This window comes from Tetrao urogallus, assembly GCF_951394365.1.
Source record: "Tetrao urogallus genome assembly, chromosome: 10".
NCBI classification, from domain to species: Eukaryota; Metazoa; Chordata; class Aves; order Galliformes; family Phasianidae; genus Tetrao; species Tetrao urogallus.
This window is the reverse complement of record NC_136823.1, coordinates 6,264,582-6,336,670: the sequence shown is the minus strand read 5'-3', so window position 1 is coordinate 6,336,670 and position 72,089 is coordinate 6,264,582. Positions and strand designations below refer to the sequence as shown.

Sequence of the window (72,089 nt, the reverse complement as noted above, 5' to 3'; positions counted from 1 at the left end):
AAAAGCTTAGAAGCCTCAACAGACCTTTTTTTTTCCTATTCTGCGTTGTCAACTGAAATTATGCAGATGCTTTGCTCTTTTGTAGATGTGCAGTAGTAAATAAGAAACCTTGGCTTCTGCTCTTTAAGAGTTACACACTGATTTTAACACTCAGCACAGTCTTTTTTTTTGTTTCTATCAAACACCAAGCCATTTTAAAAAACAATACCAGGAGTCTAATTGGAGTAGAGCATTGGGTTTATGGATATAACGAGGCAATTTCTAAACAATAAGTAACGGAAGTGCATCAGTAGAGCTTAGTTTTGACTAGCGTGGAAGGGGTTAAACATACAGTAGAATATGTGGCATTCATTTGTGTAGTTTGCTTTGAGAATTAAAGAACTAATGCTCACTTAGATGCAGATAGTTTAATGCTAACGTAAAAACTGAGTACCTACAGAGGATGTTGCTAGAATTTGCATTCCTGTCATTCTTTGTTCACATTCAAAATTATTAATCATGATCACATACTTTACTTTTCTGCAGGAGATGTGCTTCATTCCATGCATGAGTGGGCAGTAGTGACTCCTGATTTCTTTCAATCTGTGTTTCTGGATATTTATATTCCTTCTGTAACGACATGGCCAGAAAAATACATGAAAATCAAACATAATAATTTCAAATGGAATAAACCAGTAATATTTCATGTTGTAATTACTCAAAACCAGGATGCTTTATATTAAAGCAATTAATTGTCAGTGGGATGTAGATTTTTTGACAGAGTTTGGCATTTCTGGTGGAGACACGAGATACAGACATTATTGATGACTCTCCAAGGTATTAATCTAGTGGACACTTAGCCCTGCCCAGCTGCATGGATTTTGGTTCTGCTCATATTTGGAGTTAAAGCATATCAGTCCTTTGTGTGGCTGCACATTTACACTTACTCCAGTGTATTGCTGCTAAGTTGACTATCGTGTCCAAATAAATACTAAAAATAAAATACATACCAAATAAATACTAATAATATTGAATTTTAAGGTGTTGGCCATAAGCAGATGACTCTTAGAAAGGCTTCTGGCCTTCATCACTACATCTTGCATTCTCATTAAAGCATGTTTGCTTTCTTGGATGGGGCCTATTTTCACCGTAGGTGAATTTGCTTGGCGCAAAGAAAAGAAAGTCCTAACTGTCATACATGAGTTTTGTTTATTTGTTTTAAACTTAAAGCTTCATCTTTTCTGCTGTACTTTATTTTATCCACTGAGTTTTTAAAAGTTGAATTTAAACATTAGAGTGAAATAGTCTTTGGTAACAAGCTGTTTACAAATGGTCTTTTTGTAGAAGGACATACTACAGCATTATATACCTCAAATTGATGCATCTGTTTATCCATATAACAACAGATGTCAGCAAATCACAGTTAGGATAAGAAGTGTTGCCTCTACAAACATCCTTTCAGCTTCAGGTTATTTATTCTGTGCTGCAAAATTGACAAAATCAAGTGGGAGGATAAAGCATTCATCTTTTAGGGCCACACTGAAATGAAATGGAACTTTCATTATAATATGTCATATTTTATCCCTTCCACGCTGTAAGGGATACAAACTATAACTATAGCTTGAGCTGTTTTTCCTTCTGTTCCACAGGTTACAGACTGATTAAGAATGCTGCTGTTGTACTGTGTGTTACTGAGAACATGTAAATTCCAGTGGCTTTTTTTCTTATACAGCTTATAACTGTTCCAGAGGTTTCAAATATATACAGGTAGTTCAGGAAACTCAAGTGAAGCATTCTTCAGAAAGCTAGTGCCTCTTTAGATTCTACTTTGTCACTTCTCTAGGATGCTAAGTAGGAGTAAGGTTCCATCAAGACAAGCATAGTATTAAGAAAAAAGTACAATCCAAAACTGAATAGAGATGGGTTTTTAACTCACACTAAAGATAGCTTTTGTTTCAGTAATTATGTGATCTTAGGCTCTTTTGGAAGGAGCCATGAGATGTGGATGTAGTGTGTGACAGCAGTAAAGGGCAGCTGAAGGGAAGCAATGTGGAGGATAATTAAGTTTGCCCTAATCATACTATTGTGCCTCCAATCCCCAACACCCCCCAGTCCAAAAAAAAGCAAGTTTGCAAGTCTGCACATACTCACTGCGGAAGCTCGATGTGTGGGGTCTTCACGTGCGGCTGGAGAAGGTGGCAGGAATTCCCTCACCAAAAGTGTCAGTGGGAGTCAAAGTACAGCTCCAGTGCAGGTGATGCTACTGCAATTACAGGGCAGAAGCACCAGACGTTGGCGTTAGTGCTTGTAATGTGAATGCTAGAGCTTTACCACGCGGTTAAAGCTGTGCACTGTGCACAGGCTGGGCCCTCAGCCCTGGGCTGCAGATCATTGGAGGAAATTTTGATAGTGAACTTGGTCAGCTTCATTTGATGTTCCATAATTGCTGCACAATTACAGTGCCGTTTTCTTCACTTTTACTGCTTTGCATATTTTTAAATACAAGCACGTGGTGACTGGAAAACACTACTTTGAACACAGCAGTTGATGAAGTTAACAAACATGTATTTCTTAAAATACAAAAATCATGAATGTTTACTGCTAAAGTAGTGAGCGTGCTGGTGGCAGCACAGGTTTGCTGTACTCAGGTATGATATCATCAGCATGGTGACTTCAGTGCAAGGATGTATCCATAGCAGATTCACACAAAGCTGAGAAGATACCAAATCAGTAGAGGCTGTGCCAGGAGTATAATTTATCAGGCATGCAGTACGTCAAGCTTCTCTGCCCACCTGTGCCAGGAATATGTAATGTGTAACATCAGGGCAGCCTGGCAGATCTCACTCCTTGAAAAGACAATGCAACTTAGGTAAGACGGGTTTTAGGAGCTGACAGAAATAACCATTAACTGTAGAAGTGGTGTGAAGCACAACACTGCTGGGTTAGACTGCATGAATGTCACAGCACCTTCAAGGGACAGTTTGGACTAGAATTTTTGATTCTTTTAATTCTATACCTTTCTATTATTAAACAGAATAGTAAAAAAGACAGTAAGTACCTACCAGAGTAACGTACCATCAATAAAACTGCTTTTCTCCTGTAGCTAAAAGGCAGGATACATGATGATCTTTCATAAGGTGTATTTGTTGCAGTATGAGGTTTTCCTAGTGCCCTGTGTGCACTTCACCATCGATCTCAAGCCAGACTGTTGCATATAACCACAAGATAACAATTGGATGTCATTCAAAATATTTTTTCAAGGACATTTTTGACCTTAAGTAATAGATAGCCTTTCCAGACCTGCAGTGATGAAAGGATCTTGTTTCTGGAAGCTCAAAGCAGACAAATGCTTCAGGAGCTGCACATACCTAACAGGAAAGTCTCACAGCAGCATTAGAAAATAGTTCAGAATTTCTTATAGCAGAACTTTATTGAGAAGTCCTACTGTCAATAGCAATAATAATAATAATAAAAGCTGTTTAGGCTTTAACTCCATCTATAGGTGGTGAAATGCTACAGATTATAATCTGTACAGTAATTTTAGTATCCTGGGTTCATTTTAAAAAAGGAAACTGACAAGTATCCTACAAATTTTATATGCTTTATATGCTTTAAATACTTTTTTTTGTACAGTAACATCTGTCTAGTTTCTCCGAAGCGCTTAAAACATTTTCAGCACTGAGAGAAGCAGCAGCTTCATCTTAAAGATCCACCTGAATTGAAATGTCTTGGACATAATGGATTCACTAAATGACAGATTGAAAACAGCAAACCAGCACCCTCTGTAGCAAGGCTGACTGGACAGAGGTCTCAGCAGCACCTCTTCTATGTAGGAATGGGCTCCTTGCATGAATTCTGCTCAGCTGGGGAAGGTTTGCATGTAGGAATAAGAAACTGTGAAAGGACTGTCAGCGTCCTTTCCAAATATTTGCTCGACAGGAGGATGTCTAACCGAGCTCATTCAAAGGATGCAATATGTGCCTGTGCTCCGTTGTCATTTGCCTTTGTCACAGTGCTACAGTTGTAATTTATTGCTGTTTTGGACATTAGGACCAACTGCTTGTGTCCATCTGCGCATGCTAAAGCACGTGTTCCGATTTGTAAGTGGTTACAGGCAAGACTTTAAGTGTGATTCACCAAAATTTGTCATCAATATTTGTACAAAGGATTCTGGAGTAAAGCTCTGAGGGGGCTGGAAAGTACTTTTTTTTTTTTTTTTTCTCTCTGCTTAAGGAATAACGTCATCCCTTTGTATATTAATGCATTGGATCACGCGTTGTGTTTTTTGGCAAGGACATTAACATGCATTAGGAGCTCTTGTTCTATCAAGGCTTTGTTTGATGACTGGTCTGAAAACCTCAGCTCAGAATTGGGATGAAGTACGAGTTGACATGTATTTAATGTTTGAAAATCTGTGCATTTCAGTAAGCACTTTCAGCTACCTTAGAAATTACATTGATAAAATGATCAGTTTTCCTCTTCAGCTCTGTTCTCAAGATGTCCTTGCTAAGAAGGGGACTGTAAGTCACATCAGTCTGGCAAGTATTTTGATTTCAATATTGTAAGACTTTTTAGCTTGAGGTCATGTTGAGCTCTGGTAATGTAGAAATTGGCTTTAAAGCTCTATCAGGAGCAGTCAGAGGAGCCCAATTGTTTCTGATCTAAAGGCAATGTATATTTTAAGTGGCCTTTTGGTAAGGCAGTTCAACAATTAATGTCATGTTGTAAGACCTTAATAAGTTTATTAAAAATAATATTTTTAAAATTGTGAATAAGTAGAATAAAAATAGTGATTTCTTAAGAATTATAAATATTAGAGTCTTAGACTGATCCATGGACATCACCTGCATGGTTATGGTCCTAGATTTTGTTACTTTAACTTCTGAAAGAATGTAGATCTGCATATCATGTTTCTCATAGACATTTTCTTATATTTCAGATGAGAGATTACATCTGTGGAATACTAATAGTATTTTTCCTGTAACAGACAAGTGTAATGACTACAGTTTCTATGACTGCTGCAGCTTGCTAGCTGTCTAAAGATTAAGTACATTAAGACCCAAACAGTTGGTGAACTTTTGAAATGAAGCAATCTTACCTTTACAGCAACATTATTGCACAACTGGAGAGAGAGAGGAATTCCCTCCCCCCCGGTGACCAGTATTGTACACTGTAAATGTCTGCAGTTCACTTAAGTTGTCTTTATTAAAGCACCATTCTTTGGACATCACCTCTGAAGATGCCTGCGCTGTGGGATGAGGTAGTAGGTTGTATAGTTTTAGGGTCATACCCACAACTGGGAGATAACTATACAATCTACTGTCTTTCCTAAAGCAGCAGAAAATCAACAATGGAGACTGTTCAATTTCTTCTGCACTTGGAGTGTTTATTGTAGGAGACAAATATTTCTGCAACATCTACAGGTAATTACTTCTAGATTTTTCTCATTCTCTACATTAATTTATCTTCTCTAAGGATAAAACGTAAGAACAGATTGATTCCTTTAAGGTGGGGTAATCAAATACAAATGGTTGATGTTCTAATAAGTTGTGTTAACATTGCTAACTGAAGCATCAAATATTAATACTCTGGAATGAGGCTGTGGTTGGCTACTTCAGCAAAGAGCTTAAGTACATGCTTCTCTATCAGAGTGAGGTAGTAGATTGTATAGTTGTAGGGTAGTTATTTTACCCTGTTCAGGAGATAACTATACAATCTATTGCCTTCCCTGAGGAGTAAAACAAACTGCGGTCCTTTGCTGTCATGCATTTCCACATTGACTAAAAGCAGATTTGTCAAAGTTTAGGGTTGTAAAGAATCAAATTAATCCTGTAAATTCTGTCACTAATTAACAGTCAGTTTGAGCGGTGCAAACCCCAAATGGTATTTGACTAATATGACTTTTCTTCCAAGGTGAGTGGTGCAGCACTGTCTGGACATCAACAGTGCATCTCTTAGTAGATATAGAACTGAATACACCATAGACTGGAAATCATTCTAAAACAATTTGGTTTTGAATCTAAAAGAAGTCTTGGCTCAAGCTCATACATTGTGACATAAACTGTTTTAATTTCTGTAATACATTAACATTCTGTGGCTGTTCAGTAGAAGCTGGAAAATTTACAGTTATACTTCATTAATATATCTGCTTATTTTTCTCTAGCTTTTCTAGCAAGTGAGATTTAAACAATGTAATACAAAGATTAAAGTGTTGAATGGCCAAAATTCACAGAATAGCCAGGGTTGGAAGGAACCTCAAGGATCATGAATCTCCAACCCCCCTGCATCCACAGCCTTTCTGGGCAGCCTGGATTCATCCCTTCAACTGGTCAGGAGAATGTAAAGCTATGAAGTTTGACTGCCCAAGATCCAAAATTGTAACTTCTGTCTGAAGAGGTTACTGTTTTTATAAGGCATTTAGAGATTGTGTTCTTTCCCCCATAAGCCTTAGGTGTACCCCATCTAGCTGCTTCTGCCTTAGAGTGACCAGCTAACATCTTCCTATAACAAGAAAGAAAAAAAAAACCAACCAAACATGAAAATACTTTTTGGGACTGAAAGTTCAGCATAGTAAGTGTGAAAATGGAGCCATTAATGAGTATTTAAGCCAGGAGTGTTACTAGTTAACCACTTGTTAAACAGTGCTAACTGTAAACTTGTAGTACAAGCCCTGGCCTAAAAATGCAGAAGACCAAAAGCAGCTGGTAAGCTAAGCTGATTTCACAGAGCAGCTGCTAAGCAAGAACTACAAAAAGGAAGCATTGGGCTCCTAGGAAGAGGTAGTAGGTTGCATAGTTCTAGGGCAGGGATTTTGCTCACAAGGAGGTAACTGTACAACCTGCTGCCTTTCTTAGGGCTTTATTATAACACCATTTTGGCTCCATCTCTACAGCTTTGGTATGTGAAGAGAAATGAAGCTGTTTCTAAGCACATTGAGGTTTAATGAAACTGGTGTCTCAGCCAATCTGTGCAGACTTGAGCATAGTACTATTAACTGGAATTCAGTATTGTGAAATGCTGCATTTCAAGGCACACGTGTCATTTTGTTGACATCAGTGTTGTGATAACTTACAAAGAAAATACTGAAAACAAATTCCAAGACTAAGATCAAATTCCCTACAATTAGGATGGAGGTGTTACATACTTCTGAACGTTCAGTTAAGTACTAATGCTGTGTACTTGCAAACAGGCAGCTATAACACACCTTCCTTTGGCTTTGTGAAGTTTCCAAGGATCAACTTAGGACTCACCTGAACACTGGTAGGCTCCTGCAAGCAGGATAGGCTCTCCCAATAAATCACGCTGTGTCATGGAATACTTGCAGTCCTACAGGAACGTCTTCAAAGTGAATGACTGCATATCTGCTATGGAGTTGTATGTTGAGAAGTAGATGGTAACTTTTTCATGTCATTACAGTGCAGTACCACCATTGTTCTGGAGGACTTCATCCAGATGTGCTCTGCTGTGGGCTACAGAGACCCTTAACTGCTGATCATCCTGTAAGATTAATGGCTTATGCTTACAGCAACCAGTTTTTAAAGTTATGGCAAGACAGAATCCTAGATATTATAAACATATTGAGTATGCTAATGGAAATTGTCTATTCTTCAAAGTGTACACACTTGATTTACTCAATAAAGGAGCTTTATGGAACTCTTACCATGAATTGACGTTACTTTCTACACAACAAGTGAATTTGACAGAAAAACACCGCTCATACTATTGAAGTAAAAAAGTATTAAAAAAGGTTTTAACAGGAATTAGCGTTAAGTAAAAAAAATTCCAGTGTAAATTGTGATTTTTGATATGAGACTTCACTGACAAGGAGGAGATGAATTTACAACGTTACTGTTGAATGTGTAGGAATTCTGCTTACTCCAGAGCTGTTATCTGAGCATAAGTTTTAACTGTTGCTCATGAATGTAAACTTTTGAGAATGTGAGCTCTTCTCTTGACTACATCTTAATTTTTGCATAGTTGGTAAGGCATCAACAGGTACTATTCAGGGAAAAAAGATACCCTGACGTTTCATTTTTTGCAGTTTAAAATGCCTTAAAAGCTTCAGCATACTGAATACTAATCTGTGCATAACGTGCATGCTTATGAAAGACTTAATAATCAAATCAGTGCTAGCAACTACAACTCTCCATGCTATGTTATTAAAGGCTGCATTAGGGAAGAACTATAACTAGATGGAAAACAGCAGCTGCATAGCCTGTTAATGTTCAGTTTGATGTAATATGCAAGTTTTAGGCTTGATATGCAGATACCTGTCCTAATACAACACTTCATATTACTGCTGTCAGTGCTGCTGGCTCTCTTTTAACTTCGGAAGACAAAAAGTACACGTAGCTTTTAATTTATTGGTTTGACTGAAGTTGTATACATCTCAACATTGAAAAAAGGCACTGATCAGAGAATGTTAAAAACAGAACCCCTCTTTGTGGACTTCCAAGTGCCATTTAGGTAGAAGTACCCAAACTTTGGGATTAATATCTCTATATACTTTCAATGTATTGTAAGCAGACGGCGGAGAGAGATACTGCCACGTTGTATATGGTCTTCTTATATAAGAACATAAGCAGCCTTAAGCAGTTTATGCTCAGTTGATTATTTTTAAATAGTTAATGAGTTCTTCATCTAAGGATACTAACCTCAGCCCCTCATCTTTCCAGTAGTGACCGTCTCACCCATGGCAGGTGCAAGCATTTCCTTCCTTGTAACTGGAAGCAGCTTGATAAAGTGACAGGGCTCAAACTAGTAAAGAATTATACTGTGGTTCAGCTCTCATGTAACAATCAGATTATTTCTTACTTTGATGACTGGCAGGTTCCACTCTATGAATGGTCCCTGCTTAACAGAATACATGATTTGCCTTTTTCCACTTGTATATCCAGTGAGGGGTCCAAGGATGAGGTGGTAGTGCAGAAAGAATCCTTCCACTCAAGAAACAGTAGCTAAAGAATGCATAGCAAACAGTGCAGAGAAGTTTGCAGTAACAGTAGAGACATGTTTACCACCCATACTGAAGTAGTTTTGTCATGGTGGTCTTGGAAGCATTCCAATAGAGCTCTGAAAATAGAATACAGCTTCTATGCTGATCCACATCCCAGGAGAATTATTTGTGTTCCCTGCATTTCCATGCAGGAAGGTGTGCTCGAACATCTTCCTGGTAGAATGAAACCTAACACCTGCTGAGATTTTTCTACACCAGAAAACATTACCAGCAAACACTCATTTCCAAGGAGACTTTGAGCACTTAGTGCCATGTTCACAACCTATGAACTTAATGCATTAAGAATTACCTTTGCTATGCTGCCTTACAGATCTAGGATTGTGGCAGGCACTGTATTATGATAGTGTTGCCACAAGAATTACTGTGAGATTTCTGCATAGCTTTGAGCTAACAAAGTTCCTAAGGAGCATATTCCACCACACGTTAGTTTTACCATAGCTTAAAAGGTGTTCTCTGCTAGAGTTTGTCTAGTTGGCAAAGGTTTGCATTCTTAACCATTAGTTTTCCTTTGTGCTTCTTTGTCCTTCCAGAGGGAACAAATGCAAGGAAAAACCTCTTGCTGTTAAACATATACAGGGAGATGTTGCAACATGCACTTAGCACTTCCATATTATTTATATTTAGATTCCTGGACTGCTCGATCCAATACAGTGGTCACTTGCAACGCCATGCCATCCTTACACCAAAATAGCCCTTGCTGACTTTGGGCAATCAGCAGACCTGGCTCAGTAACAGGTACACATAGGGAGTTCATCATCTCTTGAATTTACAAGCAGTCTGTGTAAATATCTGATATACATAAGGGGGAAAAAAAATGCCTGAAATGCACTGATTGAAAAAGGCAAGCGTGTCATGTTCAACTGAATATCAGTGGGTTCAGCTGGAACTCCCAAACCATGTCTCTCAGCTCCAGAAGCATCAGAGCCAGGTGTGGCTTTCAGACCTCTGCTAAGGTTTAAGGGCTCTAGCAGATGATACAGCTGGATTCAGCCAAAAAAAAAAGCAGATTTCATCTAACGAGCTGTTGGGTATTTTATGAAATCATTCTGTGAAGACAAGTCGTGACAGGAACTACTGGAAACATCAGATGGCAATGCATGTTTTGTTGCAATACAAGAAATAAGATTTGTCTTATTGCACGTACAATGTTACTGGAATTTTGTTTTTGACTATTAAACCCACGACAGCAAAATAAAAAACTCTTTGTAAAAAAAAGTAAAAAACTTTGTGCAAAAAAGCTTTGTAAAAAAAAAAAAAAAAATTGCTGAAATACAAAGTTGTGGCAAGTCATAGTGCTTCTAAGGACTGCATTTTGGGAAACTGAAATGGTCCTATCTGATATAGGAGAACTTAACTGAAAAAAAAAAATATATATATACACACATAATTTTTATTATTACAAATATATAATTATTGTATTATTACATTATTATATATATTATATAATATACATAATAATATAAATATATAATTAATATACATAATTATATATATATATATATATATATATAAAGTTTCAATGCCAGAAGTAGTATACATACATATACATATTTGCCATATATATACACATACACTATTTCTGGCATTCTTACTTCATAAACTGAAGTAAGTGACTATTTAAACCATAAAACCAGACAGAGCAAAAGAAAAGGATCAAGATTGCAATTCCAAATCCCAGTTCTACCAAGGGAGTTCACATTGCCTTACGCTTAACACTGTAACACAACTGAAAGCACAGTAATGGCACCATAGCAGCAAAGTCCTAAGCTGCAGTAACTAAGGATATGCCCAAACGTGGCACCTTAAGACACAGAAACAAAAGAAAGAATCTGCTTACCCACAGAAGACCTGAGGTAGACAGCAAGATACCCTTACTTCCACTGCCAACCCTTAAATGAGGTCTGGGACGGGTGGAGCCCTTCCTGTCACTCAGGTGCACTGCATTGCACTGCATTGCATTGCATACACCTGAGCTTCCCTGGGTTGGCCCTGCCTTCCCACCGGGTGCTTAATCAGGCTGTGACAGCATTTCTGCAACGCTTACCTTTTTGCATTGCCTTAAGAACTTGTTACTCCCTTCAGTACAGTACCTTTGGAGATAGATCTGTCATCAGTAGTTGCACTGATCCCAGCATCCTGAAATGCTGCCACATATGAAGCCTGATGCACAACTGGAACCTTCTGTGGCTCCTCCTGCAGAGCTGCCTAAAATGAAGAAGGGCGAGTGCAGAGAAGAGGAGGGATGAAGAAGAGAGAGACATAGTATAAAGTTCCCAACAAAAAGAAGTTTGTGCAATGTCAAATAGTACTTTTTTTCGACTGACTTCTCATATAAGCTATGATCAATGCTGTTAAGACCTGGTCCATAAAACTAAAGCGCATCTTACACTAAAATAAGTACAAAGACTTTCCCTGATACTTTTTTTTTTTTTTTTAATAAGAAGGATGTGAAGCTGTTTTTAGGTGTTGATGTAATGCCATCCTGATTATTACTTCATCAGCTGGCATATGCTGCCTAAATTGCTGTATAATTTATGCAGCAGTGGAACAGGTGATGCATAGCTGCTGAAACCAGTGCACGGAAAGATAGCACAGGACAGTTTTTCCTCAGTTCTTCATGTTTTGAACAAATGCACTATCCCTCCATTTTCCATAGCTGAGTCAATCAGAATATTTCTGCTGTTCATACCTTCTCCACTTCAGCACTTACAGTGCAGTAACACTGGAGATGCCGTTCTGATACGACAGTTCTGCACCAATTGATGTGTTCTACTGTTGGCGCTTTTAATAAGTGAAATAGGAAGATCAAACTTTATCAGAGCATTGGGAAAACAAAACAAAATGCTAAGGTAATTAAAACAGTGGGAGCACTAGACATGAGAATAAGTAATGAAATTACTTTAGCTTTCAGCAGGTAAATACAGTGTGAAATAACTAGAGTAGATGAGTATCTGAAGAGTGCAAAAGCAAGGAACACGTTAACAGCATAGTAAGGATGCCATTAAAAAAGTTTCATCTAAACTCTGGCTACAGAAGTTTCAGCACTGAAGTGCAAAAAGCTCTGTGCTTTGCATGAATGAACTGCCAGCAAAAAGATTTGGAAAGCTGTCCTTTGGCAGGAGCAGACATTTGATTCCTGATTCAGCTCAAGTCCATGGAGATCCTTCCCTTAATCTGCGTGCAGGATTTCACATTGAGCACGAGTACATTTGTACAAGTTATTGAAATACAGTACACAACTAACTCATTATTGTGCAAATCAGCATGAATAATGATGAAGTAAGAGATGATTAATAAGCATTAGCACATTTTTTTTAATGTTACTCACAGCTAGGAAAAGCTTGTTGTTTACTGAGTGAGTAGTCAAATGTGGGAAACGCGGAGAGCTTCTGTTCTGCATTGTAACTCCTGCTGGACTTCTGTCCCCACCAGATTACCGTGACTCAGCGCACTCTGTTGTGTTTCAGAAATCCTAAAACACAGCCAAGAAGTTCCTTGCAAAGATTACCTTGTTAAAGTGAAAATATCCGTTGTATCGCCGTCAGGTCTCAGGCATTGACTGCAGGTTGTTGTATTGCAGGCCAGGGCAACACAGGAGTTTTCCAGTCTACTCTTAACATACAGAAAGCAAAATTGCTTCATCAAACTTCCCCCACTCACTCTTCTTTGAGTTTTGCAGCAGCACTATGGTCCCATGAAATCCAGAGTCCATTTCTGGATCTATATAAAGCACAACTATACATAAAGTTTTCTACCTTTCTCTGCCAATTTGTTTCACTGCTGACTCACAGAAGGACATCCCAGGCGTTTTAAGACTGCATTTGCAGCAACTATGCCAGTAGTCAAATCTAAGCTGCTCCTGAGTAGTATGTTGTAGTTGCAGGGTGCCTAGTTTAAATGCCAGCATTCAGGAAGTAGTTTCCAAAAGAAAAAATAAAAAAGTCTGAAGTGCTGATCAGCAAATTTGATACTGAACAGTTTCCCTCATGGACACCGATATCGGATCGATCATTGTGTAGTCCCTCCACAATCCAAAGTTCATTCCATCAAATTCAGCAACAGAAAATAATCAAAAGCTGCTCTTAGGTTCGGTACATGTTCCTTGATGGATGACTACTAGACCTCTCATTTGCAGAGAGCCTTCAGTAGAAGACAAATGTGAATGGCCACAAACACTGCCACATCTCTTCCCTCCCTTCTTTCTTTATTTTCATGCTTCGAGAAGCAATAAAATATTTGTAGATCCTCGATGCGCAATTTTTTTTTTCTGCAGTAAACTGAGCCCTAAAAAATGCAATTAGTAACTCAAGTATCTTAAGTTTTCTGCATAGGAATGCAATTTCCATTACAGGAAGACATTAAGAGAACCCTGGCTGACTGGTACCTTTGAATACAGCCGTCCCACTATCCATACCATCTGTGTTGCAAGCAGAGTTCATAATGTCTGAATTGGGAAGAGTTCAGTGTGTGAAATATGGAGGTTAGCTTTCAGCAGGTAAATCACAAGTTGTTTACAAAGTGGACTAGGAATAAGAGGGCATAAATACGGTGGGGTGGATTTTGGCCTGAAGTTCACATGTTTTTTCCTTCAAAAATGAAATTTATGTATTTTCTCACCTCTCATGCTTTCCAGGCTATAACTTGCCATGAGTACAAGCAACAGACATCAGCTTTCCAGCACCAAACACATTATCTGTCAGGCAGATAAGCCATGAGAAATGTTTCTCCTATTGTAAAATGGAAGTTAAAGAGTAAAATATCACAAAACAGAACTGAAAATTTGATTCTCCACAAGCTCAGAAGTGTTTGAAGATGTGGAGCACAGTATGTCTGAGCCCTTTAGATGCCATGTTACTACGCAATATTAAATGTCTATCTGTATAATAGCTTCCCTCTTACGGTATTGCATTAAGGATGATTAGCTATTCAGACCTTGCTGTAGGTTCAAGAAACACATTTGCAACATTCATCATTGGTGTGCAGATAAGCAGCAGAATATTTTACCCAAATGTGGTTTGTGATCATAGAATATGGGATAAATACTAAAAATAATGCCATTTCTCCACCTCCATGGCTGACCCGATGAGATATGCTCATGAGATAAGGCTTTGTGTCATCACTGTTTATGTAAATTTTGTTCTATGGCTGGTAAGGGAGTGATACAGTTTGCTGCTTCACAGAGAAGAAGTTATCCAAGCGTAGTTCCATTTTCAGCTCTCTAAGAACATGGTACGCAAATGGCATTTTCCAGAGGTGATTTGTTTAATTTCCACGTTTCTGCTTACGGTCAAAGCTTTAAAAAGGACAGTATGGATTTGCAATCTAAATTCCTGTAACAGTTTGCACACAAAATCTTTCAGTGTTGCATTTCATACCCAACCTAAAACGTACCTGTAGCTTCTGTTAACATTAGAACTTATTCGCTTGGTCAGAGATCAGTCCATTCCAACCAAGCATTTTGAAAACTGCTACCATGAGACAAGTAACCAAGCAAAACACTATTTTCTCTGCTGCCATGTGACTCATTGGCATATGGGTGCAGTCAGCTGGTGGCTGTCCTGGTGCCATTTGATATTTCAGCTGAGGACAGTGGAGGTGATTCTTCTTATGTTTGTGTTCCTGAAATCAAGTCTGTGATACCACAGATGTTCAGTGATGTGCCCACCCCTGGAGGTGCCCAAGGCCAGCCTGGGTGCACCCTGAACTGGTGGGGGGCAGGGCTCATGGCAGGGGTTGGGGCTGGGTGGGATTTGAAGTCCCCTCCAACCTAAGCCATCCTATCAGCCTACGTATGCACTCCAGTGTGAAACGAAGATGACTATTGGCATGCATACAAGAGTTCATTAAAAACAGGAATAATTTTACTGTAAGTTTGAAAATCACTAGCTGGATATATAAGTTGCACATTTAAGCCGAAGCACTCTATCTATTTGGTTAAAACCACAGACAAAAGTAGAAATTGAAGCTGATTAACATAAGATGTACCTGCACTGGGCGAATAGTTTTTTTTCAATACTGCACAACCAACTTTGACGCTTTGGGCACTGAAATAAGCATTGCTTCCTCCAGGAACTGCTCTCTGAGGTGTTGTTCCTGAACTGCAGTGCCAAAAAAAGTATTTTCAATACACTGAATCTAGTTCAAAGTATTCAACAGCTTCTGCTGTCAAGTCAGTAGTACCAGATTGAATCCCAGTTTTGCCAGGAAAGCCTCAGTTCTTTGAACCAATACTCTTAAACATTCTGAGCAACTGAAATGCAAAAGTAAGCATTGGCTTGTGGAGGAATTTTCAAAACAAATCATATTGGCTACTGTTTACATTAACTTTTTTTTTTTTTAAATAAGGAAATGTGAGAATAAAAAAATTACTCTTATATTTCACTTAAAAAAAAAACACAACTAATAAGTCACACTGTTCATAACTCTATACCATAAAATGAAGGGTAGGGAGTTCATACCTCCCATCTGCTGGATGGCACCTGCTGGAGGGCAGTGGTTGGGTGCACCTGGGAGCACCTTACCAACACATTCAGGCTGCTACGTGCACAGGTTTTCACTATGTGGGTGTCACTGGGTGTGCTGTTTGTCATTTCTTGATACCAGAGGCTGTACACCCGTGTTTGGAAACTGCTATCGTGCTCCACCTGCATTGGAAAGGTACAGGAAAAGCATTCTACTGCTTGACTGTGTTGATACAGTGAGGTTAATAGGCAGTGTATTTTAAAAAAAGGAAAGCAAAAAATGTTCCAACATAGGAGAAAAAAGAAAGAGCAGGTTTCATACCCCAGTTTCTCAGTGTATCAGCAGATGCCTTGCTGCACAGTGAACAGCTTCCACAACTGGCTTACAGCCTGTGGAAGGACTGCAGGACCAACTGCGGCTGTTGCCACTTTTCACGCTGTATGCAAGCTGCTATTTTTCTTCCTCCTTTTCTCTGTCCCCAGAGGGGCCTTACTAAAGACTTAATTTCCTTAATTACACCCCAAAGCAGAAGTAAAATCAAGTGTGCTTGGCGGCAGCAGCTTGCCACCAAACCACCATTGCGTTGTGCTGGGAAGCAGCTCAGACAGAGCAAAACTGCATGAAGCGTGCGAGCTGATTCCCACCCCACCTGCAGGGCGAGGGCCTGAGATCTCAGGGACTGGGTGCCACCTGGCCTTGGTGCACCCCATGGGAACACAGGACACATAAGCAGCTCGCTGAGCCAGGCAGGAGCAGCCAAGCCCAGGTCTCGTGTGCGGTAATCCTGACCGCCGGGCATATTCCCTTCCTCGCAGCCTCTGGGCCACGCACAGCTCATGTCAAAGCCTGCACAGGTTGTGTTTTTCACGTTCAGTAAGAATTGACTCAATTTGTGCCAAGACTTTCAGGATTCTCCCTCCCCTGTCCCCCCATGAGTTATGTTTCCTTGAAAAACCACAACCCTCTTTAAGTACCTTAGAAATGCACCATAAGCATTAAGCCAATGCTAGACAATAATAAACGAGTAAATTACATGCCAGGATGTGCCGGTGATAATGTTTTCCACTGAAGATGGGAGCAGTGACATTTTCCAGCACGGCAGCAGCCCTGTGCCCCTGCAGCCCTGGTTGTCACCACGCCTGGAGGCACCCAGCTGGTGGCACCCATTGGGCACACATGGAGCTGCACACTGGGGGCAGCCAGCCTGTCCTTGCTGATTCCCAAATCCATCTTCTCTTGTCTGCGTGCCTAAGAGGAAGTCACGTGTGTGGCACGAGCCTGACCCAGAAATATCGCAGGGAGCAGGATATTTTGTGCGAATAAGGAAGGGCAGGGTCTGCAAGATGAATCACTGAAACCATAATTATCCTGAGGAAAAGCCTTGGAGGGTGGATTACCAGTGATAACTGCCCCTTCCAAGGTAACAACAATGTGAGCCGTCAGCTCTTCTCAGCAGTGAGGAACGCTGAATGCTTGAGCACAGACCATAAAAATAAGAATTATGGAAGCTCGTAAAGAAGAGGTTGGCCAAGAGGCATCCTCCACTGCCCAGCCGCTCTGATTGTGGCTCGCCATTGTTAGAGTCTGCGACAATAACTGCTCCAAAAATTATTTTTAGCGTGCCTATAGCTTTCAGCAAAATAATACAGGGACAGACAGTTGCTATAAAGACAGGAAATAAACTTTAGAGAGTACTTAGCTTCTGGTGGAGCAGGGCAACTGGACCGCATAGCTCCTCAGCATGCATGGCAGCCTCAGATAAGAGGAATCCAAAACGGCCCTTTCTTTCCTTGCCTCCCTCAGCCCAGTTGCAGGATAACAGCCTGGAATGCTCTTGCATCACCCACACCTGGAGCATCGGGGCTGGCAGAGATGTGAGCCCAGCCTCACAACGGCCTGATACAAGGGGAGCAGCATAAGGCCTTGCTCCCCTGCAAAGCAGCAGTGAAGTTGCTCACAGCCCAGCTGCAGGCTTGCTCTGCTTTGGAACACCTTTGCTGAATGCTGCTGGCTGCCCCGGTGTCAATCAGAGCCTGTGGGGACACAGCTTGGTGCCATTCAGTTCCCCTCCAGCCACCTTTATGTCCAAGCACCAGGAGCTGCCCCAGTCTTTCCTCAGCTGCATTCCTGCTCCTCTCCTGGGCAGCCTGGTAAATAAAGCTGAATTTAGAAGGGCAAAAGGCAGGGAGCTGCAGAGGCAAAGGGCTCTGTGCACAGGGTCTGTCTGTGCTCACTCCTCACCTGGCTCAGGAGGAACTTTGCCTCCTCACCTGTGCTGGGTAAGGAGCTGAATGCTTGCCAGCAGCACAGCCTTGAAAGTGAAAGCACCTGCTGAGAGGCAGAGCCCAAGAGCTGCCCAGGCACTGCTCTCACCCTCTCAGATGCTGAAGACTCAAGCCTGCAGTTACCGCGAAATTCTTGTGTCCTTTTCAACAGAAAGCCAATTTGCAGAGTAATTGTAATTATGCTAAAATAAATAAAAGTGTTTCCTTGTCCTAGCTGTGTGTGGATGCCTTTCCATCTCACTGCTCCTGATTATGAGAAAGAGCAAACACGACGCCTGCAATTCACCATTACTAAGATTGTTAACAGCTTTCTGTATGTGGCCACAACTTCCGTCTCAGCTGGGCAGTCAGCGCCCTGCCATTCTTCCCACATGCCTTCCCCAAGCTCTGGATGTCTGCTGTTGGAGATGGGTCCATCAGCACTCAAAGGGTGGTCTGGGGGAAGGCGAGGTCAAATTACTTAAACATCCTTGAGCTGCTTTATTTGCTTGTTTAGCTGCAGAGGGAGTTCTCTCCTGGCCACAGTAACATCCCTCGTCTCTGTTTTTAATTTAAGGTTTAACAGAAAGGTTGTCATATTTCGATGTCTGCAAAGCCAAAAAAAGCTGCCCAGCCTCAGCCCTTCAGCTTGGGCTCAGTCGTGCTGCTCAGTGACAGAACGGGTGTAAAACACGTTATCAATGTGACCAGATCAGTTTCCTCTATGGTGGAGTTGTTTTCAGCACACTGTGATGTGTATTACAGAAGCCAAAGATATAAATGATCAACTGGAAGCTTGATTTTTCCTTGTGTCTAAATTAGGAGAGTGAGTAATTGCTGCAGCAATCACAAGCAGAGCCTGTTTATCAATGCCGGTGAATAATTGGCTATTAAACAATAGTGTACTTTGCCTTTGAAAATTCACAACACTCCAACAGGAAGCACGCTGCCAGCGTTATATGAGTCTGATGATGGATGAGAGGAGTGGCAGGATTACAAATGCAGTTTGGGGACAAGCACTCTGACATGTCTCCCCAAAATCATCCCTGTGCTCAACTCGTTATCCACTCTGCAAGGATAAGCACACAGTGGGCTTAGATTACAGCATCTGAAGTCACAGGGCCAAAATAGAACAAGTCTGACTGTGATCAATCACTCCCGATTGCAGGCAGCCAAGCACTGTACCTAGAAACCACAGGCAGGAGCTGTCTCTTGTTTTGTTTTTGTACATGTGTCTGTCTGCCACTAGGCCACTGCTCTGACCTCACCCTTTGTTCACAGCAGCATCTGGCCCTGTTATCTTCTTACGCTCTCCCATTTTCCGTGCCAAGCCTATCCTCTTCCCACCATGCCCTTCGTCCCTTCCTTTGACAGCTCTGGATCGAGTCCCTGTCCTAGCATACTGTCCTCTCCACCCAGCTATACCCACCCCTCATCTTCACCTGCTTTTCAATGCCACTGCCGAGTTTCTTCCTCCTCCTGGCCGTCCCTGGGCTCACCCAGCCATCTGCAATTCTCAGGACCTTCCTGTGTCCCCTTCCTCTTCTGCGCATCATCATTATTCTGAGTTCCCTGGATCAGCAACAAATGGTCACGGGTTCCCTCCTCTCCCTACAGCTTCCAAGCCCTTTCTCTCTTGTTTGTGCTTCTGTTGTTTGCCCAGCCTCTTTTCATCCTCTATGCTAAGGCCTTTTCCTCCTCCCAGATTTCCACTTCCACTCTTGGTGGTGTCAGATTCTGACTTGACAGCTCAGTTTCCGACAATGGCATGTCTATTTCCTTGTGCCTTCAGTTGACCCGTAGCCCTTGTTTGACTCTTTTGGTGACTCTGGAACTGTTAATCTATGTTTTTCATCTACAGCCTCTCTTTGTCACCTCTCCACTATGCAAATTCTCTGTCTGGTCACTGCTCATTCAGAAAACACAATCAGTTTTTCTTTCCTCTTCTTTGTGGGCCTCTCCTCCCTGTCCTTTTCTCCATTTGAAAATTCCTGATTTTATTTCAAGCTGAATTTCAGTCCAGTCTAGACTACCTACCCACAGGCTGGCCAACTGAATGCTCAGCTCACATTTTTTCCACTCTAATGGCATTAACATAGCTACAAACTCATTCTCCCTACCTCTCCAAACTGTCACCTTCCCAACTAATTAGCTGTAAGATCCAGCTGAATCTGAAGAAGTGTATCTACAGCTCCCACTGATTCAGCTCCAGCCTTTTCAAACACTTTCTCCTCCTGGCTCTCCTGTTCCCTCAAGAAATATAAGCTGGCTGGTTTCTTTGTCTCTCTGCTAGAGCTCTGGTGAGTTCTCCCTTCCCAAAGGACCATCTCAGCTTTCTGCACAATTCTATTTTAATTATCCTTAACCATTTCCAACCTCCAGTCTTTCTCCTAATGCCCAGTTTATTATTCCTCTCCTACAAATGCAGTTTAAGACTATTGATGATTTTCTGCATAGCATCTTAAGAAATGACAGCCTTTCCCAATTATGCACTTAGAATCACAGAACCACAGAGGCTGGAAAAGACCTCTGAGATCATCTGATCCAACCAACCACCTACCACCAATACTGCCCACTAAACCACATCCCTCAGTGCCACATCTACACGTTTCCTGAGCACCTCCAGCCATGGTGACTCCACCACTCCCTGGGCAGCCCATTCCAGTGCCTGACCATTCTTTGGAGAAGTTTTTCCTAATACCCAAACTGAACCTTCCCTGGAGAAACTTGAGCCCATTCCCTCTTGGACAAGCTCTCACCATGTGACACCTTGGTTAGACTGCCAGCCTTACTCTTAGTTTCCTTTTTACCCCTCATCCTTTACTTGACAACATAAATTCACAATGCAGCATTGGTTTCCTGATGCCAAGTCTGTTCATTTGGCTTAGGCCAGTGAGCTCAGCTGAAACCAGCGAAGCCAGAACCACAAAAGTCCCAAGTCTTGTGGCATGTTTCTCATTTGTCTCCACCTCACGTCTTCACAACTGTACAAATTATGTTAGGACTCAGTTGTCTTCTCTATCATTACATCCTCAACAATTTACAATATATATTTGATACCTTTAATTTTCTTACTCCATCATACTGTTTGGAAATACATAACTAGAAGATCGAGTGGATGTGCGCTAGTAGGCCTGTGGTAGACAGATGTGCTTCAGGTGCCCTTACAAGTGACATTCCCAGAAGTGCAAATTAACCTATTCAGGTGTCTTCCATGACCATGCTTTTTGACAGATTAGTTAATATTACTTATGTAATTTGAAGAAAATATCAACTGAAAACCTATTTTGCCTTACAACTGTGCACAGGTAGATGGGATGTAGTTCCTGAGGAAGTCCCCTGCAGGGAAATAGGAAATATTAGTAAGAGCCCTGACCTCTGCAGTTCAACTCCCTCTCTTAGGGGCCGCAGAATTCCCCCCAAGTTTTCCTATTAACAAAGGCCGTTTGAACAAATTTGGCTGAAAAACAAAATCCAGTTCAGTACTTTTCCTTTTTTCACTCGCAGTGCTATTTTAAGAACAGTTTTATGGTTACAGTTTAGGCAATGCCTAAAACGGAAGGGGAAAAAGTTACAGTATGTTTCATTAGGTTTATGTGCCTTGCCCATAACTCTCTTTGACACCATGATATCACCATGCTCTCATGCATTTCTAGTGACACCTTGATATCAGCCGTGTAAAACTGCATCTCAAACATTTGAACAGGGGAAAAAAAAAAAAAAAAAAGAGGGAGGGGAACTTCATTTTGAAAGAGTATTATTTTAATTACAGCTATAATTTTAGTGATATGAATCTCATCCACTAGTGAGTCTCAACAGTTCTTCTGTTAGATCTGTGAATGCATCCAAGGTCAACCTTCATCAGAACAGAAAGTAGACCTGTGTCTTTCTGCGCCCTCCTCCCCACCATTCCACTTTCTCCACCCTCTCTCCTTCCTGCCATGAACATGAGTTTGCTTCCCCTGATCTCCACATGATTTCCTCATGCTATTTGTTACCCCTTCCCATACACAATTTTTGTGACCTCGCCCTGTGCACATTCGGGGAATGGACAACACCCTTGTTGTCCACGCTGCTGCTCCCCACCCAGCCACACGTGCCATCTGCTCTGCGCATCACCGTGCACGCAGGCCATTTGTCCAACAAAATGTTGTGATCCTTTCCACAGAACCATCTAGTCCAGATCTGCCTCATCTGACTCCTCAACGCAGTGCCCCAGCACTGCAAACAGTTGTCAGTCCAGCAGACTGCGTGGCAAATCACTGGCATCTGGCAGGTTGTCACCTTACCACGCATCAGCAGGACTCCCACATTCAACACTGGTTGGCCACAAGTAACCAAAACACCTGTTTGACAGCTGCTTTTACAACAGAACTCTCTTCCATCCGTGCATACTATTGCTATTCCTTCTCTCTGCAAACTTGGTATTTCCAGAGCTGTCAAATTCTCCCCTTTAACAGCATGTGTAGACCTCTGGTCCTGGCTGCCTGGAAGACTGTGTCATACTGTCTGGACCAGATCCATGGTGTTTAAGACCTTTCTTTGGCAACAGACAATCTGCTTTGACAGTTCATCGTTTCACCTCTGTGTCCAGTAATAAATGTGTAAAGGAAATGTCACTAAAGGAAATAGTATTTGCCTAAGTGCAGACTGTGACAACTAGGGAATATCAACTTTTACATATAGTGTATGCCCAGTACATTCATGTGTGACTCATTATGAGGTGGAATCAGGAAAGCCTCCTAAAGAAACCATGCAGAAAAGAAATAGTAACAAAAAACCCAAGTGAGTAGCGTCCCTCTAAATAAACAGCCATGTTTTCACCTGTAGGGAACAAGAGATTAAAAGAGAAGAAATGAGCCGCTATGGAACTGGAGGCCTCCATGCCATATTGCAATACGTGGCGATGTTCACACTGGGATTCCCATACTTTGCTCAAAACAACTGACAAAAAGAGGTCTGCTTCTCCAACCCTGCTACTGCTGTGAGGGATTGCTGTCTGAGATGGCAGCTCACTTCCTGTGCATTAATCATTAGCTCCATCTCTGGTATGTGCAGCCACGCACATACCAAGGGTCCAAACTCCAAGCACTCAAGATGGTTCAGAGGGAGGCAAAATCCGTAGCCATAGGCAGCCTGAAGACTGACTGCATTTTGGAATGCAGCCCCCGCATCAGGCCTGAGAGCAGACACACACGTGGAAAGACACAGGAGACCTTTCAGAGTAACTGCGAGCTGCCCAATCCTCCAGAGAGTGCAGAAAAATCCATTCAAGTCAACTTCAAAACAGCAGGTATACAACCTATGTGTTCTGACGGCGGTTCTTTAACACCTAAAAGGTTGAAGACTGTATCTTCTCCTGGGGACACGTCCTTAACTCTGGGACCCAAAGCTTAAAGACGACTTCCTCCCCAAAACAGAGCTGGTGAGTCGGCCATTCAAGTTGGGCAGTTTCAGCAAGCTCTTCCTTCAGCTTTCACGTATCCATACTTAGATTCAAGAGTCTGAGCAAACCCACCTTCAGAGAAGGCCTGGCCCGAGGAGCTCCAGAAACCAGCAGACACACCAGAGGCTACAGCAGAGGGGCTTTTGCTGAGATACTTGTGCACAGATACAACCATGCCCTGGATGGCCCCTCATGGCACCAACTCTCCTGCCCAGCAGCAGGCTGCCAAGTGCTTGCCTTGCAGCCCCCAAGTGCACCTGGCAGCTGATGAGTTGCTGTGGCTGCCAGTGATATATTGTGGGAGCAGGCAAGGAAGAGCCCAGGAAATTAACTGGCTTTGGGAGTGTTATTTATTTATAACTATTGCATTTTTTTTTTAAACACCCTTTTAGGAGTTAGGAGATTCTTAATACAGCGAGTGTTGGTATATTAAGATCACATTTCTGCTACTGAAAGGATTCTCTAGTCTGACTTTTACAGGAGATGTTTTGACAACAAAACTGTGCAGCTATGATTAGCCTGATAAAAGGGAGCCAGAGCTGGAGTATTGATGGTATGTGCATCCAGGATCTAGTTACAAAATGGGCTTTTAACCACATTCTCCCTTGTGAATTTGTGTTATCAGAGGCCATCTTAAAGGGAAAAAAAAAAAAAAAAAAGACAGACAACCTTTCTTTTTTTGTTTTACGTGGGTATGTTTCTTGCGTTTCTTTATGTTTATGAAAAATGAGACATTAATAACCTTGACCAGAACCACACACTGAGCAGGCAGCATGGTGCAAGCTTCGCTCCGAGCTTCGCGCACCTCCATCAGCACTGAGAGCAGCAGCCAGTCTGCCTGATGGGGGACCTGGGCCTGGTGCTACCCCTGTGAGCACAGTCCTCAAGTCCAGCAGCGTACTGAGACCTGAGGATTTTTAAAGCTTTTTTTTTTTTTTCCATAATCTAATTTATTTTGAGAATATATTCTTAGAGCTGATTAGCTAGCATACTAAATCATTGCACTGCCTAACCCCAAAAAGCAACCCTGACAAACAATTAACAATAGAAGCACCATTGTGGCAAAAAGTGATGGATGGCTCCAGGGTGTAGCTTGGGCCTGGGCTTTGTTCAGAAGAAAGTTGCTGCTGCTAAATAAAGAAATGGGTAGTAAAAGGTGAGAGCGAACAGATCCTATCTGGAATAAAACTATTCGCTCTCCTTCAGGGTATGTTTCCTCATAGCAGTGAGCATCTCAGCAGAGGCCCCAGAGCCCACGGCAGGCTGAGAGCCAGGAGTTGCCAAGCACCAGCCCTGCTTCTGCACGGCGGGGACTGAATGCTCTTCCACTGCACACAAACAGGGGCTCTGCCTGTTGCAGGCTGGGCGGTGAGGTGGGCCGCTGCTGCTCTGCCCTGCCTGCATTCAGGACACAGCCATTGCAGCTGTCCCATGCCTGCCCCAGAGGCTGCTGCATGGGGAAGGATCTCGCCTTCCTTTCTGCTTGTTCCCTTGCAGAGTCTGATGATGCCAGCAAATGCACTTCATGGATGTGCAAAAACTCTTTCAGGTGCTGGATTATTAAAAAGAGAGTGCCTGGCAGTGTAAGAAAGTTCCTTTCTAAATCTCTATAACAGCACTACACAGCCATGTTGCATTGGCTGAAACAGAGAAAGAAAACCCTGTGATTTCTGCCGATTATCAGTGCACCAAATGACAAAACCTGGGACGCCATCTCAGCTAAGCAGAACTGCTGATAACTGCAAGACAAATTGCTGATAACTGAAAGACACAAGCTGGCTCTGGCCGTACAGGACAGACATACATCGCAGGCACAGTGTTCTCGGGTCACAGCTGAAGGCCAGGTTTCACCTGCAGACATCTTCACATACATCAGGATTGCTGATTCTTTTTAACCCCAATGGGTTTAACCCAATGGTTTCAAGTATGTTTTTATTTCCAAAGGCTACATCCCAATTACTTATTTTCTGACATCTCTAAGCATTGTTCCAAGTGTTGTATTACTTGTTGCTATGCTGTTAATAGAATTATCCATCATAACATCTCATACTGATTTTATGATGAAGAGATTATAAATCAATAGATAGAAGGCAGTACGAAAAAGACAGGTACATGCATACACATGGTAACTAAGTAAAGATGAGTTACATTGGAGCACTGGAAAGACCACATGCATGGAAGGACCATGTAAGGTCTATGAACATCTTAAATGGTGATTAAAATGTTTTAGAAACGTTGCCAAACAAGACAAACTGCCCTTCTGTAATCTGCCCAGGAATGTTATTTTATGTGTAGTGCGCATGTGTAGTGTGGCACACACACTTGCTTATATCTGGGTCACAATTTTTTAGCAACAGAGTAAGAAAAAGATATTGATCAGCCCAGTAACTGGTTTATCTTTAATTTCTGAGGAGGCTCTGCCACTTTCTGCTCTCACAGAAACTTAAGGCAACAGTTTGCTTAGCCCTGACCTGCCCCATACCCTGTGCTGTGCTAACCAGCCACCCTGCTGGTGCTGGGTCAGACAAAACGACTCTAGCACCGGGAATAAAGGGCAGAAATGGAGCCTATTTGGCATTTGAGCAGCATTTGGTGTGCCAGACCACCACAGCATGGAACGGGATGAAATTCAGAGGCAAATTGAAAATGACCTCCCCATTCTTTTTGTGATCAGAGGCTAACCTGGGGAGGAGATTGTTCTCCGGAGAGTATGTTTTCAAGATGAGACTCTTGAGACTGTTTGTACTCATTTCTGCTCAAGGACTATTGAGTCAATGTGGCCATTTGGACTAAAAGCAGCGAGCCCCTCTCTTCCCCCCCTGTGCCACTGATACCACTTCAGCAGCAGCTCTAAGGCTCACAGGATGTCGGTTTGCAGGTTTGCACTGCACTAACACCGACGGCACCGAACCAAGCAAAAAATAAAGGCGCAGAAAACATCTGCTTTACGCGCAAGGGTGACATGCGTGGAGCACACGGATATTCCTTTACAGAAATGGAAGCGTGTTACACGGCTGCTCCGCGCCTCCCCGCCTCGCCCTACGCGCTGGCCGTGTGCCCACCGGAGCCGGGCGAACACCTCGGCACGTGCTCGCTGCAGGAGCGCTCTGTGCACAGCGCACCGCCGCTCGGTCCATCTCCGGCTGTCGCACACCTGTTTGCATCGCCCCCCAGCAACCCCCCCACGCACAGCTGCCAGCGCCGCGTGTGCCGCTGCACGGCGCGGGATGCCTGTCCCGGCACGATAGCTGGGGCCGGGCTCACGTTTAGCCTCAACACTGTGCGTTCCTCGCTGATTTACGGAGATGATAGATAAATGCAAGCTGGAAGAACGCCGTTCTGCCTCTCTGAACTGCCCATTCCTTTTGCGGGGGCCTTCCCTCCCCCTCCACAGGGAAGACGTACCCTGAAGCCTTCTATTCATTTCCCATTAAGCCGATCCCATTCACGCACGCCGGGCTCAGGGCCGCTTCCCGGCTCGGGTCACACCGCCGGGCCCAGCCCCCGCCCAGCCGCCGGTGCCGTCCCGCAGGTGCCGTGGCCGCCGCGCCGCGCCGCGCCCGCAAGGTGGCGCCGTAACAGAGAGAGCGGGCAGCGCCGCGCGCGCCGCCCCGCCCCGACCTGCCCGGCCGAGTCCTGCTGCGCCCCGCGCCCGGCTCGGACTGCTGCCCGCCGGCTGCCCACGGGATGGGGGCTCGGTGCGCGGTGGGTGTAAAGGTGCTGTGAGACCAGATGGAGAGAAGGGGAAAGGACAATAGAGGAGACGGAGCGAGGCGGGAGAGACGGCCGGGGGGCGGTGGAGGAGGTCGCCAAGAGCCCTCCGTGCCCTTTCTCTGGAGTAACCTTGTCTGCAGCCCTCCGCCCGCCGCCGTCCCCGCTTTTGGGGGCGCCCCGGGACCGGCGCTCCGCGGAGGTGTCTGCGCGGCTTTCCAGCGCGGATCCCGGACACGTTTTATTGCTTTTTGTTTTGTTTTGTTTTCAGAAAAACACTATCAGCAGAACAATTCCAGCACCACACCCCTGTTATCATTTAGGTAACCTCCCTGTTAGAAATATTTTAAGTGGATAATAAAATAGCCACCACATCCGCGCAAATTCCCGCAACGAGGAGCGGCGATACTCCTCTCGGCCGCCCCGTGCGCGTCCCGTGGGGCCGGGGCATCCCGCGGACACGCGGCGCTCCCCGCTCGGCCGCGCCGCCGGGGCTGTCCCTATCGCTGTCATCAGCGGAACCGACGGACGAAGTGGGAAAGGCGCTCCAGGTGCACGGACGGGGCGCGCGGTTGACGAAGGGCACCGTTCTCGCCCTCTGCGGGCGGAGGGCGGCCGCCGCCCGGTGCGGGGATGTCCGGGACTCGCCCCTCGCCTCTCCGCTTCGGCCGGGCAGCCGGGAGGGAGAGGAGCGGCGAGTTACGCGCGTGGAGGCAGAACGAGGGGAGGAGCGTGGGGCTGCCGCGAGAGCATAAAACCGGCCCGAGGTGCTGAGCGGCTCCCGAGCGGGCGGCCGCCGCGGGTTAGCTAAAGCTTCTGCCCCGTGCCGGCAGCAGCAGCGGGTGCGGTGCGGTGCGGTGCGGGCCCGGCACGGCGGCCCCATGCCGCCCGGCGCCCCGCGGCCAGCAGGGCGCACCGCCGGGGCAGCCCACGGGGCGCCCCCCGGTGCCACCCCGCCGCGTCCCCGTCGCCTTCCCCCGGGCCGTGCCCTTCGGAGGAGCCGTGCCCTCCGCCCGAGGAGGATCGCTGTGAGCCTCCTGGCAAGCAGGTGATCTGTTTGCCATTTCTCGTTACCCTTCTTCCCACCTCCCCCGCCTTTCTTCCCCCTGGCTGGACAACTCCCTCCTTTGGAGAACACGCCCAAGTAGCTGAAGAAGAGAGAAAGGGAGGAAAAGAAAAAAAGGAGAGAGACGGGGAGATACTTAACATTGAACCTGGGGGGAGAGCCCTGAGCCGCCGGCGCTCGGGAGGATCCCGCAGCCCCGTACATCGCCGGCAATAAAGCGCTGCGTGTGACAGGCATACAAATCCGGGAGCGAGGGAAAGGCGGCGAGAGGGGCAGAGCGGAGCCCCGCGGGGCCATGCTCGGCGGCCCCGGGCAGACCCCGGCAGGCAGCGGCGGGCGGCGCGGGGCGCGGCGGGGGCTGCCCCGGTCGGACGCGCTGCCGTGACCCGGCCCGGAGCGGGGAGCGAAGCCGGCCCAGCAGCGCCGCGGGCATCATTTCGCGGGCATCATTTCGTTGGGCTGAGACACGGCAAGCAAGGAATATGAACAGGAAAACAAGGCGCTGGATTTTCCACATCTTCCTGAGCCTGGGGATTGTGTATATCAAGATCGGGTAAGTAACTTTTTTTTTTTTTTTTTTTTCCGCCTTTTATAACAATTGCGCTCCCTCTCGCTCTCAGCCTAACCTGCCCAGACCTGTTACTATTTAACTCGGGAAGTCTCAAAAAACCCGGTGGCGGTGATCACGATGATTTTGTAAGAGATAGTTAGAACCCCCGCGCCTCCGAGCGACCCTCACGGCGCAGCTCGCACGGGGCGAAGCGACAGCCGGGCACCGAGCGGAGCAGGTGGGACCCGGAGGGGCCCGGTTCCTTCCGTGCCCGGCGCGGGGTGCCCCGGCCACCCCCGACCCGCCGCTACCTGCGCTCGGGGCGGTCCTGCTCCCACGCACGGAACGCCGCACGCTCGGGGCAGCAGCGGGTCGCGGCGCTGCCCTCCAGGTGCGCCCGGCCGCGGGGCAGGGAGCGTGGGCTCTTCCCCTCCCTCTGAATGTTCGACTGGAGAGTTAGAACCCTCCCAGCCCGATGCCCGTGCGTGGCCCGGGCACGCAACGCTGTTGCATGCGCTTGAATTTACGAATGAGGAAGTTGGGTCCCGTTTTGGCAAGAGCCCACGCGCTCCTTATCTCCGCTTTAGCCGGGGAGAGAGCGAGGGAGAGGGAAGCGGCGGTGGGAAAGGCGGGGGCTTTCCGGGGGCACCTGCCGGCGCCGGACTCCGCGACACCGCGCCGCGTCTGCCTCCGGGAAGAGCCTCCCCGCAGCCACCTCGGTCTTTTGTCGTTGCAGGGGTTTTTCCTCTGTGGTGGCCCTGGGAGCCAGCATCATCTGCAACAAGATCCCGGGTCTCGCCCCCCGGCAGCGGGCGATCTGCCAGAGCAGGCCCGACGCTATTATCGTCATTGGGGAAGGGTCCCAGATGGGCATCAACGAGTGCCAGTTCCAGTTTCGCAACGGGCGCTGGAACTGCTCTGCCCTGGGAGAGAGGACCGTCTTCGGGAAGGAGCTGAAAGTGGGTACGTTGCCTCTCTACAAGCTGTTGGCCGGCCCCATCCATGTGGCACTGAGAGGGCACGCGCTGGGGGCACGGGCATGGCTGTGGGAGTTGGGAGAAGGCAGCCTGCACGCGTCGCTTGTGTCTGTGTACCTGAGCATGTGAAAAAGGTGCTTGGTTCTGGTTAAAGGCAGAGGTCTGAAACTGAATGCTGAGTGGAGTTAGAATTGCACTGCTGGGGTGCAGAGCCCTCAGCGGCGACTCTGGCCCGAGATTTCTAACTGTTAGGACAGAGCTCCAGCAATCAGTCTCATCATAAGAGATTTTTACTGTGTGAAATAGTGACTCTATAGTGACTCCCACCAGGAATAAGTGGGTATGCTGCACTTTGATGTCAAGGCATTTGCAACAGGACTGTTCCTATCAAGTTAGAAGATCCCATTTCCATCTTTTGCAGTTGTTACAACAGTACAAAATAGATTAGAATTCTTAACTAAAATAGCACTGGTAATGATAAACACGAGTATCTGGGAAAACAGAGCTGAGACTAAAACTCTCACGGCCCTATACTGCAGAACACAGGACAGGGTAGAGCAGCTTACTCAATATTTGTTGATTCCGCAGCACTTAAAGCACAAAGAGAGAGGAAAAGTATTTTCCAAATACAGGTATAGTCATTTTCAGGGCCACAGCTGAAAGTCGATCACTCACGGTATGCCGTTCCACATCCAGAAGGTAAAGCTGGGATCTGTGGTTTCCAGCCTTGAGGTCTCTCTGCCTCCTCCCCATCTGGAAGGTAGACACAAAAACCACAGAGCCAGTCAAGCAGCGCTTTGCCTGATGGATAACACGGATGTTCTGTGAGAACCCCAAAGAGTTCTACAACAGCTGTGGCTTTTGGCATACAGGGAAACCCTCCAGACTGGACTGCCTTCCAGGCGCCATTCCTTCATATATGGACAAATGGCAGGATCTGGCCCTAGAACCCCATTCTTGGCATTCTTACAAAGAGACAGTATTGCCACTCTGCTTGGGAAAGCCCAAGAATGCTTGGCATTAACTGAACGCTATTTTATCACGTGTGCACATTGATAGGCATATTTTCCAATACCTTGAGGTACTTAAGGAAGGAACACAAAGAGAAAAAAAAAACAAAACTAAATTTTAAAGTCCGGTGTGAGCTACAGGTCTTTCAACACCTGTGATAATCAAACACAGTGACTCAAGTAGGGTACGTGAAAACCACACTGCCCGACATTGTGAAACATCTGAAAATGGACCATTTATTCAGATTAGCTCATGCTTTCTGTTCCTTGAGCTGAGCTGTTCCTGTCAGTGATCCATGCAAGTATTTGCCACTTATGTCGGTGAAGAGTCCATTTGGATGGCTGACAGGTTTGGGCTCATTTAGTCTAAGAGTAACATTTCCTTAAGCAGAAAATGTGAGAAGGGTTTTTTCTCTAGCAAATCATAAAAGTGCGGAGTTATTGTGGTCTGTTGCATAAACAGGCACTCAGTTCTTCCACCCCTCCCAAAACTGAATTATTTAGCTAGTGGGTTATATTTAGGTCCTTTTAAAGAAAGTCAATATTGAAGGAAGTAGACTTTGATCTGTCTTTGAGGTGATAACTCTTAATATGTTCTATCTATCCATTACGATGCTAAGATGGATAGGGCAGATTCATCGCTGGTTTCAGAATGGAGTCAAGTGTTGAACATCATCCAAATTATAAAACTCATTTAAGGAATAAGCAAAACTTCAAATTTAAACAGCTTATGCATTTACTTTTAAAAATAACGTTCAATAAAAGTCACAAAGGGTTTGAGATCTGCAATGGTGAATCTTACATACATGCATGGTGCTTCAAATCCTAGGGCCCTCTAACTCCATGAAATACTACATGAACTGCTCAGGTTGTCTCCTTGTTCCTCTGCTCCTTATCTGTTGGCATATGTAGAGCCCTACAATATCTGACACAAATCAACTTTCTACGGCTATAAGGAAGAAGTATCCACTCCCTAGATTTTTCTCTCTTAAGATCTCTGTGGGGGTGTGCTCTGGGCTACCGGTCACAGAAATGGAGGCTAACATCTGATTCTGGTTAAGAAGGGCAACCCCCATGTGCCACAAAGCCAAATGCCCCCACATGGGAGATGAGGCCCTTGTGCCTTACCCTAAACAAGAGATAGAGACGTGCAACGTGGAGAGCCATGTATGCTATGGGACATACTTGAAGCTACAAGAACAAGCCAGGTCACGTTTAATGCAAATATATTGCATCCTTCTCAAAAAAAAATAATAATAATTTTATAAGTTTGATTAGTAGCAGCAGCTCTTGCTTCTCAGCCCTTTGACACAGTGTGTGTTACAAAATACCACTCAAATAGCAACTAAAGCATTAGCACCTTCTATAGCATTCAGAGGCTGGCGGTGTTTCCCGGCCGGCTGCGTCCTTGCAGCAGTTACCTTGGAGGTGCACGGGTACCTTTGCCTTGTTGCTGGCGATGGAATTGGGGCACATGACCTCATCCCACTTGCTCTTCTGGGCGGCTGCTCTGGGACGAGAGCAGCACTGATGCACTCTCTCTAAGATTAGGCTATGACTTCAGAATGACAGTGATGTGGCTCTCCTTGCCGCTGCACTGCTGAGCGCGTGCAGGAAGCAAATTCTAATATCAATTTGGGAGGATGTGCTTAAGTAACTCTTATGCTAATAGGATTTGTGTGTGTGTTATTCCATGCAAATAAGTTACCTTGGATACCGCATATTCCTGTGAACTATTTCCCAGCCTATGATTCTGATGGCACACCGAGCCACATCTCTTCAAAAACAGATTTCATTACTTTCACCTTTACTGGGTGATCTAGTTTATGAATGCTATGCAAACGTACCCAGATGGTTCAAGTTCCCTCTGTCACGCTACAGGGTGATTCAAGAGGCCTGATTTCTTCCAGTGGCTCTGTCCATGGGCTGAGGGACCTCAGCACTCCTGCTCTCCTCTCTGTTTCTCTTTTCCCATTTTTAAAATGGCAACAGGGATTCTAGCCTTGGGGAAACCCTTTGAAGTCTGCAGAAAGAAAGCATCAAACAACATTTTCCTTTTCTTCTCTGTAGCATACGTGTCTGTGTATTTTAACAAATTTACATTTAATCTGTCTTCTAGTGATGAATTAGATGTAGAGTTACAGTTAGTTAGTCGTCACTTCAATTAATCCATACTTCATACAGAGCGTCTCCACTCATTATAGCCTGCTTCCAACCAGTACACAGCCTATACACTCTGTTTCTTGTGTCATTTTATCTGGTTTGTCCTTCAAAAGAGAGATTCTTCCCTACTGACACACCATGGATATCTTATCACGACAGCTGGTGGCAATAGTGCCAATAACATGAAGAGAAAGAGCAGTAAAAGTGACATCAGTTTACTCCAGACTTGGTCCAGTTACAACAGGAAATTGTAAAACTGCAATCAAGGTTAACACAAGGAATTTTTCTAGACAATTCTGTAGAAATCTTATTAATAATGTAAAGTCACAAAGAGAATTTTTAAATAACCACGGAGATGATGCAATGTTTCAATTATGGAGACACTTGAAACCAAGTACATTTGTGACAGCGGTCAGCACTTCTGTTCCCAAAGACAGCCACAGTCAAAACCCAAGATTTTAAAGCAGGATAGACAAGAAAACTCCCAACTACCCCTGCCCAGATAAAATATGCTTCAAATCCAGAGTACGTGAGCAACCAGATGCCTCTGACAGAATCTGCCGTCAGCTTTGGGCTCAGACGGATCTCAGGAAGATCAGGTGCTATGCTGAGGGCTGCCCATCCTGCAGCGTGCTGCCAAGTGCTCAGCAGGAGCTTCACTGTTTGTGGCAGTGATGCACCAGGGTACAAGCAGGGAATAACTATCTCAATAATTCCTTCAGGATGGCTGTACTTTTCATGGCATGTAGAGGGAAAAAAGTCAAAGCTATGTCCTCTGGTCATAATGGAACATCGCTGTCACTATTCAGTGAGACTCATGAAAATTTTCCAATACAAACTGTTTGACTGCATCTCTGCAAAGGGACAGAATAAAGTGAGAACTCATGTCAGTGCAGATCTACAAGAAGAAAGGTGGCACAGCCCTGTGGAAGCTGTCATGAGCCCTGCATGGGAGAGGTTGAAAGGAGGCATCCAAGGGATGAAGATACAGTGGTGGTCCCTGAAGAACCTTACAGCAAATCTGGTTTCAACCAGGTATTCATCCTGGACTTAGTATAGTCCATTGATTCTTTGGTTTCTTTTGCATTGGAAAGCTTTTCAGTATAACCCACTGATACCTCTATCCATCTGACATTGCTCATGTCAGTAAGGCTGAAATCAAAAGAAGGCTCCACATGAACAAACTGTCTTTAAAACTCGGCCAGCTCAGCACCAGCCTGCACTGTGGGCAATGCCTTGGCTCAGCGGTCAGTGCAGACATGTCCAGATGTGCACATCAGTGCTGGAGAGGCTGTTAACATTTCTTGATGCAGTCTACTTTTAGCAACCATCCCACAATCCAAACTTCAATGAGCTTGCTCAGCAGCTGCTAGTTAGGAAGCATCTCCTTTGCTAGTGTGCAAAAAGAACAAGTTCTTGTTCATTCTCCTTTATGGTCTGGTCTGGTTAAAACCTAATTTTGTTATTGTTATAAATAGAGAAACTTTTGAAAAGATCCAAGCACAGGTGTGTTCAAAAAGTGGTTCCATCCTCAGTCATTGTGTAGAGCTTCTTGATTTTAAGTACTGGTAGAGTCTCTTGTGTCAGGTTTTAGACTCTCTGAATCTTTAAGTTACAAAATAAGACTCCTAGGGGACAACCACAGGTAAATCAACATGAAACTTCTTGCTGTTTTCATATTGCACAGATTCCCTATGTAAGCCTGTGGGACACCAGGTAGTGCTGCTGCACTATCCAAAGAGGTCAATATTTGAAGAGAGTTTGATAAATTCGGAACCAGTGGCTAACCCTGAGATACATAGAAGCTCTGAGAGATACAGAAAATAAATATTGTGATTAACAGGAACCTTTTTACCTAATCAAGTAGGGCCAGGATTTGCATTTTTGTGCAAAGTTTCCAACCCCTGAAACCAGTTTCTAATGTCAGTATCTTGCACGTGAACAGTTATTTGCAGGCAAAACAAAGGCCAGGCTGAAATATGGCCTAAGCATCCAAACCCCAGCATGCTGCTCTACGCCAAAAAGTCAATCTTTCTAAGCAGGGACTGTCACGGTAAGATAAAACATTGCCCGAAGGTCACTGTAGTTGGAATTCCCATCAGAAGGTTTTCATACCTGCCTTCAGACGTGTCTTGTGAGTACATGTTTCAGAGAAACAAAAAGATTACATTTCCTTAGGAAGGCAGAAGACTCTGCTCCTGCAGGGTCAGTACCTGGGCTTTTCTGAAAGGGCGTCGTGGTGTGGAGGGATCAAAGCTGTCTGAAAAGGGGAAACTGCTGTTTGAACCCCAAGATCCTGGCTGTGATTGTGGTAACGCAGGCACCATGAGCAGTAACTTTATGAGCTTAAAGCTCATATTTTAAAAAATAGATACTATATCTGGGCTGCCTTCGCTCTAAGAATCACCCCATTGGAGACCCAAACTTCAGCCCTGTGAAAGTGGGCAGCAACCATCCCCTCAAAGACTGAAATGTCTTTTAGTGCAACTCTACTTATTTAAAGTACAGGCACTAATCTTTTCAGAGAACGTTCTGCCAATTTATAGGGATCTGTCATTTTTCTTTCAAGATAGTATTTTAAGGGCGCTAAACTGCTCAAAACTTCAAGCCATTAAGAAAAGGAGGAAGAAAAAAAAAAGAAGGGGATATTTCAATGATTTTAAACTACTATTTGCTCACAAATGTTGGGGTAACGAAAGATGTGAAAAAAACCAACCAAATCTCCAAGACCATACATCGTCTATCAAGAAAAGAGGAGGCACACCCCAAAGCAGGCAGAGGATGAGTTCTGCTCTTAGTTTTTACTCATTATGAATTATGACCTTCATAGAGAGAGGTGAAGTAATGTTAGCTATGGCACATAATTGGCAAGGTACGTTGTATTTTCCATCTTTATATTTTCACAATCATATTTCAGCTCATGTCACTGCAGATAACTCCCTCTTTGACCCTTTGGCTTTAAATAGCAGAAAATACATCCCATGTTTTCCAGTGAGATAAATAGAAATTTGTCTTTTTTATTTCACAGCTCAGTCAGTTTATGACCAGGGCCAAGCTGTTTAGCAACACACAGAAGAGGTACCCAATGGATGAGCACTTGCTGTCTTCCTGCAAGTCAAGCCTGCCCCATGTCTTGCAGGCTTAGGCCCTGTTTCCCATGCACCACCAAGTTATTTTGCCTCTTTTTGAAAACAGCTTCTCATTTTTAATCCTCATGAATGAAGCCCTTTAATAAGAAGATTGAAGATTAAATATAAAAACATTAAGCTAGCTGAATTAATACCAGAACGCAGACTTCTCTTTGAACCAATACACAGGTTCTTGCTGATCAGCTGAACATACAAACATGAGAGCAAAGATGTGACTTGTGTGCGTTGCAGGATTGATACTCCAGGGTATGCATGAGTTGTATATAATTACGCTCAGTGACAGGAGAGTTACCTGTGCTGGTAATGTCTACATTTTCACTTATTTGAGATTCCCTTCTTGCTTTCCTTTCTGGTACCTGATAGGTGGTGATGGTGGCCTGGGCAGGTCTCGGTTAAGGAGCTTGGTGTTGTCCCATACTACCTAGTGAGGGGTATAAAGACAAGACTCCAGTGCTTTGGAGGGTGGTTTGCACTGTGGATTGGAGTTGCAGAAGCACTGGAAGTCATGGATGCCATGCTACCACCAACAGAGCTGCTGCAACCCACTGTTCAGTGGAGGAGAGGGGATATATTTGCAGTGGGCACAACATGTACATTGTGTATTCCAGAAAAGACTGAAAGAGCAGAGTGATATTTGTGTTCGACACGTGAAGAACAGCCTCTGTGCTTGCCCAGCACTGCAGCACTCATTCAGACGGCTCTGGATGAGGAATGGAGCCAGGCAGATGTCAGCACCCAGTTTGTGCCAGCCAAGTGCTGATGGGTGGCAGTGGTGCCTGAGGCACAGGGTGCCTGTCTCTGTCCCAGCCAGCCCCAGCTGAGCTCCAGCATCACTTCCAATAGTGCCACACTTACGCCTGGCAGTGCTGCCATGGTTGGAAAGCTCTGAGGGATCACCAGCCTTCGGAGGGACGGGACAGCTTCTGAAAGTCTGCCAGACCCCTCTTTGAAGTTTCTCACATCTGAGCTCAGCTTGAGTGTGTGCTTAGCCTTTGCTCATTCTAGGCAGTAGGAAAGTGGAGCCATCTGGAAGCAGGAAGGATGGCTTGCTCACAGGTGGATCTGTGGTTGCCCTCTTTTCCCCCTTGCTTTCTGTAGTTTTTCAGCAATTTCTGCAGGGCTGACAGCACAGGTGGGGGAAAGATCCCCAACCAACCTCTGGCAGCTCGAGTTGTGCTGATCCTCCATAAACACTCTTTAAACAGATCTGGTGTCTGGGAACACGATTTGTCTCCCACTAAAATCATTTGATCTGTTTGTTACATGCATTTAAAAATTACTATTTTTTTATTTTTAAATCATAGAGTTAAAATAAGTTGATGTTTAAGGATGAATTTAATGGGAATTGACTGCAAGATAAATTAATTCCTGGGCCTCCACCGAGTGGTGCTAGCTCATGGGTCAGGCAGTTGTTGAGGAGACAGTTGTAGCTGTTCATGCCAACGAGTAACATTTTGTTTAAACTATCTCCAAAAGGTCTTTCCTGATCTCATTGCTGAAAACATACCGTATACTTTTCCAGCTCCTGTCTGACCTTTCTATCAAGTTAGAGCAGGCAATGACTGTGCATTAGGGTTTTCCTGCACCCTTTCAGTTTCATAAAAGAGAGAAATCCTTGATGTTGCTGTCAGCCCACTGACTAGGGTCTGTTTTTACTGGGGAAGAACTGTTTTGCTTGTTCTGGTCATTGGCCAATGTGGGCTGAACGTCTCACAGCGCGTGGTGCTCTGCTGTCAGTTCTTTTCCCTTTACTCTTTCCTTATCCTGTATTTTACTCCCATCCCCAGCAACAACCTGGCAGAAGCACACATTTTCACCTTATCTCCTGCTTTGCTAGCTTTCTTCATCCTCCTGAAACAGGAGTGCTCTACCTTCTATTCAGTATTTTGGATGCGACAGTCACCATTATCTACAGTTAAAATATATACAAGAGAATCTGAGAATCTCAGTGTTGTGTTGACATCAAAGCTAACAGTATGATCTTGAATTTTTAACTGAATTTTAAGATGAAATTTAAGGCACAGATGCACAGTCTTTATTTTTTCAGGTTTAGGCTGAACAAATAAAGAAGAAAGAAAATAAAGAAGGGTCCAATTATTTCCCCAAAGTTATGGCTTCCACAAATTGTATCGGGTCACTTCCAAAACTGGTTCATCTTTGGGAATCCAGAATGGATGAGGTTGTGCCTTCCAACCTCTGCACGTGCTGAGATCAGGCTGGAGCAGGACCTCCCTTGTCAGCGTCTGCAGGGTAACAGAGCTGCCTGCAAGGAGCCTATTAAAGCAGTGCTTCCAACTGAGATCCTTTGCTGAAATTAGAAGTCCAGTGCTAGTATTTATAATCTAAAATTGGCAGGAAAACATATGTTCTCATGCTGATCCCATTTGGTAGCAAAAATCATGTTATGCTAAAGCAGCATCACAGAAGAGGTTCAGAGTGGACTATGCCTACACCTATCCTATTTGCTGACTTCTGGGAGCTAGACAGGCTTGAAGGCAAATTTCAACCCAGAACCATTTTCTGATGCTGTCTCACTCTTGCAGTCCCATGAAATGGAACCTGGTGTAGTGCATTGCCTCTTTGAGGAGGGCCTTCTGAGCAGAGAAATTGCAACTACTTGTTGTACCCTCCCTGTTTACCAGTGCATTTTTCATTATGCTCTACTTGAAAAAGTGAGGATGTCGCTATGGATAAAGGTGGAACAGGATGAGAAAGATGCCACAGCTTCTGTCTGTGGTTGTGGCTGCACAGGGGCACTCAGAGCACTGCTCGCGTACACTTAAAGCCAAGGGTTTCTGTTCCATGCTCAGATGTTCATAAAACGCCACTAACTCTAGAAAGCCTCACCTGCCAATTCTGCAGTTACAATTCAACGTTTTATGATTTACTTTGAGGAATCCTTTCATGGTCTCTAATTCTGACTACAAGTTCCATAATAAACACAGTCATATTTCTAGGTTGATTTTAAGAAAAATTGGATATGGTTGATGTAGCATTTTCACTCCCCAGTTCCACCTGTTTTCTTTCTATTTGCTTCTTGAGCTCCAGCATTTCCCTCCCTTTTTGCTAAGGAGAGTTCAGTTTGACTACTTCTAATTCCATTTGGAAACGCACATACAAGTTGCCTGAATAATACATTGTCTCCTACTGCCTTAAGGAGAACTACCATTTCAGACAGTGAACATCCACAGAAATCAATACTTAGAAGAGCAGAGACCTGCTTATGCGTGCAGATTTGCAGCACTCTAATAATAGCCATCTGATGTTTGCACTGCAGGAACTTGCCTGTCTCTTCTGACTCATGTCCCCATGCTGTGCCATGCACTTACAGCACTGTTGTCATTTCAGGTAGCAGAGAAGCAGCATTCACCTATGCCATCATTGCTGCTGGAGTAGCCCACGCCATCACGGCTGCCTGCACACAGGGAAACCTGAGTGACTGCGGCTGTGACAAAGAGAAACAGGGACAGTACCACAAGGAGGAAGGATGGAAATGGGGCGGCTGCTCTGCCGACATCAGATACGGAATAGGATTCGCCAAAGTGTTTGTGGATGCCCGGGAGATTAAGCAGAACGCACGGACACTGATGAACCTGCACAACAACGAGGCTGGGCGCAAGGTAGGTCCTCCTGCACCCCTGAAAGGCCCGGCCATGTCCTGCACCATGCCATGTGCTGCAGTGTGCTCCAGAGCCCGGCTCACATGCAGTGGGCAGGGGACACGGCATGGTAGGGCCGTCTGTCTGCCAACCATTTGTCTGAATGTTGCTCTTTGCAGTTGTAAAAAGAAAAAGCAAACAGACATTTTAACTGGAAAGTCAAATGGTTCTTACGCTAAAAAGCTCGCTTGCTACTGTGTGGGTGAATGGGATTCCCGTCAGGTTCAGACATGAACTTCTCACTCATTTAAAAAGAGATCATTTTCAACCCAATTGCTTAAACCTTGCTCTTTGTGTGAGGACTACCTCTAAAAGAGAAAAACACTTGAGCACAACAGCCACAGCCTCACTGTCACACACATGCAGTTACTGTTTTGCATTGCATTCCGCCCCTTTCCCATGCTTTGGGAGGGGGTTGCTGCCAGCAGCTCTCCTAGCAGCAGCACTGGGGAAGGAGAGAACCCAGCAGCCCCACACGCACGTGCCCTGCCTGCTCTGGGAGCTGCCTGCCCTGGCCTGGATGCCTTTGCCTCTTGCTGCGTGCACCCATCCAGCCCTGGACCTGCACAGGAGTGACCATCTCGTTAATCCCATCTTCCACAGCTTCCTGCTTTCCTAGCTCTGTTTTACTTTCTCTGCTGCTTGCAGTTCTGTGCATTAATCCTCATTTTAGCATTATCTTAGTGTGACTTAGAAGCAAATGGGAGAAGGAAGTTAGGAACAGCGATTCATTTGTGGATACTATTTTTGTTGTGGTAATTACCTGTAGGCTCTGAAACATCTCCACTTAGGTACATATGCTGGAGCGAAGCAGATGGTATTGAAGACAAGCCATTTCCAACCCAAATAGAAGCTGAACCTTTCCTTTTTTATGTAGTACGACTGTAGTAGTTTTATAGGTCAGATTATGTCCTCTGTCCCTGGAAGTTTTAAGAAACATGTACATGTGGCACTGAGGGATGTGGTTTAGTGGGCATGGTGGTGATGGTTGATGGTTGGACTGGATGTTCATAGTGGTCTTCTCCAACCTTAATGATTCTGTTTCTTACACTGCCCAGTATCCCAAATGCTGGGGTCTTGCTCTCTAGTGCAAACGTGATACTTCAAAGCATCAGCAGCTGACCATTAATATCGACGAATCAAATGACTGGAGGTTCAGTGACTATATTACCTGGCTTCTGGTGGAATAAAGATGTATATGGAAGAGCCTAGTGGAACATCAAGACCTAAACTGCTCTGCCATACAGGCACAAATCCACAGAAGTCAGAACTAGCAGAGCTTCAGTTCAGTGGGAGAGCTACTCTCCTGAAAGGGCTGCTTTTATTCAGTAGGAGACTGCAGTAAAACATTTGCAAGTAATGACACACCATGATTCAAAATACAAATGGAATGAGCTGCTGTCTTTGAAGATTATTTCAGATGTAAAGCCCAAAGATATAGCAAAAAAAAAAAAAAGTTGGTTTCATTACTTCATTGTATTTTTGGCTCAGTTGTCACCTAGACATGGAATCAGGGCAAAGGAGGATCTGGTCAGTGCAAAGGCAAAGCATCCAGCAGCCTCCCCAGAAGACAGGAACTCCTTGCTTCTCACCTAGGTGTGCACAGTTCGCTTTCCTAAAAGTATATGCCTGGAAGATTCAGCTCTGCACATTGTTATCTGGGAGAACAGTGGCTGTGCTATCTCTGGCGATCTGCCATTTCTCCAGCAGGCTCAGGAACTGTTCTGATCTAGAGATATTTCTACGCTTCTTCCTGCATCCCTTACAGAGCAAAATTACTGATCTTTGTTCGAACAAATCTCTGTTGGAAATCTTCAGGGAAAAGAAAGAGTAACATGGCTGAGAAGAGGCATGTTACTCCACCAACCTGTGGAGAATGAACAAATGATGTTTTTGCTAGAGAGATTCCTTTCAGGCTTTTCACTTATGTGAGAGATCACAGTATTTACAGACAATTGGCAGAGAGAGGCCATTACAGATATTTGGCAAGCTGGGTCTCACAACCTAACCCTTTCACAACAAAGACCGTCTTGTTTTGAGGTGGAACTCTCTCTTTTGGAGCAATACGGATCTTATCAGCCTCTACACAATCTATTCTCGGTGGCTTTCCTCTGGGCTATAAATTCTTGTCTAGTTTTACTTGCCCATGGCGAGGTTTTTGATGGTATTTATGCACCTAGGAGACAGACTGGCACCTACTGGGCTTCCAAAAATAAACTGGGTGTTCAGTTCTCATTGATTTGTTATCTTCACCTATAGGCACTGCTACTGTATTCAAAAGTCAGCCTCTTCCACATTTTTGCTCTTGCAGTGTGAAACTGCACTGTGTGCTGTGCCTCACTCTGCTGGGTGCTCATGACCAACCTGTGGATCAAATATCCCAAGTTGGAAGAGTCGTGTAAGGATCACTGAGTCCAACTCCCGTCTCTACACAGGGCTACCCAAAAATCAGACCATATGACTGAGAGCTCTGTCCAGACACTTCTTGAACTCCATGAAGCTCAATGCTGTAACCATTTCCACTAGATGCAGGTGACTCAGGATGTGCTCTGGTGAATCCAACATGTATAATAAAATGGTTTTCTTCTTGAGTGTCACCAAGCGTTTCACGTGCCCCACCTCAGCAAGCAGGAGACAACAGACATTGAACTTCAGCAGGCATAACTGCTGGGCTTGCCAGGGAAACTGGGCACAGGTAGGGCTGCATGGTGCAAACTCACAGAGAGCTACCAGGAGAGGTGATCCAGTCTCTTTGAAGACCTCCATTCAAGGCTTTCCACCTTACGGTCTTGCTTTACCAAGGCTGATGTCTCGCTGGTGCTACTGGTTCCTACAGAATGAACACTCATGCTTCCTCCCTCTGTTGCAGGGTGAAGCAATTAACAGTTTTCCATACTATTAGAAACCAGACAGGGCTCTGACTCTCCATTTCTCTTGTCTCTCCCCAAATCAGCTGGCCTCTGCTGTGTAGCACATCCGCAGGGCTCCAAACTTCCTCATCCACTCAGAGGGTAAGGGGCAGAGTTCAAACCAGGGGTTGCATACACTCTACAGAACTGGCCCCAAGTATCTCAAGAAGCCTTGCTTCATTTGTCAAATCCATTGGAGAGCAGCTATTTCTGACCTCCAGAATCAGAGTCCAGGGTGTCTTTCCTCTTTGAATTAGTATTTCCTGAAATGCTGATTCACTGCAGGAAGAAGTAAGTAGGACAGGGAGAACAAGAGGAGAATTCATAACCGCTGGGTCAGAAAAAAGAGATAAAGCCTTGAATTAATTTAAAGGCATAATCCTGATTTGCCCTGTAAACTTCCATGTGAGGGGTCATAATTGCAAGACTGAATTGTCTGTTAGCAAATTTGTCTTTTCAAGTACAAACATAATTGAATTACTGTAAGTAACACAATAATGTATGTCTGAGGGATGTTTATGCTCCAGGAAATAAAAATGTTATTCTCCCAGTTATTCTGCTAAAATAGCAAAGCAGGTGCTGAAATGTTCTACGTACTTTGGCCGTATCATTTTCATTTCAACAGCATGACATGGTACATGACCACATTGCTCCCTCCTCTCTTTTTCTCTGTGACATTGAAATTCCACAAATGGCATCTTGCATCAGCGTTACATCATGTTAAGTATAATGCAATATTATGAGTCACTGTTATAAATCATGGCCACAGGCTACATTAGAAGGCTTTTGCAATTCAAGAGCACATCAAGGTGGATTTTTATTCAGCGTTTGTCATTGGAGGCATACATAGGTGTGCTAACTTTGCAACTCGTCTCCATCCTCTGAATCAGTAGCATCTCAGCTTTCTCTTTCAGCTCCAGAGCATATAGGAGTGCCAAACATGCCTAATAGTGTTACTGTACATACAAAGCAAAGCTACCAGAAACCAGGAGGTATTTCTAAAGTGGATCATGCAATGATCATAACAAAAGGAAGTGTTTAGTATTGTATTCTTTAGGGAAGGCTGTAATAAAGCTGAGGTGAAACATGGGCATTTGGAAAACATGGAGTTGGGGAGTTTTTCTGAGCTATTCTGTAAAGCTCACAGTTATGACACTCAGCCCTTTGCTAGCATCTCTGGCCGCAGGAGGCTGCAGCCACTGAACTTTGCCGAATCTCTTCCAGTTCTCACACAATGTGACCTCACCACATCACTGCCAGGATTCAGTTATCCTGTAGAGGAGGTGGTTTCTTCTGCTTCATTCAAATATGTTTTCCTTTAACTAACCTGCTACAAGAAGTAATGCTAATTCTTGCAGATGAAACTTTTAAAAGGTAATAAGCACTAGCTCATTGTCAGAGAAGAGGCTAATAAAATAGGCTACCAAACAATTTAGCCTTTATAATTTTCACGATGTTCTGGAGATTTAATAGCTCTGCCAGACCTTGGCCTTGATGTGCACGCACAGGCTCTGGTCCTGTCTGTGATGGGCCAGGAAAGGCAGCGAGGGATGGCAGCCTGCAGCCTTGGGCTGTACCTGGGAATGGCTCCAGCCTCCTGATGCTCAGTGCCTGCTGAGTGCAGTGTTAGCAGGGCACCGTCGCTCATCCAGGAGGACAGCGGACCCACGGTGAAGCCAATAATTACTTTCCACATGTACACAGCAGCTGATTTTGGCCTCAAACAATCTCTGCACGTAGCACAGCTGGCTAGTAGTAACCAAACCATGTATTTCTGTATTCAACTGCCTCACAACTCCATCAGAAAGAACATCTCTAATGGCATACACACACCGGAATAAAACTTGCTTGTGTCTGGAGCTGCTGAAAATTACCATAGACTCCAGAGAGTCTAGGAGACCAGCTTGGAGCAGAACAGCACTGGGTGAGGCTGCCCTGATAGTCCTGGCACCAGCAATCAAGTGATATTATAGCATCAGCAACACAGCCTGTTTCTTGACACCCAGAACTCAACGGTGCCCTTGCAATTGCACTTACTATTTTCCAGTTGTTTTTCACTTTCTTTTTTGGCATGGCTACACAAAAGTTCCTGACTTTTGCATTCAGAAGCTTCTGGGTTTTAGAATTAGGGATGCTCTTTAAATACAGAAATGATTAATGACTTTCCTCTTTATTGTTGGATCCTATCTACTGCTGAAACAATCACAGCTGTGGTACATGCCTGATTTAGAGGGGCTAAAAGTTGGAAAGTGTTGTTCAGCAATAACTTTTCTTGCCTTGTTACCAAGTTCCGATTCAGCAGAGTGTAACATGCCCAGGACTGGCTGCAATGCACACTCAAATGCTTGCTCCTTTACATCCAGCCCCCCTAACAGCTTCCTCCCTCACCTGCCCCACAGCCTGGCACCACAGCTCAGCAAAATCAGGAAAGTAGAGTTAAAGTTAAGTAGAGCAAAGTCCTTCCCGACAATTTCTTCACCATACAGTTGCTTTGGGGAGCGGGATTTCCAGCAAGGCCAACCCCAATGCACTGAATGGGAAAACTCTCATTAATATTGGTGGGAGCACAGGACAAAGATGAATGCTTCCAACAGTCCCATCCCCATTGAGTGCTTGCAGTTCACAAGAAGACACTGCTGGGGAACCTCCTAGGTGTGAAAAACCCAATACACAGCTGTGCACTCTCACAGTATTGTGGTTGTATTTGAAAGGATCAAAGTTCTATTTTATAACTTCCCGAATTTTTTTTAAAATAATAGTCTTAAAACAAGACCAAACTTGACAGACAAGCTCTGCATCTTCTCAACAACGCAGAGAGAAGATAAAGGGAACGTTAATGTTAGGCTAAATTATGAGAGGGAATTGGACTACACAAAAACTGTAATCCACAAGAATGAATTTTCATTCCACTTGTCCTCCACTTCCAGCTAATCAGAAATTGTGATACATAGTCCTCCTTGTATTTTGGCTTTTAACTCCCTCTTATATCTCATGTGGTTGAAAGCTGAATTCCTGATTTACGCTGAAGATTAGGGAATGATGAATGCTATCACTTGCCTGCAGTCGCAATTTTAGAGGATTCTGGCATTATGAGCAAAACATGCATTTCATGTATGTGCTTACTAGAGCTGACAATCTGCCATGCTGCCGACAAAGATAGCTGGGTCTGAGGGCCAGGGTCTGTTAATAAATAACAAAGATCTCAAATTCCAGATTTAGTATCACCCACCTTTTATGACTGAAATAATCAGATGCTTGCTTGAACAATTAATTTGCTCAGCAAAGCCACTGGGTGAGTTTCACATTTTTTGACTTCTCTAACTTAATTCAATCCTTCTGTCTGGACAGTTACCAACACTTCCCACAGTGTGTACACCTGTCATTCAGAACCCAGAGGGGAATGTAATAGAAAATATAGCAAAATTAGTTGCAGTATAGGTTATTCAGGTCGTCCTGAAAGACTCCCACAGATTTCAGCACCTTTGATTGAGACTTTAAACTAAGATTACTGATTTGTAATAAACATAGTTGTCACAAAGCATGAGAACTTCAAAGCAAATTTCTTGCTGTGTTTGGATATCAATACCGTAAGCCTTATGCTGACCGTGTACTAAAAATCACAAGACAGAGAGAACAGCATCTATCAACCTTAACTCTGACCATGCTTAGATTTAAGTCAAAGTTGTTGAAAAAATGCCAGAAATACAGAATGAGCAGAGCTGGGTTGCTTCCGTGTTCACCAGGTGACATTTGTCACACTTCACACTGATATACTTGCACGAAGCTAAACACTCCTGTTTGCATACTTGAGGCATTAAAAAACAACTGAAGAACTTACTGGCCAAGTTAGCAAGAAACCGGGGGCCAGACTAGGCTGTTAACTAGGAACAATCTTAGTACACAAGCAGGCACTGATTCTACTATGCAGGGTTTGCACTGAATGATGCTGGAGATCTTACATAGTGCAGTCTCATTATTCTAACAAAGTACAGCCATTCAGTATGCAACCCCATGCTTGTGTTGTTGAATTTCTGCAAACCGTTTTGGGTCAAGAGGGACAGAAACTGCGATCTTCTGCATTTATAACCCAGTTCTCTGGAGCTGAAAGTACCTCCAGAAACGTTCCCAAGAGCCTTGACACGATGACTCAGCAATGTGAACTCATGGTTGGGCTAAACGGAGACATTTGGAACAATGCATTGCAGAGGTTTTGGTAAAGGTGGAAGTTAAACCAAGGTTTGGTCCAAGTGCTATATTAGACAGTTGGTGACAGAAAACTCTGAAATTACAAAGCCCTGAAAGACTCACACAAAGCAATAATTGCTAGAATTTGCTGTACAAATGAAATAGACTTCTGCTTTAATGGAATTTCCAGGTATTTTGAAGTAAACAATTAAATGATCGATTCAGTGAAGAACAGCCTTTTAGTTCAAGGACACAAACAAGGCCTGTTTGGTACTGGAAAAGTGTAGCACGAATCTATTAAAGGATGAGGGTTTCAGGTAATTGCAGAGAGGATGCTTTGCTCTGCATTGCCAATTAGTGCCAAAAGGCACTGGTATTCATTTGTGTTAGGACCGGTTATTGAAATGACCCCAAGCCTTCTGGTACTTAAAAGTGAGCGGTACCACATAGCCTGCATTTGGTCCCCTGAGACAGACGGAATGAAAGCATCAGAAATCACAAACTAAATAAAATCTAAGCCAGTGTTTACTGCTAGTTGCTGTGGCAATAGGCTGTCTTTGTAGTGTCAGCTGGTGGCCTGCTAGGGACATAGCATAAGCATATTAGGTCTTATAAGAAACGAAAGACTACGTGCAGTTATGAGTACAACTATGTGTGCTCTTACAGGACTATTCACACATGAGATTTTAATTGAGTCATAACATACTGTTATCTTTGGGTGTATAAGTCCTGCAGTCATAAAACAATTATCTGTTGACATGGCACAATAGTTAATGCATAAATAAAGAATTTCAATAAGGAGTCAAGAATATTTGTCCAAAAGGCTTGGATTTAGACCTTGGTTAAAAAAGAAAAGATCAAGAAAACATGAACTGTGAAGCAGTGGAGACATCTTCCTGCATAAGCTTGTCCTATGAGCCATGGCAGACTCTTTGCAGATTGCCCCCGGGGTGTAACAATGAGAGCACGCACACTGCCACCTGGAGCTTTTGCAGGATCTTTCTCCTCCCTGTGATCTTTTATTTTTGTGGAAGTTCCTTCACTCTATCCTTTTCGTATTGGGTTGAAAATACTATAAATGTTCAACTGTTTCCAGTGGAGTATAAGTAGACAGAAAAGCAGAAAGGAGACAGGCATCAAATAAAGGCGTAAGCTCTATTTTTTTAGGAAATTGGTCTGAGAAGTTTATATTGTTACTGTCAGGGGAAGTTTAGGCTAAATGGTGTAATCTAACTTTTTCTGGAACATAATGGATCCGAATAACTCTACTAAAGAACACCATAGCATTAAAATATTTTTTTAAATTCTGTATAATGGAGTTACACTTCATATGAAGGTGCCCCACAAAGGGATATTTATAAAATTAATATCTGATTAATACACTGAATGTGTAACAGATGTCCATGGTTTCTGTTATAGAATGGGTAAAGCTGGTGTTTACAAGCTGTTACAAGCATTCTATGATCTTATGATCTAAAGACGTACAGCAACTGATTAACACTCTGTTATCAGTGTTGATGTCAAAGCTCAATTAATAGAAAATAAGTGGCTTACTAAGGGGAACAATTAATGGTATTGCTGGATGTTGGTTTTTAAGTCATCAATAAATAATACACAGCTAGTCAGATCCACTGGCAAAGAGCAAAAGCTATGACTGGTATGGAGGATGAGCTGACTGAGGGTAATAATGTGCTTCAACATACTGCTCTTTAAAAGTGAATTTCTGTTAATATGTGATTACTCACTTGTTAACTAAAAGCTTCAGCTATTGCTAAAATATCTGTTAGAATGAAAAAGAGAAAAATCTAGTATGCAAGACAGAAAGCCAGAGAGGTTTACTTAGACTGCACAGGGAATTGTAAATAAAATTAGGAAATTCCACGTTCTTCTGCATTGGAGGAAATTTTAATTGACAACAGGCCAGAAGATCCACGTTAAAATTCTTGGCCTGGACACGGGCGTGCTAATCTTGGCAGCTGCTAAGCTACAGAGATAGGCTCTGCTGGTAGGATCTTATCTCTGATAAGTGGGAGCTATTTGAAAACATGGAAGCATGGATCTATTGTCCCAACTGCAACTGGAGGGGGAAAACTCTTAGGTATATAATTTGGAAGTCTTCCTTGTGGAAGAGTTATTCCCACCATAATTGTGATATCCCAGAATATCGTAATTAACACTATGTTATTTTATGATGTAAATATTTTGACTCAAAGTGATTTCTCCCTGTGAACCAAACATGAAGATAACTGGTGCTTCTTTCTGGGCTGAAGGAGTTCTTTAAGAAGTTAAGCTAGTTTTTGTAAAGGAAATACTGAGACATTAGCGTAGAAGTACTTTGAGATCACCTGGAAAGCTTGATGGAAAGGTAAATCATCCACTATTTACCAAATATACTGGCTTAGAGAACTGATACTAATTTATTTTTAATCATGAGAAATACTCCTTGCATAGTACTGTTTGCTGTGTACCTAACAGTTAACTCTCATGGTCTGGAATCTAACTAAAAAGCCTATAATTGTGTATGGCCATTGGTTAAAAATATGTGGAAGCAATATGAAGTGATATTATTTTGCAACTAGCGCTCTCGCCAGTATCTGGCTTTATTAGTTTAGCACAAGAGGTGTTTTCTGATGAGTTGTCTGGAACAAGTAAGGCTGTTCGGTTTCTATCACACTTTGGAAACTTTTCTCTTGACAGCTTAAGCATTTGTCAAAACGCTCTACCTGGGTGCTCCCAATTCTTTATTATTCAGTGCCAGCAGCACTTCATCTGAGCGCTTTGCTACCAGTGGGGAGAATTAAATGGAAGATGAAGTTTAGTGGGAATGAGTCAACCCTGTACCATCCCTCACTCTGCGTACATTAGCTGTGACAAGGATGGATTTGAGTTGTGTCATTTCCTGTTTTCCCTACCTTTTTTTCTTCCTCTTCTTTTACCTCAGCAGTGAAGTATTACTCAGGCTATGTGAGATAGCCCAAAGCGATGGCATTGACATCCCTGACTAGCAGAGCAAGGCTGTAACAAAACCTGAGTAACCCCTAAGCCTTTAACCTGTTGTGTTCTCAACTTGAGGAACATAAATAAATTTTGGTTCATCTTATCTAGGAGTACTTCCAATTACTTCTGAATTGGCATCCTAACGCATAAACAGTAGACAGATTTTATTTCTTATTGTTATTTTTTAAGGCACATCACCCTACATCTCGATGCGCTGCCATTTAGAAGCACGGAGTACAAGTGAAGATCACCATCCCAAGATCAAAGCTAAGACCAGATTCACTGGACACAGGATGTTAGAATGATTATATTGATTTTGAAGAGGTCTATGTCTGCAGACATTACTTGGTCAAGATTTAGCTGACTTCATTAGTCTCTGATCCATACAATGAGCTCGTAGAATGAAGCAAGATTAGGGAAAGTGGCATTTTCAATGATGGACATTCATCATCTTTCAAATACATAATACAATATTATACTACACAGATCACAGGCCTGTTTCAGAAGTATTTTGGAGTGATTTTTAATGTGTTACCAGAATGTAAGGAAAGTACATATGATATGCTCAGGGACATGCTTTAGTGGTGGTTGTTAGAGTTAGGGTAATATGGTCAGGTTGCGGTTGGACTTGATGATCTTGAAGGTCTTTTCTAACCTGAGTGGTTCTGTGATTCTGTATAAGAAGAAATGCTACGTTGTCCAAATCCAGAAAAATTGCTGTGTCATTTTCTTTGTAAATCATCGTAGTGTCAGTGAACGTCATGTTGTTTCTCCATTTTCAAAACACCTTCATCATCACCTTTTATTCCCTTTTGGCATGAACAGACTGTCCAGTATGTTTTTGCAGAGGAAGATACATACTATAGAAAACTTAGGTAGTGATAAGAAGGTGAACTAGATAAGATAACCAACAACTCTATCCATAATTCTGTAGCACCATCATCCCATTTTCCAGTCTACTTTAGCTTCATTGTACAGGTAAACCAGACAAGAAGAGTATTTGACAAGCTATAATCCATCATACCCACAGTGTCAGTTTTGCATCCTAGACAGTGCTTCCCTTAATCTCACAACCTTGTTTCAGTCTGGGATTAGGAATTCATACTTTCACTTATACAAATAGCAAGTATAAATTCACATAGAATCATAGAATCTTTTAAGTTGGAAGGGGACCTTTAAAGATCATCTAGTCCAGCTTCCCTGCAATGAACAGAGACAGCTACAGCTCCATCAAATGCCCTGAGCCCGTGCAGCCTGACCTTGAGTGACTCCAGGGACAGGGCATCCACCACCACTCGGGGCAGCCTGTGCCAGTGCCTCACTGCCCTTACTGTAGAAAACTTCTTCCTTATAGCCAATCTAAATCCCCCTTCTTTTAGTTTGAAACGCCCCTTTTTAGTTTGAAACCATTTCCCTTTGTCCTATGCAATGAACCCCACTAAAGAGTCTGTCCGCTTCCTTCTTACATCCCCGTTAGTTACTGAAGGGCTGCTCTCTGGTCTCCCTGGATCCTCCTCTTCTCCAGGCTGAACAGCTCCAGTTATTGAATGGCTCTAAGAAAATTCAACTTCCAATAATTGTAGGTGAAAGCACATTAAAAGAAACCTTTTTTATTTTTTCCAGAACTATTTTTTCCAAACTCCTTTTTATGACTGATTTTTAAACTTCCAACATGATGACACTTACTTGGCACTACATTGATCCAGTCTAATCTTAGGTGATAATGGGTCTCCCAAGAGTTATTTTTTTAACTAGCAAGTAGTTTATCAAACACATTGACAGTTATGTTTTCAAATTATTTCCTTTTTTTTCCTGTTAAAATACTTGTCTTGCTTTTAAATAGAAAAATCTATAGAAACAAAGTACAAGTCAGACCATTCTTGCGGACAGACGTACCAAAAAGGCATCACAGCAGTAACCACTTAAACTCTCAAGATGATTTTCAAGTACAGTGTATTTGTCACTAGCAACTTGGAAAACAAAAAATCCTACACCAAGAACCCCCAATCTCACAACCTATTTGCCAGCAGTTCAGTAGAAACAACACTTTAAGTCCATTTCCTGGTATAAAACTTTATCTAAGCATTAGCTTCGTAATTCATAGTTGAGAAAAGCTTTTATAAAGGACTTCCTGCTAACAGAAGGAAAGGTGGGGAAGAAGGTTTTGTATTTGGTGTTACTCAGAAAAACTTTGTCACCAGCCACATCCCTTAAGAGCATGTGAAACTCAGCCTGAAGCTCATGGTTCCAGCTCATGAACTAATGGTTTCGCTTTACATTTCGATGACCAGAGAGAGAAAGGCGCAGGTACATTCTCTCTGGGGAAAACAGGAATGTGTTCATGAGAGACGTAAAAAGGCAAGGAATCCCACAGACTACCAGCTTGTAGCTGTTATCAGATACGATGCAAATGGAGGGGGTGAGGGAGAATACCTGGCAGGAGACCTGCTCTGAGGAGGGACTGCCTGACGTGGCAGTGTGGATTTCTTTGTGTATCATTCCTTTCAAGTTCATATCAGATTTTGTTGAGCTATTAACATCAGGTGTTGCCACATCGCGCCCACTATCTCCTCCAGCAGTATCTTGATGAAGATAAATAAAAACTGAAGAACCTTATTTGACTTTCAGGGACCATGATTAGATTTGTGGAGCCGTCAGAGAAAAATACTGAGGAACAGGCAAGCAAGATACAGACTTTGAGCCGCATACATGGAATCCACTTTTCTAGATACTTTTGTAAGGCTGAGAGGTTTTGGCAGAAGCTTATCCTAGGAACAGCTAGATGGGATATAAGGTTTTCTCCTAGAGGAACCCCTCAGTGGCAGAAAGCCAAAGTATCATGACACCTTGTTTTATTTCAAAGGGCTGTCCCTGCAGTTTGAAGAAAGGCAAGGGCCATGCCTTGTGGTTAAATTTGAGAAGAGCATTTAATATAGAGTGAGAATCTGTCTCATTATATCTCTGGCACCCTTCCTATCCTATATCCAACTGTTTGTCAAAGGTAACAATTATGAAGGTATACCGTAAGAATTGGTTTTTTTACTGCTGTTTCGTTCTTGGTCTCAGAAGCAGTGATAATAGATTTAATGCACAGCAAGTCTTGAAAGTTAACAGAGCTAAAATAAAAATACATGGGAGAAGATGTTTTTGCTTAATTCCTCTCAGCTTTTACTGGTGCTCTCAGACTTGGGGGTTCATTTGCTATTCTGCACAGCATCAGTCATTGAATGAAGGGTATTAGGTCTTCTGTCCTCTAATTGAAGTGATGCAACTTACCAAGGGAAAGAAAAGAAAATCTCATTTGGCTTGCGCATGCTGACACCACTACGTGAGCAGTGTGACCATTCTGAATGACTAACATCTGTATTTTTCTTTACTCATTTGATACATTGTGGAAATAGAAGCTGTATTTAGAAAATAACTGCTGCATGTGGTCAACTTTACAAAGCTGAAGTAAAGGGCAACTAACGTTTGAGGTGAGAAAGAATCAAAATGATTATCAAACTCTGTAAAGAACGGTGAGGAACCTCCTGCGTTGTGGGAGTGCACAAAAGGTTAAATTTATGAGAGAACAGAATTTATGAACTCTTCATATGAAAAGGAGTTATGAGTTAGAATTTGGAAGAAGTGTTTCTGAACTTTAAAATATTGAAGGTAAATGGTTGTACTGGGTACAAGCTGGGATGTTTCTAGCATTCTGTCATTTATCAGCATTCTCATAGCTGTCTTCATAATTAGTCCTTAGACAGTCTGCATGATTTTCTTTAGACAGATATTTCTAGGAAAATGTAATGGTGATTTGATTGGTCATGTTCTATGCTGATTTCCTGGCCATTTTTTATTAGAAATGGAAAATTTCTTAGAATTTCTTAGAAAAAAGGTTTAAGCTACCAATGGTAGTAGCATTTTGGGATAATCTGTGTAACAAATCCGTCTGATGCTGACTTCAATTTCACATATGATTTTACACAGATTTACTAATGAAAAAATATGAGGAAAAGCCATCATCTCACTGTGCTGATTAAGGCGCTGATGATACAATCAACTGAAATATGAAAGACTGTCTGGAATGAGTCACTTTTAGTGTGGGACACAGTCAATTCCAGACTCATTCACAGTTAGTTTGCCATAAGATATGCAAAAAATGTTTTGTCTTTACAGAACACATTTTACAACAGTTCTATTAATATCGCTACTGGACATCCACTGGTGGTAAATAATCTTTTCGCTCATGTTCTTGCCAAATTTAGATTTCCATGTCACTACTTTTAAAATACACAGTTTCTCACACTTTTTAAAGGTTTTGTAGGGTTTCTCTTTGGCAGCATTTCTCCTTTTATGCTCTTTCATGTTCATTTTTGTTTTCAAGTCAAAAGGCACTAAGTACTATCTTTATTTTCCTCAAATTTCAAAGCTCTGGTGTTAAGACAGTCCTAACAAGTTACTTAAATGGTTGTATTGTTTTGAGATTATTGTCACACTTAAATGAAATTAGTGGCAGAGTAATTTTCTACTTATTTTAAGTAGATAGAGATAGCTCTTTTTCAGCCTGCATGTGCATTCTTTGCCTCTGTCTTTGAGGAGAGCTTATGAACAGGAAGGGACCAACTTTTATACAGTCTGATAGCAATAAGACAAGAGGGAATGGTGGCTTTAAACAGAAAGGAGATTTAGATGAGATGTTAGGAGAAAATTGTTTACTCAAAGAGAGGTGAGGCACTGGCACTGCTTCCCAGAGAGCTGTCCTTCTGTGTTCTTCTCCAGCGTGAAAAATTCAGTTTTGTCGGTGGTTTTGTTTTCTCTGATCTCTAGTAGAGATGCATCTGCAAGCCCTTATAGGAGACAGGTATTTCCTGATCAGGTGATGCAACATCAGATGAAATTGAGAGAGTTTATGGTCCCAGTAAGATAGAAATCAGTATCCACTGTCTCCCTGTTTGTATATGCTTCACACATAGACTGGAGTTAGAGTTATTTCTGATGCTGCACTAACGGGTCCCTGGCCTCAAGCACTATGATATTGGTACCACGCTGTGAGGCAGGAGTGTCTGTGCGAAATCTTGGTGAAGAATGCCCTGCAGGTGTGATGGTTGAGTATATTTCATGCTTTTAAGTCAGGACAGCTTTGGCATTGAGTCTTCAGTGTTCTGGTGAAGCGTTGTGCTTCAGCATTACCTGTCCACACTGGGGAGCACATTGTGCTCCAGGCTGCCCTGGAAGATGCATTTAGGAAGCCGTATGTTCTTCAGTATTGAGCACCCAGGGAGGTACGCAGCACGGACTGGATCAGTTATGAGCCAGAAGGGATGCTGAGCTGAGAAAACCCATTGCAGAAGGGAAACCAGCTTTCTGACCGTGTCAGCCACACAGCCACGTCTGCGTTTGCTGAAACCCACACACCCAATCCCCTTTAGTTCCTGCTGCTCCAACGGCTCTCCAGGGCTTCAGCTTGCCACCCTCACCTGACACACCCTACAGATTTTCTACAAAACTAAAGGCAAAGAAAAAACATGTTATGTTCCTTATGGCAGTGCCCAAAGGTACTATATCTGAAGATAACATCAACAGAGAGAGCCAGCGCAAGTTCTCTTCTCACAAACTATTTCCCAGAGGCTAATGGCAAAGGAGAGAGAAAGAGAGAAACAAGTACTGACAGTTTACCATAGGAACTCAAAGAAAAAGTGGACAAAGCTAAAAGAACTCCAGCTCTTTGTTACCACCTAATCCAGTTTAGAGCACTCGCTGGTGCATACGTTTACTTTCCAAGGCTAACGGAGCTGGATATTGTCATTTGGTAAGAAACAGAGGAAATAGATATAAAATTTGTCACCCTTCAAGCCTCGTACACTTTAGGAAAATCAGTCTGCAACATACATGAAGTCTTAATCTAACATGAAAAGTATGAGCTGCTGGCTAAAACCTCCAAAGGAGCAAATCCTGTTTTCAAAAGATTCAGTGTTTCCTCTTTTTAACACAGTCTGAGTGCTGAAGAGAAGGGGTAGAGTGCTTCTTTTGGCTCATGGAAACCACAGGGAAGGCATCCTGTTCCTACCCAAAGAGTACTTTCAAAAAAAGAGTCCAGGTACTAAATATCACAGTGCAACGAAATTATGAAATCACCATTACCAGCTTTTGCCTGGGACAGATGGTTCAAACTACATGTAGCCTATTTTCTAATGCTATAAAAGCAAATTAATCTCCAGCTAGATTTGCAAAATGCTGCACTGAAAGAAACTGCAAGGAGGATGTATGAAAAAGAACAAAACCAATACAAGGGTTTGTGAGTGGGAGGCTGAGAGTCTGGGCTAGGAGAGTCAGAGATGGAAAGTTTGATGGCATAGTGCAGTAGGCCCAAATTAGGCAGTTGTATTTGAGTGATTTTAGCATGTTTCCTCAGAAATGCAACCCCAATAGGTGCCAGTAGAAATGGGAGAGTTAGCTAGAACATCTTAGAAAGTATTATGTAAAAAAAACCACAAAAGCCATCAAAACTCTTTCCCATCTGTCTGTCTGTTCCCTGCCTACACCCCCATGTGTTTTTTGTCACCTAAAAGGGACCCATAGAGCTTGGGTTCAACTAGTATTGGTCAAACTTCCCATCTTCAGGTGAAGCGAGCCCGTTTAACTGCCTGTATCCAGCCCCGGATGAGACCAGAAATCCAGTGGCTGGTTGGGGATGGCATTTTGTCGCCTGGAGCACAAGGCCAGCACACAGCACACAGTAGTCTGGTTCTGGACCACTCCAGCTGCTTGCTCAGCTCTTTTCAGGGGCACTGCTCATTCTCCCAGAGATCCCTGTCTGTAAGTGGGATGTAATGAAATAAACCAAAAGGCAATATAGGCTATGTACACTTTAGGAAAGAAAAGCTCTACCTGCACAGACGGCATTAGGCCATTATGTCGTTTGTATTAATGTTTCAAGTCAATTGGGAGGATTTGAATGTTAGAAATATTTTGTTGCAAGTTTGAACATCTGACCAGCTATAAGACCAGACATTTGAACGCAAGCAGTGATTGAATTAGAACCCAGAAATGTATCCCTGGCTAGTTTCAAATTAAAAAAAGGAGAGCTTTAAAAAAGGTACAAATGAGACTAAAAGAATTTATGTTATTTTTCCGGTTACTGTGCTATAACTCCTTTTCTGTCTCCTAATCTATCTTCTAAGCATACTACCTTATGAATGAGTGAGCAATAAAAGAAGTATGCAGTGGTTGAGAGAGAAACTCAAGATAACAAGATAATGCAAAACGTAAGCCAAAGTCTGAGCAGAACTACAAGTTAAGATGTAGATCTGAATATAAAAGTTTCTTGCATCTGAGTTTTATGGGCAGCCATTGGGTGGATGGTTTGCCTAGAAATTTAATTTTAAAACAGTAGCACATAATGTGATACCATACAGGCTAAGTTCACAGCCATCAAAATCTTAGATATGTACTTTGTAGGGGTTTTTACAGTATTCCTGTACTGACACATCACTGGATGGACTGAAATAAAACCAAAGCCATTTTAATGCCTTTGAAATCTTTTTTTTTTTTTTTTTTTCACTGAAAAGGGGCAGAGGAAGAACAGTGAATTAAGAAAACAGGTGCATACTAACCTAAGGTTAGGTAATAGCAATTCCTGTGCCTCGGTGACATAAAGAACAGCCATGAATAATAAGCTAGTAGAAAGCAGCTGGTGTCTGCATGGAAAGTTTTCCTAACGTCTAAGCCTAAAAGTGGGGGATTATAGCAAAAGGTTAATTCAGATTTCCATGTCACTGACCTCCCTCCTGCCTTCCAGGCTGCCCAGGTTTGGGACTGCACAGATCTGCTGAGAATTGTTGGGAAAAAATATGAGGCCACACCCTGAACACAGATAATCCCCCACCGGGCTTCCCGCTACTGCTATCTGCCTGGCCAGGCAGAATGCAATCGGAATTGTTCTGTTCTCTTTGCAAGCCAACACCAGTGGGAAATTAATTGCTTGAATGATTCTCTCAATTAGTATGTTCTCTAGCACTAGCATAGTATAGCCATGAAGTGAGGGCAGCTATCGGGCTCAGGACAAACAGCAGGGTTTAAGTTGGCATCCAGTTCTAGTTGGCTGTGACTGGGGCTGGTAAGCAAAAAGCAGGAGGGAGAAGATACAGGGATAAAGTTTCAAGGAATATGAAGGATGAAGGGAACACGAAGCTTGTTACTGTCAAAAGGGAAGTAGTGACAACTCAGTCTTAAACATAAGACGTAACATAGAAGAGAATGTGAGACAGGGTGGAGCAAGTCATGATATTAATATTTTGAGAAGCTTTTACATTATTACGGAGGTAGATTTTTATTTCTTTTGTTAACAAGAATCAGTGGCAAAACATGAATGGAATTCCTTCTCTTTACTCTTACTCCTCATGCTTTAAGACAAAGCCAGTTTTCTTGAAGAGTAGCCTGGGCATTTTTTATGCTCCATTATCCATATGAGAGATAGCAAAATGCTCTAAAGCTTCCAGAAAGAACTGGGAAGACTGTGTTAAACTATACATTAAGCAAAGGCAAATTTAAGGCTATGGTATACTGAAATAGTACCTAAGATTTCCAAACTGGAGCACTAACTTGCAACACTTTGAACAGATGATGCCTGCAGGAATGACTGCTCAACTCTGCTGATCAGCGTGGCACCAACAGAAGGATAAGCATTGATAGCATTTATCTGCTTGTTCGCAACTTGCTCCAGCTTACACCATTTTCAGGTCAAAGAACCAAAATGTGCTTTATTCTGGAATCTCTATTTGCAAAAATTAAGGTCTGGTATCTGTTGCTGAGTTCAAAGGGAATTCTGCATTTAGTGTTTTGTGTAAAGTTGCAGTTGTAAAGGTGGGCTTTTCTGCTAGTTCCTTACTTTGCTGCCATATGCCAAAAGTTGAACAGACAAATCTGAAGCACAGTACACAGTAAAAGTCTTTGGCAAATGAAGGAGAACAAAAGCTGTAGTTAATAAGGATCTCAATTTACCCTTGGCCCATAGGCTATGAAATTAGGCAGTCACCTTCCCTGCTTAACCCAAATTGCAAGTGGAGAATTGGCTTTGCATGTAGAGCTCAGCTGATACCTGCAACAGCATCTCCAGGAAAGCAGAACCCACAGCTTTGGTGGGAACCCAGCTTATGTCTGGTGACAGTTTATGATGGAGAACAAACTCCTCCACGTGCATCAGATAACCCTGGTTTTGGTTTTTTTTCCACTTTGATTTTTAAAAGCGTCTAGTTTTTATTAATGCATCATTCTTTGTTCTTCCAAATCCAGATTCTGGAAGAGAACATGAAGTTAGAGTGCAAATGCCATGGGGTCTCGGGATCCTGTACCACTAAGACATGCTGGACAACTCTGCCGAAATTCCGGGAGCTGGGCTACATCCTTAAGGACAAATACAACGAAGCAGTTCAAGTGGAGCCAGTGAGGGCAAGTCGCAACAAGCGTCCAACCTTCCTCAAAATAAAGAAGCCACTTTCGTATCGCAAACCCATGGATACAGATTTAGTGTACATAGAAAAATCTCCCAATTATTGTGAAGAAGACCCCGTCACAGGCAGCGTGGGAACGCAGGGGAGGATGTGCAACAAGACGGCCCAGCAGTCCAATGGCTGCGACCTGATGTGCTGCGGTCGAGGTTACAACACACACCAGTACTCGAGAGTGTGGCAGTGCAACTGCAAATTTCATTGGTGCTGCTATGTTAAATGTAACACGTGCAGTGAAAGAACAGAAGTATATACCTGTAAGTGAGTCCGTGGCTGGACAGGCTGACCGTGTCCCTGCCATGAGTACATTTGCACATGCGCTCAACAAACCTACACTAGACCGTAGCAAAGACCTGCTCTCCCAGAAGAAATGCTGATGAATGGATCCCTGTCTTTTCTTCTCACGTTTGTGGATACATATTTCAGACTCTTAACAAAAGTCAGCCAAGAAACAAATAATAAAACCTCAAACTCCACTAAGCCCCCTGCCACATGAAACGGAGAGATGACTTCAATTTATCTGCGCTTCTATAGCAAAAAAGCAGTGACTGCCTTGTGAAGAGACACCGGAGAAAATTTTGTGACCACGGCAATGAACTCTTGGTTTGGAAAAAAAGATGGTCAAAAACTTGTGTGTAGAAGGAGCAGGGAGAGTGGGGGACAAACCCTCAGACACGGGCTTTGCACAGGAGGCGATGGACAGTGCCCCGCTGTGACTCGCCCAAGTGAGTGTGCGGATGATACAGATGTAGGCTTCTACACGTGTGAAAAGCTTCTGCTGGTCTTGCCCATCTTTCCACTTCATAACACTTGCTACAGCGAGCAGAACTGTTGAAATTTTCTGTAGACACTGCTTTATCTACCTTTTGTGTGCGTGTGCGTGCTGCAGATTTAGCACAGGGATTTGGGACACGTGGGACATAATAATAGCAATATTTAACAATTTATTCAGATAAAACTAATATTAATTTATTTAATTAAAAAGAACTCTGCCGACATTTTTGGAACTATTCTGCAATTAAAGTAGATAGCTTGCTTTCTTTGTGGAATAATTTTCTAGAAACAGCAAGGTAAAACTGGAGCTGTATATATCGTTCTTTCCTAGGATATTTCTAATAGTTGGACTTGCAGGATGTGTACTAGATGTTTAAGTACAAAAGTTGGCATTTTATATATATATATGTACATACACAAACACACTGAATTATTTTTTTTTTTTCCCCTGTTTGCTGCTAGTTGTCTGGAACAAAAGGTAGTGGTAAGGGTTGCAAATCTTTACCAAGTTTTTTTTTTTTTTTTTTCCTTCAATTAAAGAAAGAAACATTAATAAAATCCTGTTTGAAATATGTCTAAAAATAAGAAACTCCAGACAAACTTCCATCTTTTGGAAAATCAACCATAGGATAAGAGAGTATATTTTGTAAGAGACTATTTTTATATAAATATTTTATTTATACTACGTCTGCTTGTTCAACCTGTACTTTTTCTCAAAACAGGCATACAATTTGTAATTCTTAGGCTATTTAACAGAGAAAGGCTAATTAGCTTGTGGACACAACAGCAGCAAGCTGGATACATTCAGCTGCAATTGGTGGATGTGTCAGAAAGCAGAATGAACTTTCTCTCCGGATGTGTGTACAAACTGGCTCTTTTCCTGCAGCTCAATCTGCAGAATTTGCAAAACAAGAACATGGTATGTAGCATCAATTTTGTCACATGGCTTGAATTCATGATTGGTATTAACTGGATGCTCACTTATCCCATTCAGGAAAAAAAATCCGAATTAGCTTCCCACATGCATCAGTCATTAAACTCTGGCGTTATGACTAGCAAATGTGCTGTGTGTGCTGTCAGTTAAACCTCTATATTGTGTTACTGTCAAATTTGATTTTAATCAGTGGAAGACTGTAGACTGTGACTGTAAAAACTAGCGTGATACACATCGTCTGCTTCTCATAGATAGGATACAATGCTTACTTTTTGTCCAACTCTCTTTGGCATTTACATTATTCTTTCCTCCAAAAGGCCGGAGCTCAAAAACCCAAAAAAACACCTAGGCAAATTTAAAGACTGCTCTCTTGTTTTTCAGAGCCCAGTTAAACCTTCTTCTGTTCCCTTTATGGCATTTCCTTTTTCATCACTGTTCATTTCTCCAGATATAAGAGAAGCAAGTATTTTTCTGCTTTTGGAAGCTTTCTGTTCCTCCTGCTGGATTCTTTTGTGGCTGATAAAAACAATCCAATTTCAATTTTTTTTTTTTTTTCCCCCCATTGGGTAAGAAACGTGGCCCAAAGTTAATGATAATGCTGATAATACAGGATCTCACACCTTTAATGAGGCATCAGTAAGGGCAACAAACCAGTAGGCAGTATGCACCACATTCACTGATTCCTGTTAGTAACAGCAAGTGTGGCAAGGAATAGGTGACACACATCTTGGCACCAATCCTCTTTCTAAGGCATAACTCCCATCTAATACTGCAATGGGGAGAACTGTCAGAAAACTTTTTGACACAAAACATCCAGAAGTACTTTAAGAGATGCTGCAGTTTCAGTAGGATAGCCTGACCTTTCAGAAGCTGTCTGAATGTGACATGGCTTTCTTTCAAACTCCCTCTCACGTATATTCATATAAGAACAAAAGCCCAAGCAGTTTCCTTGCAGTGCATAGCTGGAATTAAATATGGTTTTTGCAGACCTGCCACTTAACATGTCGTATAATTTTTCTGTTATTCATGAAAGGTTATGAAAGAGCTAGGTAAAATGGTGAACATAACTTACATTCAAACTTATGACTCGTCAATATAAAGCTATATAAAAGCAATTATTTTCATGGAATTTTCATGCTTTTTGTTCTGAATTCCATGCACCGAGAATTGAGAAGGCATAAAATGTAATGAAGTACATACAGTATTGGGTGTTAATTACAATACTCCATTATGGTTAAGTAGCTCAGATCTAATGTTTAACTTTGGAATCTCTTCTCCTCTGTTTGTATTTATTTTTACTTTTTTTTATTTTTTTTTTTTTTTATTTTATTTTACATTAGCAGATATCATCAGAAGTGTGTTTTCTTCACTGATTACAGCTATTTTACAAGTTGTAACTTTTGTAGCATGTTTTTCCATAGGAAAGTAACCCATAAGTCTTCTGCTTCCTGTATATTTCAGTATGCAGTGACATGCAATGGACAGCCAGCAGGCTAATTCTTGAAGGACAAATGTCTTTCAACAGTTTTGCTCATATAATAAAGGAGTGCATAATTAAATGAATTCAGTACACATTAGCCCAACCGTTGGGTTTACAGTACTGCTGCTGATCTGTGCACTACTTAGAGAAAATTTCAATTTGACTGATATCTGAAGTATCAGTTTGCAAAGTATGAATTAAAGGTCAAGGAAAACCAAATGCATTCAACTAGAGAGCATTTGAAAATTTTTGGCAGTGTCCACTTAGATAAGGGAAATCTGGCCATCAGAATCCACTGTGTCTGGAGTTAATTGGCCATTCTCTAAATGTGCTTGAATGGCATAAAGAATAAACAGGAGAGGGAGAAAGATTTACGATCTTGTAGATATTTCTCCTCCCGACAACAGTTTGTTCTTTGTCCTCAGGGATAGAAGAGCTCTGTTTTGACTTGGTGAAGAACCACACAATGGGATTGAAATGCACACAACTACAGAACAATACAGCCCTCAAAAGAAAATACATCTTTTCATCTGCACTAACCCAGGGAAGTGCTGGATTGCCATCCACATTAGCGACCTAGCAGAGGTTTTTAGAGAAAGCATACATTCAAGCCGCAGGAAGAGTAAGAGGAGCAGAAAGAGTAAGAGAGCAAACACAACAGCAAGTTGGAAAGCTGTTATTTATGAAATATCAGTTCCTTATTTGATACTAACAGCCTGACTCGTGGAAAAGATGCTACTCCAGATTGAGATTCCTATACAGGTTTTAAGGATTTTACCTCGGTGCCTTTTTAAAAGGACAACTAACCTGAATACAATTCACTTGAATACCTGAAGTACCCAAAACTCATATCGGTCAATTACTAAGATTTCTTTGCCATGTATGCACATAGCCTAACGGAAGTATGACTTTCAACGGGGATAATCAAATGAAAAACATCCTTAACATATACACTTACGTGGCTCATTTGGTCAAATTATTGTAAGGGTACACAGTTACTTAGAACAGGAAAGTAATGGACATATATGATATTACACAAAGCTCTTAATGAATTACCTCGTGGATTATAAAATGGTTTGTTACTGATCACACTTTAAAAGCAGTTTGTTGAATACAGAATCACAGACTGCAGTCAGGTGCACATATTCCAGTGAAGATTCCACAGAAGCACTTCTCACAAGGTTTTAATGTCCATCATTAAAATGGTGCCCAGAGAGGTGCACTGTGAAAATGAGGACATTGACTATTATAGTCCCCTTGCTGATAGCTCCAAGAAGCTCAACCAAACAAGCCCTCCAGCTCTCTTTGGCAAAACAGCAGATGCAGTGGTAGACGTGCACAGACAGGGGTGGCCCAATCTAACTGATACTGCTGCTCTCAGCCAGCAGGGTATCACCTCAGTCAAGGCGTTACTGTTCCCAAACTGTACCAAATTGAACTGAGTACAGGAATTTTATCACACAGCAGAACTGCAAATAAACCTCAGCTTCATTCCAAAACATTCTTCCTCAATTCATGGTTATCTTGGATAACTCTCACCATGAAAAGTGACGTAGTCTGCTAACCTAAGTTATGTTTTTGTGGTCAAAACCATACCAAGAATTCCTCAAAGGCAGGTGTTTTACTATTGAACAAAAATTAAGGGAATTCTTCCTCTGGCAACAAACAATAACATATGATTAAGTCAAGATGAGAAGAGATCTAAAGGACGGAAGAGGGATACCAAAACTTGGTGATTCTCTTACCCTACTCAGAAGAGATGCTGTAAAACCTTTAAGTTTGGTGCTTTGGAGTTTTAGGGAAGTATGTTTTTTCCCTTTTGTTGATACACATTCATGGATTCATTGGTAGCATGTAGTGCCATTGGCAACTAAGAGGGGCCACAAAAAAGTCCCAGAGAAATCACACTTCTAAGGGCAGCATGACTTGCTGCTCTCAAGTACATCCTTTCTTCCTGTCAACTATGTCACTGTATCAAACTCTTGTTAAGAAACATTTCTGCTCTGTAACTGCATTTGATATCTCTGGGACAAGTTGAGATTATGTTTACATCATACCTTACATATATACTTAAGGAAATATTTCTAGGCTTGCATGCACAAAACCAAGAATTAAGGTAAAGAGAATGATATCAATATTCTATCAGCACTTGTGCTTATTAAGTCATAGCCAAATTCTTTTCATGTGAAAATGTAAAGTTAATTTTTGTGTTTCCTCTGCTAGCTTGCATCCTTTTTCTACAACAAAAAAATACGTTTGGTGTATCATACCAGATCCACAGTTAGTTTTGTGGCTATTCATACAAGCAGTTCACTAGCAGTATGTCACCAACCTGATACAAGCAGCACATAAACCTTGTGCACCTCTTATTGATATTAATGGACAGACAATTTTCCTTGGGAACACCACACTATGCACAACTTTGTTGTACTGCAGTGCTTCACTGTCCTATTTTCACCAGCATGCCTGCCTACAGCATATATTTGTTACTTGTTATTTTATTTTCTCCCAGCACTTGGAGTTGTAGCTCTCTACAGTGTTTATAAGCTCACTGATCCACCCCTAGCCCCTGACGGCCTGTGCATCATGACTTTCTGTCTGTGTGTGGGGATACAACACAATGGAGAAGCACTATGATCAGCACCAAAACCATTCGTCCTCTCACAATGTACCTCTAGTTTTTCAGCCCAAAACAAGAGATCTGGAGTTACTCTGCATCCAATACACCATGTCCCCCTAACTCATCATTTCAGTACTATTCAGAAATTCATGTTGGCAGTTATTTAAAACAAAATTAAATAATGGGCCAGAACAGGTGTTCTCTAGTTGGTTAGACTTGTATAACAAATTGTAGCAAAAACTGTAAAAGGAGTGCTGAGGTTCTTTTCTCAATCAGGTAGACCCATCAATTCAAATGGGATAGCACAAGAACTTGCACCAGAGATGATGCTTAGTTTTGAAGTTGTAGAACTTACAGAATAAATTAAATCAAAATCAATTTAAGGCACTTGTGGTATAGTCACTGGCATTACATTTTCCTGTGACACACTCTGACCCATTCACAGCATAGATACTCTCCAAGTGATGACAACAGTATTTTTCAGAGAGGCCATTTCCAACAAACTTTAACAGACTGCTTTTTGGTGTGGTCAAGGAAAAGCAGTTTGTCAGAAAAGTATCACAGAGAGACACAAGAATAACCCAGAATGATAAAGAAACTAATGTCCTGTTGGAGATAGGGCGCAGCCTGGAAAAGCTTTGGAAAACAGAAGCAGCATTTAGGAAGGAAAATCCTTGAAAATTTCAGAGCACAGAAGACTCATTACTGAGTGTCCCAGGGAAGGAAGGCTTAGCTGAATGGACAAATTTCAGCCCAAGCTAAGGCTGCTTAGTTGTTGCCCAGCTCATAGTGCAATGGTATTTGGCTCAAAGCAAAACCAAGCATCTATTTCATTGAATCAGCAAGGAAACTGTTTTGTGAGTTGTTTCATGCACTTAAGTTATCTCCTAGCAACTATTCCTTCATAAGCGAGCCCGCAGTAATACGTACTATGGGTGGCTACACATCTGTCCATGTAGAGCTTAGTTTTCAAATTATTTATATTTGATCAGAACTGTTTATAACTACAGAGTATCTTAAGTACTTGACATCTTGAGAAGGGAGTCAACAGAGAAGAGCACAGAAGATGCAGCACAGACAGTAGTGTTGGACCGTAACACTATCACACAAAAGTGTGTAACTTATCACTACCAAAAAAAAAAAAATATATATATATATATATATCTTAAAGAACAAACAAACAAACAAAACCAAAACAACACCACCAACACCACAAATCAACAGTATAACTCCTTTTGGCCTTCTAGAATGCTATGGTTTCAAGCTGAACAAATGTTCTGCACTAAGCCTGGCCTTAGTCAGCCACTATTAAACAGACAGGAAATCAGGACACAAAGCACGAGAGGGCTGGCCAGTGGGCACAAAGGAAGCCTGTGAAAGAATTAGGACTGTGGCCCAGATTTCTAGCTTTTGCCATGCTGCTTTATGGAACTTGAGCAATATCTATTTTGCCTCAATTTTTACATGTATAAATGGATTTTAACGTTTTAGAAATGCATTCATTGCATGCAGTAGATTCACTGTACTCCATATATAGCTGAAGTGAGGACACTCCTTCCTCCTCTCAGCCTCATTAAATAGCCTCCACATTAAGTATGAGTCACACACTGGGGCAATCATACAAACCTGCTCTCCGGTTTTGTCTTCTTAAGTCAAATGACTGCCAAAGATGTGAGGCAAAGTAGGTAGCAGAGAGCAAACTTTGTAAGTCAGAAGATGCAGACAGCAGTGAGGACAAAAGCTTCTGGAAAGCTAAAACTGACTATAAAATCTGTGGGTCTCCATAAAGCAAGAAGTTACTGCAGTGCATCATCACTGAAAGCAAATAAAACAGTTATCCAACATTCTAGTGGGAAGCATTTAGCAGGATAGCACTGAACTGCACAGTGTTTTCTTTTACTAAAGGAGGGAGATGTGAGGTGACTCACTCAGGTCAATGAGCTGTGCTCTCTAAGTACAAACTGTGAGACTCAGAACAGAAGCTAAAAAATACGTAAACAGATTTAAAACTTTCTGAGCAGTTGGAACAGTAATTTTTCTGTTTCTGTCTTTCCTCTTGGGTATGAGTCAGGATATTTTGACACTTGCCCATCTTTAGTTGCAAGCCACATGAACTGCATTCAAATGAAGCAGTAAAGAGAAAAACTTCCCAGAATATATATTGTGTTTATTTAGGCCAGACCAGCTTGGATGAAAGTGCAAAATCAATCAAGGCTTAAAGGGAAGCTGGCAAACCATCAGTGCCTCTGCACATCCTCGCTGTCGCTGCGCCGTCTTCATGAGAAAGGCAACAGTGAGGAGCTGAGAAATTCTCAGCATTTATAACATAATGTTGGTCTATGCATCGAGAAGATGAGTTAAGGTGATAGGCAGATCTTAACTGATGACTGCACACCAAAGTTGTCATTTTGATGACTTGTTTGGGCAGGAATGGTAGTGGCTGGGTGATAGATTATTTTCTCTTTCTCCTGCCACAATGACATCTGCTTTATTCACAGATCAGCCACCAGTTGCTACAACAACGCCAGTGTGCTTTAGAAAATGTTGTTGAGCTGCTGAGAGAATCTTGGCTACCCATTAGCAAAATGTTAACTATGCAAAACCAAATAGCGCTTGGTTTTGTTGTAGGAAAGAAGTCAATGCTCTGCAATAAGTAAGAATGTCAAGAAGAATTTACATTCAAAAAGTAGAGAGGGGTTTAACCCATGATATCACCATGATTCAAAAATCCCCCTGGAATTCATTAGTGAGACATTAGGCCCAAAGAAAAGAGATGATAAATAATGAGTTTTAAAAAGAAAGAACAAATACACTTTCCTCTGAGCAGCTTGTTGTCTGCAGCATTTTAACACGTCCGTTGCCCTTCACTTTTCCTGCTCATTGTCTTAGATTTTTACACAGTAATCCTTTGCTAATAGGGATTTATTTTTATTTATTGTTTTTCTTCCCGCTTAGCACTTTAGGGGATGCTAGGTGCTGTTAAACCGTACCAGCAAGCTGATCTGGCTGCCAGTGAAGTCCCTTGCTCCCACTTGAGAAGGTGAGAGAAGCTTACACTCCAACATGTTCCTTAGAAAGCCAATTACGGGAAAGCATTTGCAGGCCTTTCTGGGAGGGAGAGCTTTGTCCTGCAGCCAAAGGACACAGCATCGTGCTTGAGAGCCGAACAGTGAGAGCCATGCCTGATGAAATGGGAGCAATGCTGGGAGCAGGTGAACGTCCTGCAATAAGTTAAATATTGGTGCTAGAGTGAAAACATATGGCTGATAGCACTGAAATCTCCAGCTGCTAGAGTAGCTACTTTGTGAAAAATGGATCTGAGCAGCAGTGTTTAGAGTGAGATTCCTCCAATTTCTAGGAAAGCACTGCTTGTCATCTCCCAAGTGATTCATGTCGGGCTGCTGCAGCTGCTGACAGCGCTGTTAATTTATGTAGCATGGCACCTAACATGGACAGAGGCTTCCTCTGGTCCCAGTCCTGTCTGTAGAATTAGAATGGGTCTATATGTCTTGATTGTATTTTTTCCTCCATCTCAAAGTTAAGTGAATATAATTCTTAATTTGTTTTCCAAATGACTCAAACAATTTTCTTCCCTTTGTCTCCCCAGCAAGATCAGCTCAATTTTACAATGTGTTGTACTTCAAATCTAATTTCATTAAATGTTTATAACATTACGAGTCCAATGACATAAACCCTGCCTGTTGTATTTATAGGCTGTATGAAGAGAACAAAAACCCGAAAGGACTGAAATTCAGATTAATTCCTTGAGAACTAATTTCAACATCTATTCTCATCTGTAAAGCACAAAATGCTGCTAATATTTCAGGGATATCATGTTAATTTCATTGCAAGTTTATCAACCATATTTACTGTTGGAATTAGAAATCTAAAACCAGCTCATGATAGATCATAGGAGTATTGTTTTTCTGTCACAGTAAATAGGTCCTGAATGTTAATGATCTAATGATCTAGTTACATAACCGAGCTCAAGAAATGTTAAGCTACTGATTACTAGAAGAATGTATGTGGAAAACCCTCGGTAGATGTTTTTCCAATGCCTCTAAGCAGAGATGATGAACACTAGCACTAAAGCTGAATTAGCACTAGAAGAATTATATTGCAATGCATTATTATTATCAGTTTCTTCAACTCTTTTAAAGAAAATACTTATTTTCTTCCAATGCATTTTTACAAAAGTGGTGAAGTCAGAGCTTCAAAAGCATCTGTTGAAAACCACGTTCAGACGCTGTGGGCAGCCGTACCCAATTTCCACAACTGAGCTCTGCTTCTCTGAGCTCTGCCTGTCCCCGTGCCATGGGAAGATGCTTCTTCAAAGCCTGAAGGGAGTCGTACCCTGACATTGCTGTGCCAAGTGCTTGGAAGGCTGAGTACAACAAGGGACACAGCTGTACAACACGCAGTTAGCTCAAAGATTTTCACGTGGTCTCATCACACCTCCCCAGCCTTTCCCATGAGCACTGGCAGAGATAGCAGGTAGGGTAACAGTGCCTTAAGCTTAGGCTACAGCTAGCCTCTCCTACATGAGGAAGGAGCAAGGGGCTCAGCGCTGTGCATTCAGACGTGCTGCAGTTCAGCACCAAGTTAGCAGCACACCTACCCACACCACCAGTGGCTCACTTGGGTTTCATCTTTTCAGAGGCTAAAGTTGGCTCTCACCTCTACAAAAAGAGCACAGCACAAAAGCCAATCTTTAAAAGGACCTGTGTATTGCAGGTAGGTGAGCAAAGTGGAAGGCAGCATTCACCAGCATGGTTGCCATGGCTACAAATTGCTATCTCTATCTTCCACACATAGGGTATAGAAAGTGGGAGAAGGCCAAAGAGCTCCGTGGGATGTCGCAGTGTCTGCCCGCAGCCCACAGCAGAGACTCAGCCCAGAGCTGTTCTGCTCAGCCCAGCCACATTTACTTGACATTTTTGGAACGGTCCACCATGCGTAGATGCAATATTGACAGAGAGAGCAGCTTCTTTCACAGCTACCCAGCTTAACATACAGCGCTTGCTTCCCTATGGACTGCCATTTTAAGCTAATTATATACTGGGAGCTTTATTTCCTGAAAATGTATATTGCCTTACTGAGAGGTATGGATAACATCTTCATCTGCCAGAAACAGGATTAGTTTTGACAGAGTTATGTTTACAAACATAAAATTTATCGCTTTTCTTTTTTTTTTTTTTTAAACAGCACCTGTGTACACCTGGAATGAGACAGTAGCTAATGATTTATGTCGGACAGTAACAACGGCTGCTTTTGCTGGAACCATGCCATAACTTAGTGTCTGCTTCTCTGCCCTGCTGGGTCAAGACAACACATCAGTCACGTAAATCACTTAAGTAAATTATTGAGAACTTAAATTGACTTTTTCTACATAATATGTAATTACTTCCTTGAACCAACATTCCCTTACATCACCGATCTAAAAAGCTTTCTATTTATTTTTTAACTGAATATTGATTGAATTTAAATTACAGCCAGCACGGACTATTTGTCTGAACTTCAGATTCTAGTGAAGAAACTTTCCAGCAACTTTGTCGGCTGCAGCTCACACTTCCTTGCCACCCACATCACTTGCATAGACCACAAGCTGCTCTTCTGCCCACCACCAGGTTTGCAAACCAGAAATGCACGTTTGCTGCAAACAGTGCCAAGACAGCTGAAATTAAACTGCTGTGTGACCTGAAGATGCTGAAGCTACTTCAGCTGTATTGAGAAATATAGAAGACGGTATTGCAAAGCGAACTTTTCACTAAGATGGTGTGAAGGGATGAGGATTTTTGCTGCAGAAGTGTAAAATCTCCATGGGGACCACAGAGATCCAGACTCCTACAGGGCTGTATCCTGTACCCACTGCACCAGTATCCTATTCTAGGACTAGAAACAAAATCAAACATGCAGAGATTTTGCATGTTATCACAGAAAGATAGCAAGAGCAGATCACATTCTGCTCGTTAGCTCTTGACCTTACTTAAAATACTGGTGTGAGGACATAGAACTGCCATAGTGTCAGGGCTCAGCAGTCTGAGTCAGAGAAACCCGGCCAAACTAGCTGCTCTGCCCAGGTTTTTGACCCATGATCTATAGTGTAAACATAATTTATTTAGTAGTACGTAGGCCTGTGTCACTGGAATCACCTCAAATGTCAGGAAAAAAAAAAATCCTGAGTGCAAATATCCTTCCTGTCAGGTAGTAGCGTCCTGTCCTCAATCATCCCACCAAAAGCCTATAAAATAACTCTGTAAAATATTTTTCCTCCTTCAGGAGATGATCAAGTGGAAACAAATACCAAGCATTTTCAGAAGTGCCTACTTGCAGGTCTGGGGGAGGGCAGGAGCAGACTTGGAGCTTTAAGCCTTCAAGCTGGGGGAATCTCACCATAAAACCCAGCACAGGTACAGGAAGCGTATTCCCTGGGCTGCCTTGGGCATGATTGAAAAGCCCTTAGATTTAAGTCTGACACTGTGGTTGGGTGAACTTGTATTGTAACGTATGTCTGGCTGTACTACCATGCCAAGGACTTGTACTGCCAGACCCAGCCAGGGCAGCAGGAGCCCAGAGCTGTCAGTGCAAGGCATTTCATGCTCCTGAGTCAGAACTGCTTCCGGTTAGAATTGGCAGAAGTGGTGAATATAATTCTCTTGGTATTTTATTAGTGAGATGGGAAGTTAATGGGAAAGGGCAGCTAAAAGTACTTCTGCTAACGCTAGAAAATACATTAAAGTCAGCACTGCTATGGATCACACCCAAGGTCACAGGATTCAGTCAGAGGAATTGATCAGTGATATTTACAACTCAACAAATTGCTTTAAGCAAGCGTGACATCGTGGCCCGTGCTATTTACCAGAGGAACTACATATGGGGAAGTTATAAAGCAGCTCATCAGGCCATAAGCAGGTTAATGCCGTTGGGCAGAGCTTCAGCCAGAGTAAGAACAGCTCCAGCCTCCCAGCCTGACGTTCTGCATGAACCTAAAAAGCAAGAAGGGTAGTGGTAGTGAGCTTATGTATTGCTGAGCATCCTGCTGACTGACACTTCTAGCAATCCTTCTTATTCAAAAGTGAGATTAAACTGCTTTCTTTTTAATGGACTTAAGTGTGCTTTTAATTAAAAATAATTTTGATAGCTAAAACCTACTTGTGTCTGTCACACATCACACATCTGTGTGATGGCGTGCATCCCAGGGTCCTGAAGGAGCTGGCTGAGGTGGTTGCCGAGCCGCTCTCCATCAT

General features: G+C 42.8%; 1 protein-coding gene across 1 annotated transcript; it reads left to right on the top strand.

Annotated features, from left to right (window-relative positions):
- Positions 1–28,426: 28,426 nt before the first annotated feature.
- WNT7A (Wnt family member 7A) lies at positions 28,427–59,299 on the top strand (the record flags this gene model as incomplete). The annotated part of the gene is made up of 4 exons (XM_079540117.1): positions 28,427–28,497; positions 29,231–29,457; positions 39,142–39,413; positions 58,820–59,299. The coding sequence occupies 4 exons, from the start codon at positions 28,427–28,429 to the stop codon at positions 59,297–59,299; spliced, it is 1,050 nt and encodes a 349-aa protein (XP_079396243.1).
- Positions 59,300–72,089: the final 12,790 nt, after the last annotated feature.